Source organism: Dermacentor silvarum, chromosome 6 (assembly GCF_013339745.2).
Source record: "Dermacentor silvarum isolate Dsil-2018 chromosome 6, BIME_Dsil_1.4, whole genome shotgun sequence".
Lineage (NCBI taxonomy): Eukaryota > Metazoa > Arthropoda > Arachnida > Ixodida > Ixodidae > Dermacentor > Dermacentor silvarum.
This window is the reverse complement of record NC_051159.1, coordinates 9737643-9809731: the sequence shown is the minus strand read 5'-3', so window position 1 is coordinate 9809731 and position 72089 is coordinate 9737643. Positions and strand designations below refer to the sequence as shown.

General features: G+C 47.4%; 1 protein-coding gene across 1 annotated transcript; it reads right to left on the bottom strand.

Annotated features, from left to right (window-relative positions):
• Nucleotides 1–35302: 35302 nt before the first annotated feature.
• On the bottom strand, nt 35303–52044 carry LOC119456529 (uncharacterized). The gene is made up of 5 exons (XM_049668594.1): nt 51796–52044; nt 46341–46749; nt 42068–42442; nt 37170–37385; nt 35303–36099 (listed from the first exon to the last, which is right to left on the bottom strand). The coding sequence occupies exons 2-5, from the start codon at nt 46737–46739 to the stop codon at nt 35410–35412; spliced, it is 1680 nt and encodes a 559-aa protein (XP_049524551.1). The 5' UTR covers nt 46740–46749; nt 51796–52044; the 3' UTR covers nt 35303–35409.
• Nucleotides 52045–72089: the final 20045 nt, after the last annotated feature.

Sequence of the window (72089 nt, the reverse complement as noted above, 5' to 3'; positions counted from 1 at the left end):
GCATGGCCTTTCGCTAGGCCGCAACACGGCATGGTGTCAGAAGTGGCCGTCTTCTGATATTCGAGGGGCGTTGCACCAGTCTTCGTCAAGCGGCGCCATGTCAGAAGACAAAGAAGTCAAGCCAGTTCACGGCATGTTCGCTGTTCCAGCTCCGCCAACGTTTGACTTCGACCGGACGTCTGAATGGCCTTCCTGGATCCAACTATTCGACGACTACCGCTTTGCCTCTGGCTTAAATGAGCGAAGTGAAGAAGCGCAAGTCCGGACTCTACTCTACACAATGGGCAAGCAAGCAAGAGAGATCTTTTCGACCTTCGCACTATCTGAACAACAGCAGAAGCAGTATGAAGTCGTCAGAAAAAAGTTCGACGATCACTTCGTGGCCGCACGGAACCTCGTTTACGAGAGCGCATGTTTTCACCGACGCATACACAACCTGGAGAGTCAGTCGACCAATTCATCACCGCGTTGCACACACAGGCGGACCGGTGCGACTACAAGGAAAAGGAACGCATGATCCGCGACCGGTTTGTAGTCGGCCTCAGCGATGCCAAGCTCTCGGAGTCTCTGCAAATGGATGCAAATTTGACACTCGCCAGCGCTTTGGCAAAAGCTCGCTTGAAGGAGACCGTCCAACGACAGCAGCAACACTGCGAGAAACCAGCGACGAACCTTCGGCAGCGCCAGCCAGCAACCTGGACGCGATCAACAAACAACGGCAGCCCCGGAAGAATTCTTCAGGACAGCGTTCCGGCACCTCGTCAAGGACCACTGCACCTATCACACAAGGTCAACGCACCAGACCACAGTCCTACCGACCTCTCACCCCCAGTTCATGCCCCAACTGCGGTCAAGGAGAGCACCCGAGGACCTCCTGCCCGGCACGAGCTGCGAAATGCAACTACTGCGGTTGTTCCGGACATTTCGCAGTGGTGTGTCGGAAAAAGGCTGCAGGCGAGCGAAAGAAGGTACAGCTTTCTTCTCTCCATGTGGACAAGAGGGCGTATTTCGTAGGCGCGGTAAATGGGGAGCACTCTAATTCTCGGTATGCTCAAGTTGTTATTAACGGCACTCCGGTGTTCGCTAAACTTGATTCGGGTGCAGAAGTGTCCGTTGTACCCTCAACGTTTCCGGGATTGCCTACCAAATTAGAGAACTGCGACATAACCTTAACTGGCCCTGCGAATGAGCCACTGCATGTTCTCGGAAAGTTTCTTGCCACTATCCAGTGGAAACAACGCATTGTCCGACAAACGGTGTACGTGGTCTCGCCCTTGCGCTCGATACTTTTGGGTCTCCCGGCGCTCGAAGCCCTTGAGCTGATCAAGTTCGCTGACTCGGTCAGTAGCGCGACAGCCATCGAAGCTTCCTACCCTCAGCTTTTCGGTAGTCTGGGAGCTATGAAAGGGGAATACAATATCAGACTGAAGCCGAACTCTGTACCCTTTGCTATTCAGGTTGCTCGTCGCATTGCCTTACCCCTGCGGGACCGAGTTAAGGAGGAGCTCGAGCGTATGGAGCGAGACGACGTAATCCGCAAAGTAGACGAACCAACAGAATGGTGCGCGGGTATCGTACCAGTACTCAAACCTTCTGGAGACGTTCGTATTTGCGTGGACTTGACGCAACTAAATAAAAGTGTACTTCGCGAGCGCTATGTTATGCCAACTGTTGAAGATAGCCTTGGTCTGTTAAGTGGGGCATCGGTTTTTTCGAAGCTGGACGCTAATTCTGGATTTTATCAGATCAAGTTGTCGCCGGAAAGCCAGTTGTTAACTACCTTCATTACGCCATTTGGGCGATACTGTTTTCAGAGGCTACCCTTTGGAATAACGTCAGCACCTGAGTTTTTTCAAAGAAAATGTCGCAGATTCTGGAAGGAATCCCAGGCGTGGTAAACATGATGGATGATGTGCTCATTTATGGCTGCGACCAAGCTCAACATGATGAGCGTCTGCGTCTTACTTTAGACCGTCTCATGAGTGCTGGCGTTACGCTAAACAAAGAAAAGTGTTGTTTTGGAGTAACCGAGATCAATTTTCTTGGTTGTGTTCTAAGTCGTGACGGAATCAGGCCGGACCCTGAAAAGGTCCGGGCCATCAAAGAACTGCCGACGCCAAATAACGTGTCTGACGTTCGACGGCTGCTCGGTATGACTAATCATCTGGCAAGATTCATACCAGATTTGGCTTCAAAAACGGCGCCGTTACGTCACTTGCTTTTGAAGAGTTCTGAATAGACGTGGGGACCAGCCCAAGAGCAAGCGCTGTCGTACGTTAGAGACGTTATCGGTTCGGCGCGCGTCATGGCCAACTATGATGCAAAGTACCCTACGATTCTTTCCGCCGATGCGTCATCATTCGGTTTAGGGGCGGTACTGATGCAAGTTCAACCAAACAACGAAAAACGACCCGTTGCCTTTGCATCGCGCTCGTTGACGCCTGCCGAAACCCGATATTCCCAGATTGAAAAGGAGGCACTAGCAATGACGTGGGCGGCTGAACGATTCGAAGGGTACATCAAAGGTATTGAAATTGTGTGTGAAACCGACCACAAACCTCTTGTAACCTTGCTGGGAAAATCTCCTTTAGATGTTTTACCACCTCGCATTCAGCGTTTTCGCATGAGGCTCATGCGGTTCAGCTATGAAGTTGTACATGTCCCGGGCAAGAGCCTAGTTACTGCAGATGTGTTGTCGCGGGCCCCGATTCGGGGAAAAGAAAGTGATAATGCACTGTCTGTTAGTGACGTCAGCAAGCACGTTTCAGGGTGCCTGTCAAACGCGGTCGAGGCCAGCCTCTTCGAGAGAGTGAAAGCAGAACAAGCCGCTGACGAAGTTTGTCAAGCACTCGTAAAATTCAGTCGGAAAGGGTGGCCAAAATTCTCATCTCTTCCGATGGTCTTGCGTCCATATTGGCAGGAAAGAGCCACGCTTACAGTTGCTGAAGGCGTGCTACTTAAAGGTGTGAGGTTGGTCATTCCTCAAAAATTGCGCTCAGAGGTCTTGATACGCTTGCACGAGAGTCACCTGGGAATCGAAAAATGCAGAGCTCGAGCAAAAGTGTCGGTATGGTGGCCAGGGTTGAGTTGCCAGCTGAAAGCTTTGGTTACCGATTGCCGTGTATGCGCCGAGCAGAGACACCAAAAGTCAGAACCAATGATCCCGACAACCACTCCACAGCGTCCTTGGCAAAAACTAGGCGCTGATCTCTGCCATATTCAAGGAAAATGGTATTTGGTAGTCGTGGATTATTTTTCTAGGTACCCAGAGATTGCTTTGTTATCATCTACAACGTGTGCCACTGTCATTACGCACCTTAAAAGTTTCTTTGCAAGACATGGCATACCATAAGTTGTTATGTCTGATAACGGAGCGCAATTTGTGTCGCAGGAATACAAGTTGTTTGCTCGCAACTACGGTTTTCGCGCTGTGACGTCTAGCCCCAGGTACCCCCAGGCTAATGGTGAAGTGGAGAGGATGGTCCAGACAATTAAAGGTCTCATTACAAAAGCGAAGGACCCATATCTTTCTCTCCTAGCGTACAGGGACACTCCGGGGCTACTTGGGAAAAGCCCTGCAGAACTTCTAATGGGCAGGCGGCTACGCACAACGGTGCCTGTCCGTCCCACCAGCCTTCGGCCTCAGACGGTGAACCTGAGGAAGTTCAGAAGCCATGATACGACTGCCCGACAGCGGCAGCGTAGGAACTTCAACCGTCGTCATAGGGCTACTTCGTTGCGACCACTCGAACCGGGCGCGGAAGTCTGGGTGACGGACTGCAAAGCAAAAGCGCGAGTCTTGCGACTTGCTGAGCGGCCGAGGTCTTATGTGGTTAGAACTTCCACTGGTGTAGTTCTAGAAAGAAACAGGAAATCCTTGGTTCGCTTTGTTTCACAGCCAAAACAAGGTGAGGATGACGGAGGTAGCTATGATTTTCCTCAGGCAAATGATAGTCGGGTAGAAACGGAACAGAAATCTAATCGCGTTACAGACAGCATGGCACCTGACGATCTATCTAGCCCTTCCTTGCCGGGAACGGACCTTCCTGAATACCGAACGCGATCTGGTCGTCTTGTTCGACAGCCGGACCGCTACGGGTTCAGCAATTGACTATATTGTTTCTTGCGCATTGTTTGTTTCTGCAAAGTGTTCTTTCGCTGGCAGTGCTGCTAAGTTGGTTGCAACTGTCAGCGTATTATAAAGAAGGGGAGATGTTGTGATAGCGCCTATGCGCGTCAAGTGTCCGCGTTATCTGGCGCTGTCGCCCACAATTGTGAAATGTTGCTTGTACGTGACGTCATTGGTCACATGAGTGTCTGCTATATATGTATGCTGGTTGCATGGAATAAAGGTTGGACGTTATCTCGCGCGCATCGGAAGCGGCTCAGTCTCTTTCTCTGCTCCTGCGGCCAGCCCGGATGCGCATGGCCTTTCGCTAGGCCGCAACACGGCAACACAACCCGAGAGGACCACCTCAAGGACGACTGGTTGCGTTTCGGTGTGGTTTCAGGGAAACGAGGGAACCTTTCGCCCTGCAAACGTGTGAAGGAAACCAAGCCGCCCTTCCGACGACGATTCGTTGCGTTTGACGACGTCTTCTGGGAAACAATGATGCCTTTAGCCCCCGCAAAATGTGCAGGTGATTAAGCGAGCGTACAGGATCCGAAGCGACTGTTTCCCTACGGGAAAAAAATCGTCCTGTCTTTAGCCCAAGGATGGACTGGCGAGCCCGGGACTCCGAACATATTTAGGGCCGTGCCGGTCCGTAGTTGAGGTAGCGCAGTCGACACTGTTGCTCGAGATCTGCTCAAAGTCCTCGGCCTCTTGTAAGCATACCGGCGAGAACTCCCGTCAGCAGTAGGCGCACCTGCGTGATGACGTGTTGTGTGCCAGGATGCCCTAATCGAACAGAAAATCGGCGCGATGGTCTGTCCTTCCATAGGTAAGCACAATGAACGTTTCATTTATTTATGAAAATAGGACTGCAATATTCGCGATCATTAGTGACTACGTGCTCGTGTTCATTATAACTGACGAAATAGTGGCGCAATACTATTCAAGCCATATTTTTTAAACTTTGTCATAATTCCCCCTAAGTGTTAAAGATTTATTTTTCCTTAAAGTACTTTTATCAGCTAGCTTACAGTCCTAAAAAGCCCAGGATGTGAAGCTATTCATTGTCGAAGAATTCATTATTGACTGAATTTTATATGTATTTCTTTTGGCTGAAAACAATCAAAATTGCAATAAAACTAATTAATTGAAGAAACCATGAAACATTAGTCTTCACATAACAAAGTTTTGCAATAGTCGCCAAGAACAATAATTTTGTAGAGAATATTCTTCTCATAGTAACTCGGCTTGTGAGTGCAAAGTTCAAACATCATGTTGCAAAGTTTCAATCACTCCCCATGTTGAGGCTAAATACCATTTTCTTTTTTTTTTCAGAAGATATGATGTTGGTTGAAATATTTTAAACAACAGGTAAGTGACAGTTGAGATGAAATACCGCAGTTTTATTTTAAATTACAGGAGTGAACATCATTTTCATTAATTTATAAGTAGTACCCTGAAGGCCTGGATGAATTACGGAGGGGCATTACATTATGTTTTACAAGCACACTTAGATCAAACATAGTTTTCTAGACAAGGGGATGCGGTGTGTAGGGAAATCATGCACAGATCATGCGAGGTCTTTTGCATGACTCTGCAAAGGTTGTGTAAATGCATTCCACAGCAAATGTTATTGTTGGACCTTAAAAATATCTGGTGGGTTATTCTTTAACTGCAGACGCTTGCAAAGGACGATGCCACAGCAATAAGTCAACCTTAAAGTGAAGCAGCTACACCACGGGAACATTACAGCATCAAGTTGATCCAGTAGGTTGATGAACAGCTGTTTGCAGCCATAATGCATGTTTCGATCCAGTTTGATCATACCGTTTTCATGACTGTGGTAGATGTCCCCCACCATTCCTGAAGTGAAATATGCTTTTCTTATATTCAGGCAGGTCTCTCTCAAGCCACAATGGATATGGACATCTCTGAGGGCTTGTCTGATTGATGTGCCAGCAGAGGGTACTGCTACATCTGCTAGCGCGTCCTTGACTGATTCAGACATCGCTGATGAGCCTTCCGAAATCCAACATGTCCTGGCATGTTTGATTGTCGTAATGACCACAGAGCTTGCTTAAGAGATTTTCTCACATGTGTGCCTTGGTTCATTCATGTTCTGATCTGCTTTGCAAAAATCTGGTGTTTCCCTGTAATATATATTTTGGATTTCACCTTTAAAGTAATTATTTCAGTTTCAAAAATGCATATGAGACTGTCATACAGCTTTTTGTTAGATGGTTTCAACAGATTTAAAAGATCTATTACTAATGCACAGAATGAAGAGAATGTTCAACCTATCATTGGCTACATTACAGTCCTTTTTTGACACAGGTGACAAGCATACTGCGTTCAAATTTCATTGTTAACACTGGCAAAAGCAAGTGTTAATGAATGAAAGCCATATATGCTACATTATAACCTCACTTTAGTCAATCTAGGATAAGTACAAGATAAGGAAAATAAAACAAACTGCAGCAAAGCAGTGTTATGTAAGATGAAAAACTACTTTTTTTCAGTAAAGTTGGAATAAAGAAAACACACTCCTTCTCTGAATTATACTTCAGCCATGTCCTCTCATTACACACATAATTAACAGCCTCGCTAGGCTCCAACATTTTACTACAGTAATAAATGTTATACCATACCAACTGTGCTGGTAAGCTTTCTGGACATTTTTGGGGACAGTAGATAAAAAATACAGTATATAGCCACAGCCACTGATCTCCCTAACAATGTCCTGCTTGCTGGTCATTATTGGGCTTAAATTTTAAATGAAGCCAATGGTGTCGCTATTAGTCCTAGGTTTTAGCTTCAACTCTGCATCTGGTGTTTCGTTTGCACGGTCAGCAATTTCAAGTTATGTTGCAGTAAGCAGTCTATCCTCATTGCACTTGGTGTATTTTGTCCTGTCTCCCAGTCCAAGGCCCTCCAGGGCGCTCAAGGGTGAAGTTTCTGCAGCACTGCCTACACACAACCCAGCGACACCTCGAACAGCCAGGCATACTAGGGTGAGTATAATACTCGACCACTACAATTTTTACATACTTGTTTCCTTAGGTAACTGCAAGTGAAGTAGCATATATTTTCGTAGCAACTGTTTAATAGCTGAAGCATAATAAATGTCAGTCAGTGAACTGCACGTGAACACTAACATTTATGATCATGGCAACCATCTAATTAAAAGCTGAAACATTCATATTCGTCCGCAGTGGTATGAGTTTCCTCAGGGTTTGCATTAAACACCAATTAGCGGCCAATAATCCTTTTACAATTTCTCTGTTCCTTTCAAATGACACAATAACTAGAAGACCAACATGTTATCACAATTTTCTATGCTATTTATTTGTTAGATCGGTCACAATGAGCCGTGATATGTGAGCTTAGTATATTTTGCCCACTCAAACTAAAAGGCTTCTGTGAAACATCTCTCATTGAACTATGCTACATTGGCCTGTTCTGTGTTAGTTGTTTTGTACTTTTACCTTTCCTGCCTGGGCCCAGATGGGCCTGCAGTATTTACCAAATAAGTAAACAACAAAATTAAGTGGCACTAGCAAGCTCGTGTGGATGGCAGTTTTATGACCCCACAGTTTTTAAGTTCACAAAAGTGTAAACGGAAACCGCCGAGAGCCAGGTAATGACGTAAAATTAAGCATTATATTGTTCATAGCTTGCACAAGAGTGTATGCCACAACAATTACGTACTTTGTTCTGCGTACGTGCTTTGTGTCATGTTGGTCGCTCATGCACCTGTTACAGCGCGTGATATTTTGCAGCCACAGCCAGCAGAAGACACGCCTGAAAAGGCCTTTCTGAGGCATGAAGTATGGCGTTACATAATTACAAACTGCGACCAAGAAGAAGGTGAAGACTCTACGGCAATCCCATCAACGGCTTTTTCAAAAGGTTGCTCATCTCGAAGATATCATAGAAGATTTATCTGACAATCGCATTCTAGGAAATGAGGATGTCGCCATATTGCAGAGTCTTGGTGGGGCAAAAAAAGACTTGCTCATGCGTCAACTGCCACATACGTCTGGTGCCAGCAATGTCACGTGCTTACTCGCCAGAGCTCAGGCCATTTGCACTGACTTTGCATTTTTATTCCCCTAGAGCATACAGATATGTACGAGCAACACATGCCTCCCGCATCCAAAGACGCTGTGTAAATGATATCAATCCATTGATAGCGCTGCTGACTTTTCAAAAGAGGCAATGACTGCATTGGCTATCAAGGTAAAGCACGGCTCTCCACATTATGCAATCTGGTTGTGAATGAGATGGCCATTCAGAGAAGTGGTGTGGGTTGGGAAAAGATTCCATGGATATGTTGACATGGACATTGATGTCAATGATGACAGCTTTCCAGTTGCCAAAGATGCAATGGTTTTAATGCTTGCTGCAATCAATGGCAGATGGAAGCTGCCGATTTGCTACTTTCTAGTACATCGCCTTGGTGGTGAGCAGAGGCGCAATTTGGTGCTGCAAGCTGCTAGCTTCACTCGCGAAAAAGGTGCACACATTGTGAGTTTGACCTGCGATGGCGCTGCAGCGAATTTGTCATTGCTGCACAGCCTTGGCTGCAAGATGGACCTGACTGAGCTGGATGCTTCTTTTACGCATCCAGTGACAAAAAAAGCTTCTCTTTGCCATGCTGGATCCCTGTCACATGTTGAAGCTACTGTGGCACACCCTGTTTGATAAAAAGGCTATTGTGATACGAACAAACAGTTGATATTGTTGAAACACATTGATGAGCTGCATGAAATCCAGTACACAGAGGGCCTACATTTGGCAAACAAACTTCCACAAGCACATATTACCTGGAAAAACCAGCCCATGAATGTCTCATTCTTGGCTCAAACGTTTAGTCAATCGGTAGCAGGTGCTCTTAGTGACTGGAGAGCTCAAAAAAATTCAAAATTTTCAAATTCCTTGCCAACAGAAAAGTTTGTCAGACATGCCAACAATGCATTTGACATATTTCATTCAAGAATTCCAAGGCAAGAAGAATAGAAAAGTCCACTGTGTCCTAAAAATGGGGCTCCTGTCACTGCGTGCCCGCAGGGGCATCTGCGCAAGCAGGCGTTTGGTGAGTTGCGCCACCACGTACCTGAGCACACGGGGGTTGGACCCTCCCACGCGTAGCCTTGCATGGCTTTGCCGTGTCTGGGGAAAGGGGGATCCTGGAGGTTGAACTAATACCGGCTGTATGGACCTTTCCGCCCCCCCCCCCCCCCGGTGGAGGCAACACACCTCTTTGGCCTCTGCTTCACATAGACGGCACCCCCGAAATTACCCACCCGGGGGAAATCGGCGGTCGCCTTTTCGTGTCCCCCTCTCCGATCTTTTTCTTCTCTATTTTTCTGTCCTCACTGTCCTGTCACCTCTTCTGTTACTTCCACCCTTTTCATAGGCGGCTTGGGTTAACCTTGTGTAGGTGCCCTCTCTTGGGTTTTTATATAAGGTTATAGCGGCAATGTACGGCTGGCGCCTGCAGCCTTACACGTTAAGTGCTGCAGCGTCCCCTTGTTGGACTCCGTGGTGGGTGGCTGCCATTGCTGCCGAACAACACTAAACTGTTATGGGAACGCCAGCTTTTGCTCGACTTCTTGATCGTCTCCGTCACAAGAGGGGACGCACCGATGAGATTTTGAACATGTTCACTCGACCTAAAGACATTTTCCCGCCATTTCAAGTAGTGCATAGCGAAAGAGCAGAAAATCTAGCAAGAACCATATCCCCATTTGTAGTTGCTAAAAGCTTAACCAACACACTAGGTCCTGGCTACAAGGTCATCAAAATGCCAAGCGGAGACCTGCTTGAGCTACGTGATAAAGACCAATACAATAGACTCAGCAAGCTTGTTACTTTTGGTGATGTCCCAGTTACTGTTTCACCGCATCGGTCCATGAACACAGTACGGGGGGTAGTATCCGAAGCAGACCTCATCGACCTATCTGAAACCGAATTGTTAGAAGGATGGAAGGTGCAGAACGTCACGAATGTGCAGCTCATTGTTATGAGGCGGGATAACAAAGACATTCCCACGAAACCCCTGATACTCACCTTCGAATTGAGCATTTTGGCACAAAGCATTGAAACAGGTTACACAAAGATAGCCGTAAGACCTTACATACCAAATCCTAGGCGATGCTACCAACGTCAAAGATTCGGACATGGCTCGCAGAGCTGCGGTGGTCGACTGACCTGTGCTAAGTGTGGAGTACAAGGTCATGCCTCAGACAATTGCGAGGCCACACCTCACTGCGTTAATTGCGATGGTGAGCATCCAGCGTACTCCTGGTCTTGTCCAAGTTGGAAAAAAGAAAAGGAAATTGTAACACTGGAAGTTCGTGAAAACATATCATTCAGGGAAGCACGTAAAAGGTGCTCACCATTTCACACGACCACTTACGCTGATGCGGCGCGTCAAGGGGCAGCGTCGCAGCGGCTACTGCCACCTGCCCAGCCCGCGCGCAGCGAGCTGTCGCTTGTGGCTCCTGCCCCCAGGCTGGAAGGAGCTAAGCCCACTCCACCCAACCAGCAAACAGGTCCGGTTACATCAGGGTTGCCGGCACCGCCACAGTCCTCGGTGGCAGCCTGCGCTACGCATAGTAAACCCGCAGGTCCGCCAGCAGCTCCCACGGTGGATGCAGTCAAGGCTGCCTCACCCTCACCGGCCACGGCTAGCTCTGGCAACAGCCGGCACAGCTCAGGCCCAAAGGCAGCCCCATCGACCTCCGGGCTGGTGGGCGCAAATGTCTCGTGCTTCGCGGCGAGACTTCTCGCGAAGCAAATCGCTCGCAAGAGCGCGTGTCCGGCGCCTCACAAGAGGCAATGGACACTACACCCATCCCGACGGCGCACCAAGCGCCTAAGGAGCGGCGAGGCTCCCTCGACCACTTCAGAAAGGACAAATCCCGAGTTACGGGGCCTGGAAAGGGCTCTGTAATCTAAAGCAACATTTCCTTTTTTTAGTACACACAGCACCAATTTACTTCCATTATGGATACACAAATCATTCAATGGAACGTCAGAGGCCTTCTTAGGAACCTCGACGATGTCCAAGAACTTCTTTACCAACACAACCCAAAAGTGCTGTGTGTACAGAAAACGCACTTAAAATCGAAACATACAAATTTTCTCCGACAGTATGTTACGTTTCGTAAAGATCGCGATGATGCTCTCTCATCATCAGGCGGTGTTGCCATTGTAATTCACAAAAGCATAGCATGTCAACGTTTGCAGCTACAAACGCCCCTTGAAGCAGTGCCAGTTCGACTTGTTCTTCTAAACAAACTCATCACCATCTGCTCACTTTACATACCCCCACATTACCACTTACATAAACATGAATTTCAGTCCTTTATAGATAAATTGCCAGAACCCTATCTTGTTCTTGGCGATTTCAATGCGCACAGCAGTCTGTGGGGCGACTCTCGTATCGATGCGCGAGGTCGTCTTGTTGAACAATTTCTTTTCTCCTCTGGCGCGTGTCTCCTGAACAAGAAGGAACCTACATTTTACTGTCTCGCAAACAGAATCTTTTCTTCTATTGATCTTAGCATAGCTTCTCCGTCTCTATTATCTGAACTTAAATGGGAAGTTACCAAAAATTCGTACGGGAGCGATCACTTCCCAATACTACTGCGAACAACCAAAACTGAGCCTTCACCACAAGCACCTCGATGGAAGATTGACACAGCCGATTGGGAGAAATTTCGAAATCTTACTAGTAGCATCTCCTGGGCCAACATGTCTTCGTTAGGAACTGATGCTGCTGTGGAATATTTTACTTCCTTCATAATTGATGCCGCTTCTAAATGCATATCCGAAATAAGTGGTGCGGCATGCAAACGCCGTGTCCCATGGTGGAACGACGAATGTAGGAACGTTCGTAGAAAACAGAACAAAGCGTGGGGTTGCTACGCGATTCTCCTACTGCGGAGAATCTTATCAATTTTAAGAAGATAAAGTCACAAGGCAGGAGAACGCGCCGACAGGCCAGGAGAGAGAGTTGGCAGAAGTTTTTATCAGGTATACACTCGTATACAGATGAGGCCAAAGTCTGGAACAGGGTTAACAAGGTGAGAGGACGACAGACATATTCACTCCCTTTGGTAAACACACAGGGCGACAGCTTGGATGACCAAGCGAACCACCTGGGTGCACATTTTGAACATGTGTCGAGTTCATCGCACTATTCTCCAGAATTTACAAAATACAAAGCAGCAATAGAAAAACAAAAACTAGACCGAAAGAGCACCGGGAACGAGCCTTATAACTTGCCTTTCTCTTTAGCAGAGCTTCATGCATCACTCGCCTGTTGCAACCAATATGCCCCAGGCCCTGACCGCATAGTATATGAAATGTTGAAGAACCTGCCCTCTGAAACGAAGAAAACCCTTGTCTGTCTGTATAACTCTATATGGACTTCCGGCGAGATCCCCTCTGCCTGGAAAGAGGCCATAGTGATCCCTATCCTGAAGCAGGGGAAGGATCCATCGTCTGTATCGAGTTATCGGCCGATAGCGCTAACAAGCTGTCTCTGCAAAGTCTTCGAAAAAATGATAAACCGTCGCCTATTACATTTCCTAGAATCAAACAAACTGCTTGACCCATTGCAGTGCGGCTTTCGCGAGGGTCGATCCACCACTGACCATTTGATACGTATTGAGGCGCAGATACGCGAAGCTTTTGTTCACAAACAGTTCTTCCTGTCTGTATTCTTAGACATCGAAAAGGCCTATGACACCACATGGCGGTTTGGCATACTGAGAGACCTCTCCCACTTTGGTATACGTGGTAATATGTTAAATGTGATTGAGAATTATCTGCTGAATCGCACATTCCGTGCTCGAGTTGGCACTGTTTTATCGCGACCTTTAGTGCAGGAAACTGGTGTACCCCAAGGAGGCGTGCTCAGTTGCACATTCTTTACCGTTAAATTGAACACGCTTCGTGCTTCGTTACCACCAGCTATTTTCTATTCCATCTGCGTGGACGATGTACAGATAGGCTTCAAGTCCTGTAACCTCGCAGTGTGCGAGAGACAGGTACAGCAGTGGCTGAACAAAGTGTCCAAGTGGGCAGACGAAAACGGGTTCAAGGTAAACCCCCACAAAAGTTCCTGTGTTCTTTTCACTGGGAAGAAAGGTCTCGTTGCATATCCCACTATAAAAATGTATGGACAACAAATACCTATAAACAAAGAACCCAAATTCTTAGGCATCATACTTGACTCGAAGCTTACTTTCATTAACCACATAAAACATATCAAGGCGAAATGCCTAAAAACAATGAACTTACTGAAAATTTTATCTCGCACATCGTGGGGCAGCGACAGGAAGTGTTTACTGAATCTTCACAATAGCCTCATTCGGTCACGTTTGGACTATGGTGCCGTAGTATATCACTCCGCCGCAACGAGCGCGCTAAAAATGTTAGATCCTGTCCATCATCTAGGTATCCGCCTGGCCACTGGCGCATTCAGAACAAGCCCCGTCGAAAGTTTATACGTAGAATGAAATTAGTGGTCACTCCATCTCCAGAGAACATACATCAGCTTCACATATTTTCTCAAAGTACGCTCCGATAGTGAACACCCTTGTTCTACAACCCTTAATGATTTGAAGTGTGCAACGCTTTTCTATAATCAACCTTCTATGAGGCGGCCTTTCTCACTGCGTGTAAGAGAACTTAGCGAAGAGATGGATGTCCCACTTCTAGAACATCGCCTAATGCCCCCAGCTAAGCTGTCACCGCCCTGGGAGTGGCAGGAGATAGAATGTGATCTATCCTTTGTAGAGGTCACAAAGCACGCTGCCGAGCTCGAAATTGCAATGCATTTCCGCGAACTTCAATCGAAGTACTCGTGTTCAGAATTCTACACCGACGCATCCAAGTCCCATGCTAGCGTATCTTACGCGGCTGTTGGCCCCTCTTTTTCTAAATCTGACGTATTGAACCCCCTAACAAGTATCTTCACAGCAGAAGCCTACGCAGTACTGTCTGCGGTGAAACATATAAAGAAATTAAAACTAGAAAAAGCAATAATATTCACAGACTCGTTAAGTCTTGTAAAAGCGCTAAGATCTTTACAAAAGCATAAGAATCCTGTTTTTATTGAGCTATACTCACTCTTGTGTAACATTTACCTATCTCATAGACGTGTAATATTATGTTGGGTTCCCGGCCATAGAGGAATCGAGGGTAATGTGCTTGCCGACTAAATCGCCAAATCAACAGCATCGCAAAGTATTGGTCTTCCCGCTGCTGTCCCTGGTACAGATCTGAAGCCTTTCCTACGAAACAAACTGCGAAGCCACTGGCAACGCTTGTGGGACGCCGAAGCAAATAATAAGCTCCACTTGATTAAGCCACCGTTAGGGTTCTGGCCCTGTACAACTAAAACACGACGAACTGATGTCCTATTCTGTCGTCTCAGAATAGGACACACATATGGTACTCACAATTTTCTATTGAATGGAAATGATCCTCCAACTTGTGGTAGATGTGGCGAGAGGCTCACCGTCCTCCACGTCCTCCTGGAGTGTCGGGAAGCCGAATAAGAAAGAAAGAAACATTTCTCGCTAGCATATCGCTATTGTGTCCCTCTCCATCCCGCTATGTTTCTCGGTAAAGAACCACTTTTTAGCGCCAACGCAGTCCTTGCTTTCATGAAAGATGTTGTGCTACATGTTATTAGCCCAATAAGTTTGTAGTGCATCCTCTCTCCAGAGGATGTTGCTGCGATAGCTTTTTTTATAGCATATGCCTCCAGGCCCTTGTGTTTCAAGGGCTCTGTTTAGGCACTTGTGCTTCTGGCCAATCCTGGCATCTTTAATATTTTGCAAGTCGTATCATTCCTTCGCAATGCATTGTTCATGCCCATAGTACACATAATTAGTCATTGCCATAATCTTATTACGTATAGATTTTACGCACTTTACAGCGACTGTTTTTAGGCCCCTTTACAGCCATGCCACATCTAATGTTCATGTAATTCACTATTCATGTACCACTAACAAGTCGTTACCATCGTCTTGGCGCTCTTTGGCCACATCTGGCCCTTGCGCCAATAAACCACAATAATCATCATCACCTGTCACTGCGTGTATCAGAGAACTGATGGCGTACTTTTGCTCGCTTAGGGAGTCTGCAGCTGATAAACTAATGACAGGGACCAACCAAAAGACAGGCTTCATTCGCTTTGTGGTGTGCTTAGACAACCACTTGGTTACAACCACTTGGTTACAGAAAATGGCCTATTGGCATATCTTCTGACTTCCAAGCTCAGTCAGGACCACCTTGAGTTACTTTTTGCTACAATAAAATCATTTGGGGCCTGCAATGACAACCCAACAGCAAAGCAGTTTGCAGCAGCATTGAAGCGTCTGATAGTCCGCCATGAGGTCAAGGACATTGATGGTGGAAATTGCTTTCTATTGCAACACATCGAAATTCTCTTGGTACGCTCCTCTGAAAAAACCATACTCCATCGATGTAATTAACCTCACTGCCCCTCAGAGAAGCCCTGCAGCCAGTGAACAACTCAAAGAAGCAATTTTACAGCAATTTTACTCTGCTGACCCAGGCAGGGTGTCAGCTTGGGTGCCTGCAGCTCGCAGTACTTTAAGAATTAAATTATGCTCTACCGCAGCCGTGGCCTAGTGGTAGAGCGCCCGCCTCGGCTGCGGGAGGCTGTGGGTTCGATTGCCACCGCCGCCGGGCACCCACTGGTTCAAAAGGGTACAAGCGTACCCCGGCCTGGCGTTCGGCTTCCTTCAGGGGTGATACGCTTGGGAAAGGAGCCTGCGCCCTGAATTCCCGTCGAAACCAACGTGAGCACGACAAACTACAGCCGCTCCCATGGCGGTCATTTCCCATGTGGCGCCCCAAGCACCTATTGAGGTGGGGGAACCTTCGGGTTGAGGTCAAACACCCCTTTCCAAGCGTTCAGGTCCCATAATGGCCGAGCACCAGGCCGGGAGTGCGCTTGTACCTATTTTACCGGTAGGTACCCGGCGGCAGCACTTGCCTCCCACAGCCGCGGCGGATGCTCGTCTATTGCACACTGTCTGGCCCTGTACAACTAAAACACGACGAACTGATGTCCTATTCTGTCGTCTCAGAATAGGACACACATATGGTACTCACAATTTTCTATTGAATGGAAATGATCCTCCAACCTGTGGTAGATGTGGCGAGAGGCTCACCGTCCTCCACGTCCTCCTGGAGTGTCGGGAAGCCGAAAGAGAAAGAAAGAAACATTTCGCGCTAGCATATCGCTATTGTGTCCCTCTCCATCCCGCTATGTTTCTCGGTAAAGAACCACTTTTTAGCGCCAACGCAGTCCTTGCTTTCATGAAAGATGTTGTGCTACATGTTATTAGCCCAATAAGTTTGTAGTGCATCCTCTCTCCAGAGGACGTGGGCTGAACAGTGTGCACACTGTTCAGCCCAAGCTAAACAGTGTGCACAATGACGGTAGGTTATCTGGCCTACCTTTCACTAGAGTAAACTGTGTGATGACATGGACATGCTGTGAGTGCTCTCAATGGATTATGTGTGAGCTAAGTATACTCTTGAGGATGACAATGTTTTTTTAATGTTTATCCTGTATGTCTTTTACCTGACCTTTGTGGAAATTTGCCACTGTCAACTGGAATACCGTTGGTCTTACTATTTTTAAAATAATATATTGTGCTCACTCTGGTCATTCGCTTTACAATAGCCTTTTATGACGCCAGATTCACTGTAACCACAAACAATAAATTTTGGTTTATACCATTCAATGAGTGTTTTAAATACCGGGAAATATTCATTCATTTGAGGTTCACAACCTACTAGAGCCGTCGCCTCTTAATTTTGCGGTGTGTTGGCTCAGCTTCGACGACGCTAATTTTTTTGTAGGTATGCGATACAACATAAGCTTTGTTGTACATTTTACTTGCAGCAAAATGCATTGTATTTTAATGTTGACATACTTAGTTTGTGGTCTGACCTCATGACTTTGTGAACTACCACTCCTTTTTTTCGATTTCTGCATATGTATTGCTTACTTTTCTGACAAGCACAATCACCGAAGCCTTTCGATATTTGTGAGGACAGCGCAGATATAAATATTATACAATTATAGCCCTGTATTGAAGGCGTTGCATACAAGGCATTGTAAGCAAATCTGCAGCTACATTCAGAACAGCTGATCCCATTGACCAGTTTTATTAAAGGTATCAATACTACGTGTGATATAGTTTACTTTGTATAACATTATTACACAAATGCCCTGTGGCATACAAGTATGCTAATACTAATACGGAAGAGCAGTGGCACAATAAGTTTTCCTACTTGCTGTTTATAATTTTCTTTTGCGTATTATCTTTGCAATGTACTTCATTTAAATTATAAATGTGGCTTCCTTCTGTATTTGTGTGAAATCTTCTGGCTTCTATAGGTGCAATAAACATTGAATAAGGAATGAAACAACTACTGTTGTCATAAAAATGTGCTTTCCATAGTACAAGTACACCAGCAACACAATGAATCCACAAGTGCAAATTAATGCTAATATTTTTCCCTTGCCGCTATGTATTCAGTGTCCATGCCGTTTCACACTAGCAGAGGAAGAAGGGTCCCCCTGGCAGTGTATGATTCTACGACATAATTATGCTGTGGAGCTATACCCGCATTCGAAAAGAGCTGAATAAACTCTAGATAATGCACAAAATCCGTCCATTTGCTTTATTATATAACGAAAATTGATCCCCGAGGCGCGTCTCAACAGCGTCGTCGCACCACACAATCTTGGAAAATAGTGCACGTAAATCTGAATAACCGGCGACCACTTCGGTGTTTAGCATGCAGGCTAATGCTATTTATTTCTCTCAAAATAAAACACGCACACCAGAGCCTTTTATTAAGCGAAAATTCAGCAATAAAAAAATTTTCCCTCAACGCATCTCGTTTCGTTCAAGGTTCGCAAGACAGCGGGACTGAAAAATTAGCAAGATAATACACACCACAGCTTAAGGTGCACAACGGCTGATTTGACGAAACTTGCGTACGTGGGAAAAATAGACCACACTCGGGCGTCTGGACGGGTTTCGAGCCGCGAGTGCTGGTAACTCCACTAACCGCGGTGGTAAGCGCAAGTGATGCCTTGAAAATTTTCTGTCTTCATGAGTCAGGCGCCCCAGTCTTGCTCCACGTTTCAAGGCATCGCATTTGAAGCGAAGAACGACGCGCGCAGTAGCAGAAAACCACCACCCGCATACTGGCCTCCGAGCCTGTGACGGCAGGCGCCACTAAAAGTTACCACGTACCAAACAATCACGAATGCTCCGGCAACCTTGTGGGCCTATTCCTACCCAAAAGGCACCGCGCATGGGGGCCCCTGAGAGAGGGAGGGGTGGCTTCAGAGGAGGTTGACTTGTCGAGGCTAGCGAAATCACGTGACGCTCCCTCCTAGTATTTTTTACCTCCATGGGCGTCTCCATCTAGCGCGCGAAAGGGTGAAAAGCGGGGAGGAAGCGCGCCGTCTTCCGTCCGCGCAAGGCACCTGGAAGAGGGGAGAAAAGAGGGGGTGTTGGACTTCGGCAGCGATTGCGTATGGCGTGGCCGAGCGCGTCCACGCGGGCCCTATCTTGAAAGTGATCTGCAATGAGTACAGAGTCTAGGTGCGCCGAGAGCTCGCGTTGTACGAGAGGCAGCACACAGGTCAATTCGCTGGCTGCTGCTGCTGCGCTTCCTCAGTCCAGCGTTTTGACAGCGAGTTTCCGCTGTCATCAAGTAAGATGTGTCCATGTTTGCTTGTGCGCGCGTGACACCAGGCTTGTTAACTTAGTTTGTAAGAGAATGTTTACAATTTTATACTGCCGATAAAACTACTATCCTTACTTCGTGTTGCTGTCTACTAGTTTGCTATCGCAATCGATGCTTCGCCTTTTGGGTAAAACTTTGACTTTTCATATCTCCAGAATCATGTGAGAGCACGGCTGGTGGGGTCTGTTATGCATACGAAGAACTTTCAATATTACTACTTTGCGGAAGTCACATATAAAGATGTATTTTCGTTATTTACATGGAAGGCAACGTTATACAAACAAGATGGCTTTCGAGATGGAATACACCTAGACATGTCAAATCGTTGTCTTCTGACCTTGGCGCCACTCTTGGTTGCGCCGTAAGAATATTGACAGAATGATCTTCAAAACAATAAATGAGAAATAAAAAGGTAGCACATACAGTGCCTGATTCTAGCGTACGTTAGTGACAATACAAGCTGTAGTGAAAGTAGCCGTACACACAGAATTTCAACAGCAATATAAAATACATTATAGTTTTTACCTAGTAATAGCAAAAGAAATGACGGTGCTTTTTGCCAATTACATCATTCATAACACCGGTAAAAGTTGCTGGTAACACAGCCTTAGGGATTAGTGGATCAAGGCGGTGACACAGCTGAAATGCACACGGAAAGTGCAATTCAGCATTATTGTTAAGATTTTATTTTCGGTTAAAAGAGGTTCATTGAAGGGTGGTGCATACCCAGCGTCACATAGCCGGTGACACAAGTTGGTCTGATGGTTGATTTCGAACCCTGTGCCCCCCCCCCTCCCCGTATTTTGTCACAGTGCCAGCGCCACCACTGGCCCGGTCCCGTGAGGAGGTTCCTGACGGATGGATATCGTCGTCTTCTTTCATTCGGCGGTGGCGCGACGTCTATATGCCGGTGGCACGCTAAATATGCACCATAATTCCATCGGGCAACCCTTGTTAGGCGCAGCCTGTATTTGAAGGCAGGCGTTTGCTCGCTATACCGTAATAAAAACTCTTAACAGGTTATGGCAAACAAAAACTATCCAAAAAAATAGGCCTGCCGCAAGGCACCGGCACTTGTAGCCATGCCATTGATGACAATGGCAGTATGAGAAATGTTGGTAGGAGGGGGTTGGGGATGGTGTGCTCGGATGTCAGCGTCACAGGCACGCCACTTCTCCGCGTCAATTTCTTTTTCCAATAGCTCCTCAGGAGCTTGTCTTGGCACTTTTTTTATTATTATCTAGAGAATGTCGAAAACGGGTATCAATCCGCTCACTTCTTGTGGCCACTTAAGAACAATAATAAAGAAATTGTTTACCATAAATTTTTCAATGACGTACGCAATTTCGCAAGCTCTCATTTAGCATCTTGCAATTTGAACTCCGTGAATAATGTCACCGTGACTTTGACTTGCCAACAAAAAAGCTCGAGAAGAATTTAATTACCGCGCCAAGAACGATAGAACAAATAATGTTAAGCGTAACGTTAAGAGACAGAAGGAGAGAGGTGCGAGTCAGCAAGCAAACGAGGATAGCCGACATTCTAGTTGTCATTAAGAAAAAGAAATAGAGCTGGGCAGGCCATGTGATGCGTAGGGCAGATAACCGGTGATCCATTAGAGTTAAGGAATAAGGGCTGCGGGAGAAGTGCAGTCGAGGACGGCATAAAATTAGGCGCGATGATGAAAAAGGAAATTTGCAGGCGCAAGCTGGACTCAGGCGACGTAACATAGAGGTAATTATATATTAGTGGGAGAGTCCTTCGTCGTACAGTAGACATAAAAAATAGGCAGATCATGGTGGTGATGAAGATTTTTACTACTGTAAATAAAAAGGCGCATGCACTTAAAAAAAGGACACGGTAGGAGAATGGACATATAAATTTGTGAAGTTTCAGCTCAGAGCTGATGTTTTAATTATAACAGCGGTTGTTTAATGTCGAAGAGAGGAAAAAAATACTAAGACAGCTACACGGAACCCAAGACCAGCTGCGCGTCTGTCAGTTGACTAGCCGTGTTGCGGAAAAACCGATTACTACCTGTGGTTGTCAAAATATACAAAGGGAGCGGAGAAATCTGGTGGCGGCTGTATAACTTCTTCGCGGAGAGCTGGCACCAGAACACCGGCGACCAAAGTAGCAACAATAAGACGAGAACAGAATAGGAAAGCGAGAGAGAGAGACAGAGCTCTTTTTTTTTTTTTTTTGAAGGGCAGGAAATTCAGCCGGCATTTATGCTATATGCTACTCTGCATAGCGAATAGAATCGGGGACAAAAAGGCCTAGAAGGAGGGGCTGGAAAAGAAGAGCGATATTAATGCCGACATGACGCAAGAGTAGCCTCTAATGCAGGCACCGTAAAGAGCAAGTCGTAGTGGTGACTTGGGGAAGGTGACGCAAAAACCTCGAATTGTATTGAGGCTGGCCGAGTTGTTCCCACAATCATTTTGCAGAAATCGTCCGTTACCTCTACATCAGTGTGGTGTTGGTAAAGGGCCAGAGCACGGAAAGGGTACATTTCTTGGGGTGCGAACGCAGGCTCCTGACTACATGCCAGATACGTGACAGCGACTTGCGAGGATCCAGTGATGAGCACAAATTTCTCCAGCGCTGCCTTCCTTATCTCTCGAGATGGCGTTTTAAAAGTTGTTGACCTCGGCGACAAAGGGATTTCGCCTTTCTGTATATCTTTTGTGCACGCCGTCGGACTGCGCGTACCTTCTCGAATTCCACGTCGATAGGAGACACCGGCGTAGGCGCACATATGTTCCGCGAGGTCTCGCCGAGAGCGGACGTGATCGACTCCTCTTTTTGGGTTGGTGACTCGAGAACCGTACAGGAATTCTCCACGAAAGCCTCAAAAGCGGGTCAGTTTGTGCACAGCACACGAGATGAAGTGGTAGGTGTCAACCACTTGACGCAGATATACGTTGGTATGTGATCACTTCCATGTGTTTCCACATAACTGCACCAGCTAACAATGAACTTTAATCGTGAGGAAGCAAATTCCTGGTCCTAGCAGCTATTATAGGACGAGCCACGCACAATAGCATGTAAACCATCGTTAATATTGTCGAAAGTCGGACAGGTCTTTGCCTCGGTTATTCATTAAAGTACTTCTTCCCCATTGGAGGTGATGAGCATTAAAGTCGCCCACAATAAGATGAGGAGCTGTACAACTCCAGATTGCTGAAGACAGGTAAGAAAAATCAATGTTATCTCAGTGTAATGTAGCCGCCGAGCATAGAGAAGGTCCGCGCTTTAAGCGTTAACGTCAAGCAAATGTAGCGGTTCGTGTTATGGGGCTGGAGGAGATGGCGTTAGTGTGAAATATCTCGGCGTATGCGCACTAACACTTTGCTGGTTTCGTCGGTTTCTCGAGTGCACAGCTACATATTCAGAAAGGCGAAAAGCAGAACGCATGCTGGGCTCACATATCACAGTCACTGAGAAGCGGTATTTCTGGACGCGCTGTCGAAAGTCACTCAGGTGACGACGCAGGACTCGGGAATTACACTGACTCACTACACTGCGACATATGTGCATCGATACAGAGGATGGGCTATGTGGTAGCGCCATAACGAATTGCTGCAGTGCCGCGAAGAGCGCTTCAATTGCGTCCGAAAACTGAATAACCCTTTCTGTTGTTGTATTGAGGCCTGAAAGTAGCATGCGCATTGAATGTACAATTTGTTTTAGAATAACGTTCACCTGCTGGCCTTCGGGCTTGTCCACATTGTCAGCTGGAGCGCTACTGGAGCGCTACGTAATCTTCGACGTGTTGGTTCGAGGCCTTGGATGACAGTCAGGCCATTCAACATTAGAGGAGATGGATTATATACTCTCATCTTTTTGAGCCACCATGGTAACATTGGGCGATGCAGCAGGCGGCGTCTTGTCATTCTGTGGCTCAAGCTGTTGAGGAAACTGAGCTGAGTGTTGCTATGATGTTGGCTAAAGCAGACTAGTGGTGTGTGACTCTGGGCGTCGGCGTCGGGAACGACGTTGGCCACGACGAATAGACGTAGCCGCTTCTTGGTGACTTGAGTTGTTATTTACCATCTTCTTCAGGTTGACACTCTCGTTCTTCACCATAGGACAGTCTTTAGCCATCACCTCATGAGCACCCAAGCAGTTTGCACACTTGATGGTCTCCGTCGAGCAAGTGTCATGCTGATGCGAGCAGCCGCATCAACGGCAGGATACGTCATTTCTGCAAACAGCACTCACGTGGTCAATCTTGTTGCGTTTGTGGCATTGAACAGGCCTGGGAACCGACAGATGGACAAAATGCCGCACATAGCCCACCTTGACGTGGGATGGGATAGAGTCGGTTTCAAAAACTACTTTAACACACCGTGAGCAGCCGAAACGATGAATGTCGAATATCCGGGCCTTAGAATTGATGAGCGACCGTAGGTCGCTGTCAGTTATTTAAGGGTCTACATCCGTAATAGCTCCAGTGGAAGTCCGTTTTCCATGACATAGATAGGGGCTGACCGGCATATCGCCTAGCACTCCAATTTCTTTGAGCTTCTCCACTGACGCCTGAGATTTCATATCTACGTTAAGGACATTCCTCCATGCGTTGATTCTGACCTCTTGAACTTGTCCCGGAATCACCTCGAAAAATTGGGTCAGCTGCTGTCTGCTAATGGTATTCAAATTAGCCATCTTCGTTGTGGCTACGAAGGCTATACAGAGAACACGTCAGGTGTGTCCACATTCTTTGTAGGCAACTCCCTCGCTGCTGATATCCGGCGCAACGCGCCAGTTTTGTCAATAGTCTTTGTAGGCGACTCGCCTGCTGTTTGTGTCCGGTGCTACTTCCTTTTGAGGCGACGCGATTCAACAGGTGTGAAGCTGCTTCTGTCGGAATCCATCTCAGTCACCGTGGAGTCATCAGCCGAATCTCGAAGCTCCACGCCGGTGACAGCCGTGGAAATGAAGGCACCAACCGATCGAGTTGCAGTTTGCTCAAATGCGTCGACGGGAAGGTGCAGGGGACGTGCGCCCACCATCCCGAAGGAGGACGCGATCACTGTGTACGCACAATATTATAAAACTAAAGGAAAGTGGAAGAGCCGCATATAGAGACGTTCTTAACCACCACTTAACAAGTTACATTCATTCCCGCATTAGGACGCTTACATGCCTCAGTTGTGTTACAGCCAGCCGGGGCCTTACTAATTCTGCAAATGTGCTCGCTCCCTATTCCTGTTGGGTCCGTAGTTTTGCAGAGGGTGTTTGCGCACTAGTGTAAAAAAATGACTCCCCTACAGGTGGTACCCGAAACTGGCCTGTGCCGCTCGAGTCCGCCGCACTCGGGGATAGTTGGTGCTCCTATGCTTGCCTGAATTCCCTGCGCTTGCACTCGTTAAGGAGATCGACAGGTACCCCCGTGGCCAGAGCGGCTGAATATTTTCCCGTGGTCGTGACGTAGAAATACGCAGAATCCAAACTGTTAAAGATCAAACTCTTTATTGGGCGAACCTGTGCCCAGCAATGAAAATAACTCGCTTTACAACAACAGCTGCGAGCACAATCGTCGGTCGTCGACAAAAACTGACCAGCGGCGAAACGCGTCAGCTTTTATACATGAGTCATCGAAGGCTCCAGAGTAATCCCTGGTGCCCCCGTGCCTTCAAGAAAGTACTAGACAGTTCACGCCGCTCACACAATCAGATTGCATAAGCGTCGGTGACAACAGACAACGGATAGAAGCATCGATAACGTTTGAGAAACTCCCGATACATTCAGGCTCGTTCTGCGCTGAGCAATAACGTTTAACATTTGTTAGCCGGCAGAAAGTGGTCACCGGTGAAAGATAAACAAACGTGTCAATACCCTCCCCATAAAAAGCATCGTCCCGGTGCTTCAAGCAAACATGAAAGCGAAAACAAAACCAAGCGTAATAAAGAGCAACGAAGTCCCTAAATTCGTCAGCGCGCGTAGAAAGGCTTAAGACGCACTACGTGGAGGTCTTCAGGTCGCGCGCGGCGCCGCTGTGATTGCGAAATTCCGTCTGGCACGACCTTATAGTCCAGTGCGCCTTCGGCCCAATGACGGTCTTGCCTTCCTGGTAGTTTACTAGGCTCCTTAGTTCTGGGTCGGATCGCTGTTGTGCAGCGAATTCGTCGGCATTGATCGGTCCCGAGAAAGTGTCTTCATCCTGGTCGCCCTGTGGCGGCGGTTCGGCGGGGGCGTGAGACAAGCAGTCGGCGTCAGGGTGCTTTCGCCCGGACTTGTGAACGACGGTGATGTCGACTGCTTGAATCCTCAGACTCCATCGTGCGAGGCGACTTGAAGGATCCTTCAAGGTAGCTAGCCAACACAAGGCGTGGTGGTCGCTCACAACTTTGAAGGGCCTGTCATTGAGGTAGGGGCGAAAGTTTGATGTAGCCCAGATTATGGAGAGGCTCTCCTTTTCTTTTGTGGAATAATTTGCATCGCTTTCCACAACGACCAGCTATAGCGTAACTTACAACCCTATCTAGTCCGTCAGACCAATGCATAAGCATGGCGCCGAGTCCTACGCTGCTTGCGTCGGTGTGGATTTCGGTATCGGCGTTTTCGTCGAAATGGGGAAGTATTGGCGGCGATTGCAGGCGTCGCTTCAGTTTCTGAAATGCTTCGACTTGCAGCGTCTGCCACTGGAACTCGACGTCGGCCTTCGTGAGGTATGTCAGATGCTCGGCGATCCGTGATAAGTCCTTGACGAAGCGCTGGTAATGAGCGCACAGTCCAAGAAATCTACGCACTGCCTTCTTGTCGGCGGGCAGAGGAAAGTCAGTGATGGCCGCAGTTGCTTGTGGGTCAAGGCGCCCTCCAGACTTGTTGATGACGTGGCCCAAAAAGAAGAGCTCCTCGTGTGCGAAGTGGCACTTTTCTGGCTTAAACGCGAGTCCGGGGGTCTTGGTTGTTTGAAGAACAGTTTCAAGGCGCCGGAGTTGTTCTTCGAAGCTTGAGCCAAACACAACGACGTTGTCCAAGTAGACGAGGCAAGTCTGCCACTTCAAGCCTGCCAGTACTGTATCCATGACACGTTGTAAAGTCGCAGATGCCGAGCAAATACCAAACGGCATGACCTTAAAGTCGGACAGTTCGTCTGGTTTTATAAAGGCAGTTTTCTCCCGGTCACTCTCGTCGACTTCGATTTGCCAGTAGCCGGTCTTGAGGTCCATCGACGAAAAATACTTTGCGTTGTAAAGTTGATCCAAGGCGCCGTCTATCCGTAGGAGAGGGTAAACGTCCTTCGTGATTTTCTTGAGGCGACAATATTCGACGCAGAAACGTACGATTCCATCCTTCTTCTTCACTAACACCACGAGGGATGACCCCGGACGCTTGGATGGCTGGATTATTTCGTCGCGAAGCATTTCGTCGACTTGTTGCCTTACAGCCTCGCGTTCGCGCGCCGGAACTCGGTACGAGCTCAGACAGAGTGGGCGAACATACTCGTCGGTTATGATGCGGTGCTTGGCGACAGGGGTTTGTCCATTTTTGATGACAACGAAAAGCAGTCCTTATATTGCAGGAGCAGGGCTTTTAGCTTTTCTTTCTTATGCCTGGGAAGGTTCTGATTGACGTCGAAAGCTGCTTCAGATACCTCAGTCGTCGTTGCAGGTTCGCTAGAATCCGTGAAGGCGAAAGCACTGCTGGCCTTGTACTATTTCATGGATGTAGGCGACCGCGGTGCCTTTGTTAATGTGGTTGTATTGGTGGCTGAAGTTTCTGAGCATCACTCTTGCTTTCCCTTCACGTAGCTAAGCTATGCCTCTATCGACACAAAAACGCACGGTTCAACAGTATGTGTTGATCGCCCTCGACGACGCTCTCCATGTCTTCAGGCACTTCGTTACCGACCGAAATCATTTCGCTGGGGCGAGGCGGAATGGTGACTTGTTCTTCAAGCAGATTCAAGGCATGATAACTGATGTTTGTATCCAGTGGTATCCCTTTGTGCGTTGAAAGGGTCCTTGGACCTTAATTCGATGACTGCACCGTGTTGGTTCATAAAAACCATGCGTACGATGACATCCCTGCAGCAGTGCTGCAGGATTACGAAGCTCGCCGGGAAGGTGCGGTTGTTAATTATGACTCGCGCTGTGTAGATTCCAGCCGGCGTTATTAGGTTGCCTCCTACCGTTCGGATATCGGGTCCTTGACAGGCCGTTTTACCTTTCTTCAACTCGGCGGTGAACGGGCCACTGAAGATGGAATAGTAGGCTCCAGTGTCGACGAGAGCCATTGAGTAGGCTCCAGTGTCGACGTTATGACCATTGATTAGCACGTCTAGGCTGGTAGACCGTCGTCTGGCGTTGCGCTTAAGTCGTGGCGTCAGATCACGGCTCCGTCGGCTTGCTCCGCCGCTGCCTCGTCGCGTCGGCAGGTCATCTTTCGGCGGCGAAGCGTTGTCAAGGCCTTTGCGAGGCAGCGTCGTGATATCTCGTCGGGATTATTCGCGAATTGTCGTCATCGTCAGCGGGGGATCTTCGGTATTGCATCGTACAGCTACCGCACCTCCATCGGTTGCTGCTTTTAGTTTCCCAGGTAAGGGCTGGGAGATCGGCCCCAGGTGGGACCGGTGCACTGACGGCGATGCGGCGAAATGTAGCGGCCTGGTGACGGCAAGCGTGACGGTCGTCGTGGTTGCCACTGGGCTCCGGCGAGGTAGTCGGCGATGTCGCGCGGTCGTTCACCTCGCACTGGACGCGGCGCGTTGACGGCGAATCACCGCAGTCCCATCGCGCGATACTTGCAGCGGCGGTAATTATATTCAGGTGGATTAAGGTAGATAAGGGTGGATTAAGGTGGATTAGGGAGGACTCAGGAAGCTTAAGGTCGGTTTTCTTCGGGCCGTAGCACGGACTGAGAGGTGGGCCCGATGGCGTTGGCGGCGCCATCGCGCCCCCATAGAAGCACCTCCACCAGATGTCACGTGGTCGTGACGTGGAAACACACAGAATTTAAACTGTTAAAGATCAAACTCTTTATTGGGCGATCCTGTGCCTAATAATAACTCACTTTACAACAACAGCGGTGAGCACAATCGTCGGTCGTCGACAAAAACAGATGAGCGGCGAAACGCGTAGGGTTTTAGTCATCGAAGATTCCAGAGTGATACCTGGTGCCCCCGTGTCTTCCAGAAAGTACTACACAGTTCGCGTTACTTATACAGTCAGATTACATAAGCATAGGGGACAAGAGAAAATGGATAGAAGCATCGATAACGTTCGAGAAACTTCCGATACATGCGGACGCGTCCTTCGCCCAGCGATAACGATTAACATTTGTTAGCCGGTAGAAAGCGGTGACTGGTGAAAGATAAATAAACGTGTCAATATCTCTCTGCCATGCTGTCAGAGTCACTTCACGCCATTTCTGCACCGTACGTGTCGAAAGCAGGGCTGCCTGAGCCGAGCAAGCATTAATTATCTGCAACAAAATGCACACTCGTAAGCCTTTAACTCCTAATGGGCGCCACTTCGAGGTTGAAAAATTATACCTACTAGGGCATAGTGAGCTCTGTCAAACGTGACCATTCCTGCTAAGAAGGACAAACGCACTGCCAAGTTTTGCATCTCTGAACACCGAGTGCTAGGCTAAATTTAGTTCCTACTGTGTCTTGCGTTGAGCGAAAACGGCGCCATCTACGCACGCGACACATACAGCAGTAATGCTTCTCTTCGCTGCGTAATCATACTAAATGTAACGCACGTGGATAGTGTGGTAGCACTGATCCAAGCGATAGTACTATAACACGTTTTCGTTATATGCGGCTTTAGCAAGGACTAAAAATGTCCACATAAAAAAATTATAGCTTTCCTAATTGCTGTCGCTGGGTCTAGTGCATCCATCTTAGCCGGCGGACATGTTTTTCAATACCGTGAAATGTCCGCAGCACAACAGCAAAGCTAAATTGTTGTCTTCGCTTTCATACTGTTATTGTTAAGCGTCTTCGTGACCTTATCGCAAGGTACGGAGTCAACAAACAGGACACAGTGCTAGACTACAATTGATGCTTTATTGGAAGCAGCAACACATGTAAAGGCTGGCACCGCCAATCTTTTTAAAAGAAGCGTTGTGAGGTTGATTGTGATGATGATTAGCGAAGTTCATAATTGATTGATTAGTGATTGGATCAAGGTTAATTAGGGTGGATTAAGACGGAATACGGTGATTTAAGGTAAATTAGGATGAATTAAGGTCGATAAAGGTGGATTATGGTGAAATAAGGTGGATTAGGGTAGATTAGGGTATTAGAGTGGATTGAGATGTATTAAGGATGATTACGGTGCATTGAAGTGCATTAAGGTATTTTGTGTGGATTAGGGTGTATTAAGGTGGATTAAGACGAATTAGCGTGGATTAAGATGTGTTAGTGTGGATTGAGGTGGAAAAGGTCGATTAATGTGGATTAAGGGCGATTGAGGTCGATTAAGGAGGATTAGGGTAGATAAAGGTGAGTGAAGGAAGATTCAGGTGGATTAAGGTAGATTACGGTGGATTAAGGTGGATTAGGCAGGATTCAGAAAGATTAAGGTATATTCAGGTTAATTACAGTATTCAGATTGATGAATGTAGATTAGGGTGGATTAAGGTGGATTAAGGAGGATTCAGGAAGATTAAAGTAGATTCAGGTGAATATACAGTAGGCTTTACAAGGCTTTCGCCTTTGCGTCTCATAGGCTATAGCTAAGGACAACTTGGACTTTTGCTGACAGTGATGGCGCAGTCATCTAGGAGATCTGAAGCGAACTAGTGCATCGTGACACTAACGAGCTTCCACTGGGAGCGCGGCGGTAGTCACAGCGCAGCAGACGCTCCAACGCGGTATAGCCTGGCGTTGGCACTTTCCGCACATGGTTTGTGTTTCGCGTCGGATTGGCCAGTGGCACCTCGTCGCCTATGGAGTGCAGCTTCAACATGCATTAGCAGTGCTTACACGCCGCCTATTGCTTCGTTTGCAATGGCAACAACTAAGAAATCTGCTGCGCTAAGCGGCGCAGAAACGCAACGGCGTCGACGGGCGAATCTCGCTTTGGTCCGGCGAGAGACACGCCAACGTGAAGCAGAATGAATTCGCGCATTCGCGGCGCACGCTGCGAAATCTGTCACTCGCATTCCTAAAGCTGAGCGCGTCGCAACTTAACTGGCTGCCTACAACACTACGGAGTCATACCAAAATGTTCATCCCGTCGCCGAGGCGACTCGGCAGCTAGACGTCACTCGCCAAGAGGACGCCGCGGGCCAAGCAAACCTGAAACAAGGTCGCCGGCCCGCAAAGCGGGCGCCTTTCGCAGCAGTGGACTGTTAGTTCACGAAGCAAACATGCGACAACTTCTGTAAAGACACGTTTCACTTTCGTGTTCTACCGATTGCTGTGAAAGAGAGATCAACCATAACTTTTTTTGCAACTCACTCAATAGGCTTTGCAATGCGCACTCGATTATTGCGCCGCGTACCCATCATTATTGTACCCATCAAATCAATGAGGCGTCAGAATGAAACACCATAGGACACGACAGGTAGACCTCTTTCCGGAAACCAAACGAGTCGAACGTCTTCTCTCCTATAGCGTGCCGTTTCAAGTCGAATTATTTGGCTAAGGTCCATGAGGAGCGGCGTACTGGAGAGCTGCGCATCGATTTCTACTACCTTGTTTTCCTCAATACGCAATCAAGTACGCGAGCACTTTTGAATTCCACTCCCTATGGAATGCGGTTGCCGAGGCTGCGAACTGCACCTGTTTCCACCAAAAAAATTCAATTCGAAGGTTTTAGGTATTGCTACAAAGCGCTGCAGTAGCGAACGATGATGACAGAACTGAAGAAGACGATGATTGCCGATAGTCGCGTGCACGGGCGTCATCTTTTATGCCTGTCTTCTGCCCGTTGTATATATATTGTCAAGCATCATTCCTCCTCGTAACATTTTGGTGGATGCGCGGGTTTTTCAAGTATCACGACGGATTTACGCATCGAATGCTCCTTGGCTGCATCTACCATGCCAGCCCAAGGCGGAGACGAGATGCTTCGGGCAGGTCACCAACCGTGCTTCAACCAACCGCCGCCAACCGCACCACCGTCTTCATACAACCGCGTGACCCAGCTACCTTTCATAGCGCTGACAACACCGACGTCGAAGATTGTCTTCAACTGTACCAACGGGTGAGCACTAGCAACAACTGGGACCGGACTCTGATGCTAGCGAACATCATATTTTACGTGGCCGGCTCGGCACAAGTGTGGTTTCTGAACTACGAACAGGAAATTACGAGCTGGGAGGTATGTAAGCAAAAGCTCATCGATCTGTTCGGAAAACCCATCTGACGCCGTCGTGCTGCACAGAAACAACTTGCATACTTATCTAGACCGTTGTCCGTCAAGAAATAACAAACGCATGATTACGGACGCTTTGCCCAGTCAAGAGACCCGACTACCACCCACCCGCAGCACCTGAGCTATCCAGAAGCCCATACGTTCACCCTCGTTATGAATATTCCGCAGAATGGCGCACTTCCGGTGACAGGCCTATCTGCTTCTGTTGCGAAAGCGTTGGACACATTTTTTTTCTTTATTTGGAGATAATACACTGTATACTGACCTGTACAGCGCCCAAAACAGTCAAACCACTTTCATTCGAAATAGTGATGAACCGGATACAGAGGCTCCTTCTATAAATAGCGATGAAGTTATAAGGGCCGTGAAAGACATGTCCAGGGGAAAAGCTGCTGGAGAGGACGGAATAACAGTCGATTTAATCAAGGATGGAGGAGATATCATAATTGAAAAGCTTGCGGTCCTTTATACGCAATGCCTCACAACTTCGTGTACCAGAGAGCTGGAAGAACGCCAACATTGCACTAATCCATAAGAAGGGAGACGTTCAAGAATTGAAGAATTATAGACCTATTAGCTTGCTTTCAGTATTGTATAAAATATTCGCCAAGATCATTTCCAATAGAATCAGGCCAACACTTGACTTCATCCAACCAAGAGAACAGGCTGGCTTCAGGAAGGGATATTCTACGATGGATCATATCCATGTCATCAATCAGGTAATCGAGAAATCTGCGGAGTACAATCAACCTCTCTATATGGCTTTCATAGATTATGAAAAGGCATTTGATTCAGTAGAGATACCAGCAGTCATAGAGGCATTGCGTAATCAAGGAGTACAGGAGGCATACGTGAATATCTTAGCAAACATCTACAAGGAATTCACACCTACCATGGTTCTCCACAAGAAAAGTAGAAAGTTACCTATCAAGAAAGGGTCAGGCAAGGAGACACAATCTCTCCAATGCTATTCACTGCATGCCTAGAAGAAGTATTCAAGCTCTTAGACTAGGAAAGTTTAGGAGTGAGGATCAACGGTGAATATCTCAGCAACCTCCGATTTGCTGATGACATTGTCCTATTCAGCAACAATGGAGACGAATTACAGCAAATGATTGAGGACCTTAACCGAGAAAGTGTAAGAGTGGGATGGAAGATTAATATGCAGAAGACAAAGATAATGTTCAATAGCCTGGCAAGGCAACAAGAATTCAGGATCGCCAGTCAGCCTCTAGAGTATGTAAAGGAGCACGTTGATCAAGGTCAATTACTCACACGGGACCCTTATCACGAGAAAGAAATTTACAGAAGAATAAAATTGGGTTGGAGTGCATATGGCAGGTATTGCCAAATCCTAACTGGGATCTTACCACTGTCGTTGAAAAGGAAAGTGTACAATCATTGCATTCTACCGGTGCTAACATATGGGGCAGAAACTTGGAGGTTAACAAAAAAGCTCGAGAACAAGTTAAGGACCGCACAAAGAGCGATGGAACGAAAAATCTTAAGACTAACGTTGAGAGACAGGAAGAGAGCGGTGTGGATCAGAGAAAAAACGGGGATCGCCGATATTCTAGTTGACATTAAGCGGAAGAAATGGAGCTTGGCAGGCTATGTAATGCGTAGGATGGATAACCGGTCGACCATTAGGGTTACAGAATGGATACCAAGAGAAGGGAAGCGCAGTCGAGGGCGGCAGAAAACCCGATGGGATGATGAAGTTAGATGAAGTTAGGAAATTTGCAGGGGCAAGTTGGAATACGCTAGCGCAAGACAGGGGTAATTCGAGATCGCAGGAAGAGGCCTTCGTCCTGCAGTGGACATAAATTAGGCTGATGATGATGATGATGAATACACTCCGGGAAGGAGGCCAAAAGGCACAATGCCTGACGAGGGCCCCATTGTAGGCATGTTGCACTCGGAGGGGTTACAAACGAAGCAAAACAAAAAATCGATCGACGCATAAGCAACGTAGCATATGCGTCAGCACTTGTTGGCATAATAACAAAACAAAAAATTGGCCGCATATCTGCTTCCTTCGCGGCAAATGACGTCGAATTTTCTGCTGTACCTGATACGTAACACCCTCTCTTCTCTACCCCCACCCCTCATGCTCTTCCCCTCCCCTCTCACTCCTACCATGATTGATGCAATAATGGTTTTGCTGAATTCAATTCAAATTTCGCGCTTCGCCCTGGTGTCGAGCCATCTATTGGGACCTTTTATTACTCTTGGCTTAAAGCCGGCTACAGAGCCACGGCTTCAGCCGGCTTGTTTCTAACACGTAGCGTCTGTTCAACACCATTTCTAGCGTGTTGATTTTTCCACCGACCGGCGTCATTCAATTAAAAATTATGGGGTTTTATGTGCCAAAAACCACGATCTGATTATAAGGCACGCCGTAGTGGGGACACCGGAAATTTGGACCACCTGGGGTTTATTAACGTGCACCTAAATCTAAGTACACGGCTCTTTTCGCATTTCGCTTCCATCGAAATGCGCCCGCCGTGGCCGGGATTCGATGCAGCGACATCCTGCTCAGCAGCCCAACACCACAGCCACTGAGCAACCACGGCGGGTTAGGCGTCGTTCAGTTTCGGTTATGAGAAGCGGATAAGCACCTGCCAGCGCGTATAAGAAGCACGCGCTGTTCCGAATACAGCATTCTTTGTTCCTGAGCTCGCTGGTCTACTTGCACGTTACCCTGCGCGCCTGCGCGCCTCAACCTCCGCACAGTACACAACACACACAAAAAGCATACACGCTGACGAGAATTGTAGAGCAATCCCGTGTATATAAATGCTTGTTATTTCTCTCTTTGGTCAAGAATAATTATTCATGACCAAAGAAAGAAAAACTGCACACGTATCTATATCACGTGTAGCGAAAATAAATCTTAGCTGTGTGTTGTGTGTAGAATTGAAAAAAAAAGTCGCAGTTTCGCCTAAAAGGCGAAGCATCGATTGCGAAAGCAAATTAGTAGAGATCTATACGAAGTAAGGACTGTACTTAAACGGGCCGTATAAAGTTGTAAACATTCGCTTACTAACTAAATAGACACCCACGGTGTCACGAGCGCACAGGTAAACATGAACACATCTCACTCGATGACCGCGGAAACTGGCTGTCAAAAAACCGGAGTGAGAAAGCGCGCCAAGAGCAGCGGGCAAATTGACCTTCTCGTTGTCTGTCGTCTCGCATCAACGCGAACTAAAGGTGGAAAGCAAAGCGCATACGAAGCTACCGGCACTCGGCGCATCGCCTTTTTCCCCATCGCAGATCGCTTTGAAGATGAGGCCCGCGCGTGCGCGCACTTCGCCAACATCGCAGATCGCTTTCGAGATACGGCGGCCGCGTGGCAGCGCTATGAGCAGCAGCCGACGGTGCAAAATGCCCCTCCCGCCTCCCTCTCCGTCGCCTCGCCCCCGTGCGTCGCGCGCGAAAAGAAATCTCGCTGCCTTGTGTTGTGTGAAGAATTTAAAAAAAAAAGTCAGTTTCGACCGAAAGGCGACTTTTCCTCACTCGCGTGCGCTACATTGAGCCGCGATTGCCGGCTCACTCTCGTACGCTCTTACTCGCACACACAGCGTACAGCCCGCGGCGACGAGTGTATCACCGTTGGACTTTATACGGAACCTCACGGCGACGGCGACGCCAGAAATGCGCTAGGAGTGTCCATATAACTGCCATCTCAATAATACGCCAATTCTGACTTATGTGAAATAACACCCGCAACAAGCATTTACTTCCCTTGTACCGTTCGTCGACCTCAGTTTTGTTGAAGGCCGCGAACTGTGATTTGAGCAGGACAAACACTAAGGATTGAATGAATGAATGGAATTAAGGAAATAATGTACTTATTCAGAAAGGCCTCCCTGCAACATAAAAATGACTACATAATACAATGCGTATATATAGCATGAAGGAGCTCTATCGCGAGTAATACAAGATTGCGCATAATACTCATTAAATGTGCTCCATTATTTACGAATTTAGCAAAAGACAATTTTTGCAGAGGACACAGCTTGGGGACCAATTTTAATTTCAAAGAAGACAAAAAAAGAAAATGACACAGAAGAAAGCCCCGAGCCTGCGCAATCACAGCTTCCCAATGCCGCCAGGTGGTCACTCTGGCGATTTGTTGCCGTCGTAGTGTTTTCCCGTCTCCCACAGCTGCCGAATGAAACTCGACAGGTGGCAGTCGCCGCCACTCAACTGGCCGTACTCCATGCCAGTGTCGGCAGCGTTGGTTCGCTGGGTTTGGGGAGCGGGTTGCAGTGTGCGGAGACCACTGGCGACGTCATCGGCGTGCATTGTGATGCCGGCAGTGGAAGGCGGATACCAGCCACCAGGGACCCTGGAGTACAGGCGGCGTTCCAGCGGCAATCCAGCGGCCAGGTCGATCATGGCGGTCGAAGTGCGTGCTCCTCCAGTAGACGTAACTGCGTTCGACGTGGCAGGTGGCGTCACTGGAAGCTGGGCTCCGGCAGCCAGCATCTCGGAGACGGTCGGCACGCTCAGTCGTGTGGACGTGGACGTCAGAGTCGGTGCCCCGCCAAGAGTAGAGCGAGACCGGCTTGGTGCCAAGGGTGGCTCGGTTGGTTGTTCCACACCGAACTGCAATGTAAGCTGTGGGCGGCGTGCATTGCGGAGAGCGGAGCTGGGAGTCGAAAACGGCACCGTGGATGGACCTGCTTGCGGTGGCGTGCGATTTTTGATGTTAGGCTGGCAGCATGGCCCGTCAGTGTCGTGGAAGAGCCTGGCCGTGGGGCCGTCATTCGGAAACAACTTGAAAGCCGATGCAGACTGTTGCACCTGCATTTATTAGTAAAACAACATCCGAACAAGCGTATGCGTATGTCGTACTCGACACAGCTGTGGACGCTAACCTGACCAATACAGCAACAGGAAACAGGCCCGAAGAACCTACTTTCGAGTTATGGCATTCGCAGAAGTAGAACGGCCCGTTTCGTGAGACAGTGGGTAAATAGCATCTTTGCAAGTATTCAGCTGTCTGAACGTTTCGCCATGACTTTAATACATTGACTCTCACTTTAGGTTCGAATAAAGTTTTTAAAGCTGATTGGTTAAAATCTAGGATGCATTACATTATAGCACCAGGAAGTATGCCGGGGTAACAATACTAATCTGTTAGTGAACATAGTTTCTCGTACGATTTGGGGTGGTTTAGTAGTAGGTGTTCAAATTCAAGCCCTAGCGCCGGTTTCCTCCCAGCAGCGGAAGCGGATCTCAATGGCTAAGCTTTCGCTCTCCGCACGCGCCAGAAGTTATTATGCATTAACACAGCAAGCAACTGAACATGTTCTTAGCGCTACCCGGACGAACGACAGAGTAAGAGACGATTCGATCAGAAATTCAACCAGTTCAAATCTGGCCGCGCATTGTGGAATTTTCTCATGCAAACCCGTGTTTGAAAAAGCTTAAATACTGTATAGAAATAGAAACCAAATCCACTGCGAGATTTAGAAACCTACTACATGCATGTCATCCTAGGCGCATGTGTCAGCCAGACCTTTATCTTTCTGCAAGATAAAGAAAAATAAGTTTTTGCATGGCAAGATAGGCTGAGAACCTTTCACCCTTTGTACGCGTCACATGATCACATTTTGTGCATATATATTCACTTGCTCAAAAATAATAAATCGGTTGTCAGTCAGCGCTCGTATCGTCTCTTCCTCTGTCGTTCGTCCGGGTCGCGCTGCCCACCCCTAATACCATGTTATTGTGCAGCTCGAAACACATCGTGGCAGCAAAGTTTTGGACACCATCTATTACGAAAAAAAAAGAATGGTTGTTTTATATGCATTTGTGTAGGTGCATCACTCGTGAGGAGATATGACTCGACTAGAAAAGTGTGGGCTTGCCGGTTCATCTTGCTGTGGCTCGGCGAGAGACAGAGGAGCATCGGCGGTTAAGTTCCACCAAGAACAGCTGGGACCAGGCACGGAAAACCGCGCGCGACGGCCAGAGGTCAGCGATCCGCTGGCTCGGCTGCCGCTGGTGCTGGTCACGTTCACTTGTCGCAAAGGCAGCCGGCTTTCCTTTGAGTACTCCCATCGCGGCGTCCCCCTTCCACTCGACTGCGAAGCAACAAGGAAATTCTAGGAAACGTATTCATGTTTTTTTTTTTAATGCTGGGGTATTATGTGCCACAAACTATGACATAAGTATGAGGCATGCCACAGTGCAATAATTTTGACCGCCTGAAATATTCAGCGTGCGCCTGAAAGTACACGAGCGTGTTTTTTTTTTTCTTAATTACGCATCATTCGAAATGCGGACGCCGCGGCCGGGCTTTAACTCGCGACCTCGATCACAACAGCGCAGCGCCATATTGCCACTAGGCTACCGCGGCGGGAAAACAAATATTAAACACATAGAACAAAAGAAAATTTTTTCCTGTTTTTTTTGTGTGTTTCTCGCTGTTAATGCTTTTTTTCACGATTTTTTAACTCAAATATACAGGGCTCGAGCTCAAAGTAGAGGTCATATTCACAAAAAGTACAAGCATAGCTGTATACATTCTATATAATGCCAAAGCGGCATAAAGTTCTAATGTCAGTCACAGGTTAATTCTTAGTTGAGGTGAAGGCACTGAGCGGCTCACATCTAGTACTGTACGCGGGAATAATGGCAATTTACATCTGCCTGCTTTTGCGAATTGTGAAATTAACGCAAGGCTTTGATGGTGGCAGGAGTGTGTGGTTTTTAATGAAGATCAGATAAAAAAATTGCGTGAAATGCTTTTTTATTTACAAGAAACATTCTAGCCGAGATTCTCTGTTTCATACAGCGAGTGCCTGAACATCATTATTTTCATTAGTTTACGGGAAGAGTCAGTAAAAATTATACATATACTTACTCACGTTTTATTAGACCCTTTCTACATTGCTATATCATTTAGTGTGCGTATCTCAAATAATGCAAGCATATTCAACTTTAAGTCTGATTAGTAAGTATAACGATAGAGTATGATGTCGGAAGGAGCGTTTACTTACAGCGCGTATATAACATGTGCAAGCTTACATAGATACATTACATACACATATACCCACCCTGGTAGCTTAGTGAAAAAGCAATCTACGCTTTAAAGCAATTAGTTGTTAATCTTATTTGGAAACATTTTCTAAATTTGGGAAATATACAATAATTTCTTATGAATATGACGCCCGCCTCTTAGAGTAATCCAGCTCAGGGACTAGAATCGTTTTACCTGCCACAGGTGATTCTAAACATCTTTTTATAATTAAAAAAAAGCAACCTTACCGGACTCTTGTAAATCATCGGCACAGGGAACCATAAGAATGACATAAGAATGACATAAGAATGACATAGAAATAGAACGCATTCCACTACTCATTCTAGAATTTGTGGGTGCAAAGCCATTTTATACAAGGTGGACGTCCTTGATAAAAACAGGGATGAATCCATGAGTCTTGCAATAGGAGTCGTTAACATTGCGCGCTGTAATCTCAGCATTAGCCAGCCCTCCGGCAATCTCTCGGACAAAAAGGTGCACCATCTGTCCATTCGCAAGAACATCTGTCCTTGCACATGCTTTGTTTGTCGTTGTGAGTGCACTGGCTAGATGTTTGTTTTAGATTAGGGATGATGTCTTTCTTGCCTTGCCGAGTTGCTTTTAGACAGATGTGTATGTGGCGTGATTTTTGCAATAAACTTGAAGCGGTGTCTGAAAGCTCGTTTAATTGCCCATCTTGTTCTCGTGCTTTTTCGTACGGTTGGTATGTTCGTCCCCCACATACGCAACACAAAGCAATGTAACAACGCCACGCAACGCCACACAATACAATACAACACACACACACACACACACACACACACACACACACACACACACACACACACACACACACACACACACACACACACACCACACGCACACGCACACGCACACACACGCACACGCACACACACACGCACACAAACATACACATGCATCCGCGTATGCTCTAGAGCACTGCACGGGCTCGGGCTTACCCGAAAGCCCGGGGCCGGCCCGGCCCGTGGGCCCGGTCGGGCCAGGTAGGACAGTTTTTTCACGGGCTCTTGCCGGGCTCGGGCACGGCATGGGCTTTTTGACCCGGGCTCAGGCCGGGCTCGGACTTTCTGGTGGTGTGCATGTAACGTGCAGCGAGTTATCCTCGCGCGTCTCGACTCTGAAAAACCAGTTGTCCAGGCGCAGCTGGAATCTAGCAGTGCTACTCCTGTGTACTTCTCTTTTCTTCTTCCGTCGTATTTTGCGCTGTTTTAACAGAATGTAAGAGTCCATAAAGACCGAAGTTGCCTCAAACCAAAGGATGCCATCGTATTCCTTACCTAAGTCAATGTAATTAATGCTTTCAGCGCGGTGTAAGCGCGTTCGCGACTTGCTGATTCTTCAAAGGCGAATTGGTAAAACGATTACTGGTAAGATAAGATAATTCGTCATGCGGCTGAAATATGGCACTGTGTCCATCTATTATTGCACTCATGTTCTCAACCGGCCATCTAGCAGCAGCGCATTACGCTGAACCATGGAGGAACGAGAAGCTTTCTTTCTCCATTTACTCCATCCATGCGCTGCGCTCAGGACCTGTTGTGGCGTGGAGATCAGTAGTCGTGGCTGCACTTCGGCTATAGTGTACTAGAATCCCGTTGAGCGGGACGAGCGGCTGGGGCGGCGCATGATTTGCAGTAAGGCGCCCGACGTGGCAAAATACTGTAGGGGCGTGACGATAGAAGTGGATTGGGCCGCATCAAAGTCGCGCCGTTGCATAGTGCTGGCGATACTGCTCGGCAGGGTCATTCGTACTACTTCGCGCGCTGGTATTTGCGTTCAGACCACTCAAATAGTGTTCATAATTGCATATGGCAGGTATTTATGCCTCAATCATAAATTCTATTCATTCTCTTCTTTATTTTATTTTTGTAATGCCACTCGGTGGTCTTTTTCGGGCTCGGGCCGGGCTCGGGCCTAAGGTAAAGGGGTGGCGGGCCAGGCCGGGCGGGTAACGTAGATTATTTTCGGGCCCGGGCCGGGCCCAGGTCTCGCCATAAAACTTTTGGTCGGGCTCGGGCGGGTAGCCCGACGTAAAATCGAGCCCGGACCGTGCCCGGGCTGAAAAATCGACCCGTGAAGTGCTCTAGTATGCTCACAGAACCTAACTTTCAGCTGTTCTGGCATAACGAAAGACAGCTAAGATTCATTTGCATGATGCCACATGGTCGAGAAAGCTTCCGAAAATGTTTAAATGTTGGAATAGCTCAAGAGAATCCTCACATACTTCCTGAACACCTTAAAAGAAATATGGAGCAGTGCGATCACACACTAAAAACAGCAATGGTATGGCTTTAATGGAATCCCAAAGCGTACATCCGCGCCTAACTTGAGTGCTACCGTGAATAAATGTACATTCTTTATTTTATTGTGTTTGTTAATTTGTGAAAAATTGATGTTCTGCTTTTTCCACTAAGTTTTGAGCTTGCACCGCTGCGCTTTCTTTGTTGATTTGTCCCAGCTCTACATCTTTGTCCGAAGCGTTAATTGTTTCATGATTGTTGGACGATTTTCTATTTTAGTTTTGTAATGTTTTCTTCGCTCATTGCAAATAAATGAGTAAATAAATACAAGTATTGCTAAAAACATGGCTTTAGAGTGATTACACGTCCCTCGCCAATGTCATTCCAGCTAACGTGTTTTCTGACCAGTTATTTGGTCTTCGAGCTTAAAGTTGTGCTGAAGGTACGTGACTTGCGAAAAAAAGATTGCTCTGTATACCCCATTTTCGGACTTTCAGGATAGAAAGTACGAGCACTGTCCTTAAAACCAATGAAAATGCGTTTTGGGCGAGTTCAGTTATATTGAGAGAGGCCCCTTGTACGCCTTCACGTTTCGTGTCCCGTACGCACATTCTTCGAGCATTGGAAAATATTCTGGTAATAACAGCAACTATGACATACGTGGCTTCTAAGTATTCCGTGTTCACACTTTCTGCATATTAACTGATTATTCGGGGTTGAGAGCTTTATTCACGGTTGCCTCACGATGTATGCTACGTGTTTCAAACGTGGCTGTCGATTCTTAGGTGTCGTGCTGGTCGTGCACCGTGGTTCTCTAAAGTGCACCAAATGGATGGTACACGGTTTTTTTTTGCATTGCGTTCCAATCGAAATGCGGCAGTCATAGGTGCGATCGAACCCGCAACCATCGGCCACGGCGGCCGCATTTCGATGGGGCGAACTGCGAAAACACCCGTGTACTTAGATTTAGGTGCACGTTAAAGAGCCCCAGGTGGTCCAAATTTCCGGAGTCCCCCACTACGGCGTGCCTCATAATCAGATCGTGGTTTTGGCAGGTAAAACTCCATAATTTAATTTTTTTAACCCCCAACCATGAGCTCAGAAGCGCAAATCACTAGGCACTGGGCCACGATGGCAGGTTATGTGCTATTTTACGTTGCGTAAAACATTGCGTCTAGGCATATGCCAAGGAAAGTGAATCGATGAAACAGTGATAATCCCCTAAGGACTGCTTTTTCGCCAGTTGCCATTTGCCGCAAATAAGACGTAATTGCAGCTCGTGTCGTCGTTTATATATGTTTATTATTTTTAATGTGTCTTATTAGAGGCAAATGAGTCATTTAGTGTCATTCATTTGTGTTCGTACTTGTTGAAATTGGTTCCTCACACTAGCGCCCAACAAAATGGAACATCCCCTAATAGCTCAATGTTAAGCTTTGCTGACAAATAAAGGCTTTCGCACCTTTGGTAAAGGTGGAGCTTCACGTAGGCGCCCAGCACACGTCTCCACCCTTGCTGCAAGTTCCCGGATCTGGCTTTGCAGTTGAGACAGGCACTGCAGTGTGTGGTCGATCTGGTGGCGCAGCATGTCACGTGTCTGCTCCAGCGAGTTGATGTAGCTGCGCATTTCGTGGACGCAGTTCTGGTCGCGCTCTCGCTCGGAAAACAGGCTGAAGCAGCAGTCGCGTGTGCAGCGCACCATCCGTTGCTGCATCGAAGCGCACTCGCGCCGATGCGCAGCCAGTTCGGAGGCGAGCATCGGGGCTCCGCAGTCCGGGCAAAGAGCCCTGCCGAACTCGCAAGTCTCCAGATGGTGGTTCAGTGATTCCAAGGCCACCTGCAACAGTCGCAGAGGCATCGTTTTGTTGCGATGGCAATTATAAGGACAATCTAGGCGCATTTCTGCCGTCGTGTCGTGTTGGCGTCGCCAACGCCGTGGCCGCGATATTCCGTAAAAAATTGACAGTTACTTAGCACACACCAAAGAGGGTCAAGGCGAAAGCCTGCCTTTATGTAATGCTTGTATAAAGCACTTCTCATGCAAAGCTTTTTGGGTCCCAAAGAAAGCCGAGGGCAATATGAAAAAGAGCGCGTGACATGCCCTATTGCACCCAGTAATTTCAGCCTTCTCAAACTTGTCGCGTGTGAAAGAACAGCGTATCGAAGCTTTGTGGGCTGCATTTTGGTGAAGTGACGGGACCGCGTTGGAGGCGTCAGCTGTGCGAGTGAAGTCAAGGCTGCAATTCCCTCGTGGTGGTTCATTACAGCAATAAGCACACCAGGCGGCAGACGACGTCGAACTCACTTATTATTTATGGCAAAATCGGGTGGCTGAGAGTGCTCAGGCCGTGCTGCTAAGGTGGTGGAAAGCACCTTTAAAGCTCCCTCCCAAGGATAACTGGGTATATACGTGATGATGCTTCCGGATCATGTGTGGAGCCCACTTATGCTAGCATTACCACCTAATTGCTATCTCACATGACCTTTGTGGCGCTGCCAAAGCAATAAAACATTCACCGAAATATGTAATCATTAGAACACCGTTTAGGCGCTACGCTAAACCATGCTATCACTTTGAACGCTAGCCCCGAGTGCGAAACCACTATTATTTTCTGCGGAAGGTTAACCCGCAACTTTCAAGGCGCCACCTTTTGCAGAACGCTTGTTTCATTTTTTATATTTTTATTGCGATAGCATTTATATGGACACTCCAAGCGGATTTCTGCCGTCGGCGTCGTCATCGCTATCGCCGTGAGGTTCCGTATAAAGTCAAAGGGCGATAAAATCGTCGCCGTGTGCTGTATGCTGTATGTGCGCGTGAAAGCACGCGAGGGAGAGCAAATGCGGAAAGCAAACGCGACTCATTCGTCGCGCGAAAGGCCGTGGGGGGATGGAAGCAAGAGAGAAAGGGGGGGGGGGGCGACGGTGTGCTGCGGCACCAAATGCGTATCTTGCGATCGGGCGCAACGGGAACTGGAATCTCGCAGGTGAACGGAGGAAAGCGGGAAGGCAACACGGGAAGGAGGGGAGGCGGCTTCTGCTCTGCGAGCAACTGCGCACTTATAGGTTGTGCGGCGGCGGGTGGACGCGCGCACCGTATCTTGAAAGCGGTATGCAACACGTCTCCTACTTGGGTATGCGTTGTGCTTTTGTCGCTCAGTTTCCGCTGAAGCGCTAGACCGCACAAAACTTCGCTCACTGCTGCTGGCGCGCTTTCACACGCCAGCGTTTTGACTGCGGTTGTGTGCTGTCATCGAGTGTGATATATTCATGTTTGCTCGTGCGCGCTAACACCATGCTTGTTAATTCAATAAGCGAATGCATCCAAGTTTATACAGCCGATAAAACTATCCTTACTCCACATAGCTCTACTAATTTTCTATCGCAATTGATGCTTCGCTTTTACAGCCTGACACCCCTGCTGTAGGAGCACCTGCCGCACCCCTATCTCATTACCAACAAACAGTATCACAAGAACTAATTGCTTCTTTTGAAAATTTGAGTTCCTTTAGGCTCGCTTTAATGTTGTATAAGGAACTATGCCGCGCTATGCAAGGAAATAGTGAGCTACAAATATGTGAAAGCTGCTAAGAAAATAAGGTGTTTTCCCGATAAAGCTAAGTCTGCGTGTCTATACGTTAACAGGAATGATTTTCCTTTCTTACCCAATGTTTATCACTTGACATCATCGTCAGGCATCTATTTCTTGTTTAGGCTTTAGGTTGCGCTGATAGGCTTTATAATGTCATGTAATTAGTTGAAATACTTACATAATTTTCTGCGTGTTTTACAATAAGAAAATAAGCACTCAGGATGCGCCCATGCACAACTTTGCGTTAGCTTTATGATTTTTCGCTGTTGTGATTTATCTTTTTCTGTTCCCTGTGTTATTGAATATTATCCCAATGAGGCTGCTATAGGGATTAAAAGCTCAAGTATTAACTACGTTCTTGTGGCGTGTAACCTTATTCTATCCTGCTTAGACTATTTCCGAGAAAAAAAAATGAACCCTACCTCACCAAATACCACCTTTAAGTTCCACGTCACATCGATGTAGCCGCGGCAGCTTTAGACCAAAGTTCATTTACCGTCATACCAGCGCGTTAAATCCCCTTAACTACCGATGTCGAGAAAACTCGCCATCACGCGAGTCGTCTGGTGCCGATAGCAAGTGAACTTGTTGTGAACTTTTGGCACTTCTGACACGTGTCTATGTGTTCAGCTGCTTATTTAGACCAGAAAAGAATACACAATGCCGATCGCCATTTTTTTTTTGCACGTCTAAAATTTTTTTCAGCATTTGTCACGGAAGTCAAGGGGTTCATGGTAACGGCTAATTCAATGCGGCCAGCAGAACTTATTCAACCGAGGATGAATGTTTTCGGCTTGGCAAAGCGCCAGTGAAATTCCAGACAATTATTTGAAACATTCAATAGAGAAATTGAGCGATGAAGGTCTTACTACTCAGCACAACTGAACACCCCTAGCTTATTTATTCCTGAAAGGCCCACCATCGAAAAGACAATCACCCCTTTGGCAAGCCCGAAAATTGATAGTGATGGTGGTAATTTATGGTGGTAATTGGCACAAAGGCTATATATATATATACTATGGCCATAGAGAGCCATTGAAATGGTGATTGGTCTACTCAGAGTTATGGCAATAGGATGGTCCGTATATTCAAGTGGGAATTAGAACTACGGCGTCGAGCGCCACATGCAAAAGCAGTAATAAAGAAAGGTCATTGCTGGAGATTAAATGACCGTGCCTGATGGTTAGAATTGCTACAACTGTTGTGACCAAGGATCACTCATTAGCCCTTGCATCGGCAGTTGTAGCAAGGCCCAGTTTCATGTGAAATACATTGATCCGGAAAAAAGTCACTGAGCACGACGCTCATACCCACGAGCTGGGCGATTTGCGCAAGGCGCTACTTAGATGGCAGTAATTGTCCTATTGTTGACGGGATTATCAGTCACCGTACCACACACGGAAGGGCCAGAAGTTCGCCGCAGTAACCGGCCGAGTAACTACCAGGGTAACCGCAACTTCAGTCTGTCTGCGACGAATCGGTGTTGGTTAAGCTTAGCCTAATGAGGTGGTCGGAAGGCCGTTGTACGAGTAGACCACACGGGATCACGCGCGTGGGCTGGACTGAACGCCACATTCCTCAGGCGGAGTCCAGGTCCACGGCGATGAGCCACCAGAAATCGTGAAAGCCTACTAAGTTCGTCTGTTCGCTTATTAGACTGAAGGGCGTAAACAATAACGCTCCAAACTGATCGACGGTGACGGAGTTTCAAGTATGTTTTTATATAGAGCTCAATGCTGACCAAATGAATGTAAAGTAACTTTCTGCTGTGCTGGTGCTCCAAATATAACGAAATTGATTTTACCATTACAATTTTTTTACAGGTTAGCCGATTATTCAGTAAATTTCGCAACATTGTCCAGGTCCAAAAAATATGTCGCCGACTCTAGATTAATTCATAGTCAGTCGCCAGTATTTGCGTTATTTTACATGGCAGTCAGGGCACAGTTCGATGCCTCAGTGTGTAGCCATAATCCCGCCTCGTATAAGGGACATTGCAGAACTTTAAGAAAAGTGGTTTACATGCGTAATTACGTCATTTCTCTTACACATTCAGGAGAAATCTGTTTGGTCACCCCTTATGGTATTATTCGCATTCATGTGAACTTACTGGTGAAAAGGCAACCATTTAAAAGTGACGCACCTTTGCTGTGCAGCCTGTCTCTCTGTTGGGGCAGCGGACAGTGAGGCGGGCGATCATGTTGGTCACAAGGGGGACCACGGGTACCACTTGGGACATCGACACCTCTCGGCGGCACAACGGGCAACTACCAGATCCGGGAATTGGGCCAAGTGCCAGCCAGCCGTGGATGCAGATGGAGCAAAATACATGTCGGCAGGGGCATTCCACAGGGTCTCGGTACACACCCCTGCACACGGTACAGACAAGCTCCTGCGGAGGCCTTGGCTCAAAATTATCCACAGAGTAGGTGGCCGGTTCACTCGGCATATCGGCACGCCGAGTCGCACTCCGGCTAGAACGTGGAGCGGCCGGCGGTTGAAGAGCTAAATTGCTGAACCAGTCCCCTTCAGAGGAATCCATTGTCCAGGTTCTGCGAATGACGACACATACCCCGAAGCACACATGAAATTGTTTCTCGCAGACGCTTTATAGATTGTGAGGCGGTTATTATGCGCCAAGCTTTAAAGGAACATAGATTTTTTAACGCGAATAAATCCAAGTACCCGTTTTTTACTGTGTTGTTAGGAACAGTCATTACGTTCATCACACCCGCCGTGGTTGCTTAGTGGCTATAGTGTTGGGCTGCTAAGCACGAGGTCGCGCGATCGAATCCAGGCCACGGCGGCCGCATTTTGATACGAAGATACCCCCTGTACTTAGGTTTCGCTGCACGTTAAAGTGCCCCAGGTGGTCCAAAATTTCCGGAGTCCTCTACTACGGCGTGCCTCATAATCAGATCGTGGTTTTGGCACGTGACACCTCATAATTTAATTTTTAACGTTCATCAGCTGCGGTGGTGTATCTTGCAAAACTAGGTACGGTGTAAGTTTTATCGGGCAGTGAAAATTTTGTGGCCAGAAGGCATACTATGTGGCACGGGCTTGTCAGAAAAATATCAGTATTGCCTATAATAAATCAGCAAACTTGGGAGGTCTGGCAGGCCGTCCGGTCTAGCTCGGATCTCGAGGAGCGACGAGCCCTTCTTGTAAGAGCACGGGCAGTGGCTTTTACCAATAGTGTCCCGTACTAGGGACCTGACCAGTCTTCTCGTAAGCCAAGCTTTTCTGATATTCTTTTTTTGAATAAAATTTTTTATGATCATTTGGTGGCACTGTTCTCGAGCAATCACTTTCAGTGATGCTATCACATTCGTGAGATTTCACGTAACTCGGCACCTGACGCACAAGAAGTGAAGGCCAAAACCATTCGTGGAACTCTGTGACACAGCGGCACAAACCCGGTCAGCCGTATACGTTGATGCTTCATGTGCCGTGTCACTCGAAATGTCGCCAAAACGATCGTATCCCTGGCACTGAGAGTGCACACAGTGACTATAGTAGCAAGGGGTGCTGCTCCGTGAGAGGCGACAACCAGGACGGCACGGCAAACTGCAACGTCGTAAGCGAAGAAAGCTTTGAAGCTGGCGTGACGAATTGGGGCCCATTATCGATACTAACGTGCTAGGTATACCAAACCATTTACAGAATTCTCAGATATATTGCATGCATGGTGGCATCTGTGCTTGTAATGACATTGCTATCCCCTTAATCCAATTTTTTTCAGAAGCTTACGATTAGCGAATTTTTTTCTTCAATGGGAATCGATATTTTATGTGGAGTGCTGACTAGCTCTGCCCTGCTACTGGCCATGGTACTGGTCCCTGTGTCACAGGCATTCCACTAGCTTGTGCAAATGTCGCGCATCTGTCTCGGGAGTCTTCCGGCGTCGGAATTCGTTACCGTATATAATAAAATTCTCAGGCCAGGTTTTTTTTCTTTTTAGCCATAACAAGGTGTCTTGAGGCAAGAGCTCAGTTACCTGCAGCCTAGCTGGCGCGGACACTAGCGTTCTGTGAATCCAGAATACCAAGCCATGGCTCACTTATATTTCGTATATCTTGATCAAACAAGGCCTGAAATGTTCAACTGTCCTTTCCCCTTACCGAGGCTAGCCGTACTAGATCCCGCTCTCGATTTCATGCAAATCACCGTCCACAGGCACCGAGCGCTTTTTCTTCAGTGCTTTCGCACGCACTGTCTACAGCTAGCACATAGATATAAAACGACGGGTTCGTCTGCATTGGCGAACCCTGAGCCTTCAGACTTTAGCCAGGTATACCTGCCGCCACTGAGAATAGATTACCAACGTCGATTGTGAGCTCCTGCAAATGCCTGATTGTACTTATTCCCCCCCCCCCCCAAAAAAAAAAATAGCAGCTAGTGGCCTGTTACCTATAGCTTTGGCGCTGCGCTGCTAAGCACGAGGTCGGGGGATCAAATCCTGGCCGTGGCGGCCGCATTTAGATGGGGGCGAAATGCAAAAACACCCGCGTCCCGTGCATTTGGGGCACGTTAACAATGCCCCAGGGGCCAATTAATCCAGAGTCCATCCACTACTACGTGCATCCTAATCAAATTGTGGTTTTGGCACGTTAAACCCTCGAATTCTATTCAATTCAGTGACCAGTAAAAAAAAAAAATGTGCCCTACAGTAGCCTAGAAAGCAGGTAACGCCAAACAGAGAGGCCAGGGCCTTTTTCAAGAGGGATTTTTTTCTCAAATGGGGTGAATATGCGGCATCAGAAACCAATGGGGTAGAGGTTTGCTCCATTTCGATGAATCAACAGCACTCCGACAAATATCGGAGGGCCATGGAAAGAAAAAGGCAAGGAAAAAGGCAAAAGGTAAAAATGAGAAAGTATTGTGGGTTTGTTTAGTGAATTTTCGAAGTCTTGAATTGCTCAGTCATCGTCGCTCAGTTCTGAGTGGCAGCCTTTGCCAAAAACGCGTACAATGGAGCTAACGAAGTAGGCAGCCATGTAGAAAAATTTGTCATGGTAGTTGACAAGGCCAAAACTGCATTGGTGGTTCCGGATACATGTGCTAGACACTTTTGTCTTCCTTGGATCATGACATTCCGGTCAGTATGGTGTCCCGTTAAAGCCACTTTCGTTTTATTGAATTGTGTTTCTTTGTTCAGGCGCAGATCATGTTCTTATAGGCGCTGCAAAACTTGTTTGACAACCGTGGAATCTTTGGCCTCCTCAGCCACAATGACGTCGCCCTGTACACGTAGCCCACTTGCAGCCTTGAAAAACGGCTGCGATGAGTTGCTAACATATCACGAGTTCAGACGATATTTTGAATAGAAGACGGTTCATGTAACACTGTGCGTATTCGATACTGTTAGCTTCTTAGCATTCCTGTCCAACGATAGTTAACTAAGCGTTTCTTACACGAAGTGTACTGAAGAACTTTCACCCTATGAACTCGAGCTTGACGGAAGCCCGTATAGTCAGGAAGATTTTAAAGGAGGGGTCAGGACACCAACCGAAAACAGGATTTAAAGGCATTTTTACCTTTACGGCTCCCTCACGGGAGCATTGTTCACAATGAGTGACAATCGGCCCTGTGCGTCGTTTTTATGTACTGCGCAGGTTACGATTAATAATTACTTAAATTATGGGGTTTTACGTGCCAAAACCACAAGCTGATTATGAGGCACGCCGTAGTTCGGCAATCCGGAATAATTTGGACCACCCGGGGTTCTTTATCGTGCACCTAAATCTAAGTACACGGGTGTTTTCGCATCTCGCTCCATCAAAATGCGGCCGCCGTGGCCGGGATTTTACCCTGCGAGCTCGTGCTTAGCAATAACACGATTAATAAGGCTGCTGGCATACACGGGCGGAGGATTGCCGTCGTTGCAATTAAGGGTATGTGTGGTATAATTTAGATGATCAATTACTCGAGAGAAGCCCTATAGCATGTTGTAACCACGGTAAAGAATCTAAAACTTCCAAAAGTGTGAGTCAAAAAACCATCTCTTTTTTCCTAGTCAGTTCCGAAGGATTCTGGCAAGGTGGAGGGCGGTTAATGAACGGAAAAAAATTGTCATCCGCGAAACTGTAGCCAGGAAGCTCGAAAGGAGAACCAACATCGTCCTTGACCGAGTATGGAAACCAGAACCAACGCCTTTCCGTAGCAGTCCCTTTTCTACTTCTGCTATAGCAATCTGCTATAGTCTAGCAGATTGCAGAACCATGCCAAATTAGTCGACGACTTTAATCATACGGACAAAAATTACGGCTGACCTGTTCTGGGGATGATTGCACGGTGGAAGAGCGTTCATGAAAGCGAAAGCAAAGCTTTTGGCATTGAAAACACTCAAATTCTGAAAGGAAAACTGCAGCCTATGTAGCTTGCCGCTATAGTTGAGTGGATGATAATTTTCCATTTTATAAACTATATATTGGGTGATCTAGTGGTCGGAAACACAACACGCTCAAGTTACGATAGACGCGAGTGCAGTCAACGTTCTTCGAACCAAATCCCCCGGATGAACTTCGTGTGCTATTACTACACGCAATAATGCAGTTTCCAGATTATTCGCTGGTGCTCGCGTATCTACGAAAATGTAAACACTATTTGCGTCAAGCGCGCATTATGATCAGGTAGAGCTGCTTATACTGTACTCATGTATTGCGCAAACCAACAACTCAATAACGGGGATAATCTGCTCTGATCAACACAGAAACGAAATAGAACAATAACGTGAGAGAATAATATAGTGAAATCTGACACTGTCCTACAAAGCAACCTGCTCTCAACAGGCGCTGCGTTCTGCGAGCAATATTGTGCGCTACGATATCTATCTCGCCCCAACTTAATATCTGGCTTCCTGGCTTCTGCGGTCGTCGTTAAGCGCAACCAGGGCAAAAAAGTATGTCACAATACAAACCATAAAATAAGTTACCCCGACACGCGCAAGCGTACGTGTCGCCTGACCCTAAGTCTCGCGTCGTTCGAGGCTAGTTGAGCATTCAAAGCTAGTCGAAATTAGCGAGACCTGACGACTACTACACCAATGAGGAGGGCAGCCAAAATTTAATTCTAACGCGGGCGACCACGGCCAAGCGTGAGCACAGGATAGTCGGCTTCTTACTGAAGCATGTAATTATAGTCGAAATTCGAAAGCACATTTTCGCTTACTTGAGCCTGGTTATTAAACTTCATCAATAAATATACACAATAACAGTAGGAATAAGCGTCCTCATCCAAACACCCTTCTTCATGGACCTCAGCTATTGGCCAATAGCAGCCGCGTATGGGAATGCGCTTTATTACGAAATAAAGCATCCTGAAAAAAGCGAGACGCAGGCTTCTGTTGAATTGAGTGCGTTTGAGAGAAAGGCGACTTCACGCTCCGCCTGCGATATCCAACTTGGCTGAGATGTTCACAGCAGCTTATGCTATCCGCCGACTATGTTCTTTCGCCAAGCCCGAGGGGTGGTTGAGGTCCCCTTTAAGAGCCATTTGAGAGAATTCCTTAACCTAACAGGGCTAAGTGCTCGAGTAAAAATGTTATTGTACAAAACCGAAGCCCGCTGCGTTTTAAAAGAGGTTAACAAGCCTACCTGTTACATGAATGGGGGCGACTCCACGCAGAGTTGTGGAAGGATCCCAGACTCCAGTACTGCGATGCAGATCGCAGCTGGCGTGACTCTACGTCTCCAGTGTCCCGCGGTGAGGACCGGGTTGGGAGAGGCGCGCCCGGTCTTCGGTCGGCTTGGCCAGTTGCGGGTGCCCGAGTGCACCGTCAGCTGGACACGCCTAGCCGAACCCGACGTTCGATCAAAGACGAAGGCCTGGCGCGTGCCTGCGAGCAGCTCGTGCATCGAACGCGAGCACACGCGCTCCCGCACAGTTGTTTTCGTTGTCCATCGACCATGTTGCTCATACCCATTATCGGGTATCGGTCAAGGAATGTGAGGATTATTTATTGTTATATTCATAAAGTAATTTTTCAAGCAAAGCTTGTTATAAGGCACAGATTTCGGTGACGTCCGTGTACGCAAAAAAAGTTGTCGCAGTTTCACCTGAAAGGCGAAGCATCAATTGCGATAGCAAATTTGTAGAGAGCTATACGAAGTAATGACATTAGCTTTATCAGCTGTATAAACTTGGACATGCAGCAGCACCGGCAACAAGCAGAACTGCTGTCGACGCCGTCGGCGTTTTGCCTGCGTTCGCTCAAAATGCGTGTGGCGTTGGTGACTGTTTCCGGAGCCTCTGATATTAATAGGCACTTGGTGCCGCAGCTAAACGTCGCCTCCCTTTCCTCCCCCTCCCCCCCTCCCCCACGGCCTCTCGCGCGTCGGAAGAAGACGCGTTCGCTCTACATATATGGTGATTGTAAAGGAGGAAAGAGACGCCTACTTCTGCAGCCCTTAAGCGAGCACGGCGCAGAACGCGCGTTTGTTCTCCGTCGTGCGTTCATTCCCCGTGAAAGCGCGCGCCCCTCGCGTCCTTTCACTCGCACATACAGCGTTCGGCACGCGGCGACGATTTCATCTCCATTGACGTCATACGGAACCTCACGGCGACGGCGACGGCGACGACGACGGCGACGCCGACAGCAGAAATTTGCTTTTGAGTGTCCATATAATTGCTATTGCAATAAAACTATCATTATCTTATCAGTAGCTTGAGCATCGTCGTCTTCTTCTGCAGCTGGCTCGTTCGCGCCCCTCGGGTTGCGCTCATGCCCTCATGCCACTGCTCTCGTGTTCGTCGTCGTCATCTTCTTCCACAGCTGGATGCGTTGCCGCTCATCCTTCTAGCGTAGAATTTCACTGCTATCCTGTCGTCGTAACGGGGAGGCCGCGTTTGGGGGGTATGATCGATTGCTTAAGGGGGTAAGAGTGATTCATTGTCATACGTAACGGACAGATTTAATTTTGAAGCAATTTAATTTCGAGGAATCGCAAGCGGCAATGGCGGGCGAATGCTACTAACCACGCGGCCGAGCAAACTCGAGATATCGAACGCAAGCGACAACGGCAGACGGCGGGCATACCGTCAGTGACGTCATTCTCTCCATCGCAGCCGTCGCATCACGGTAAGTCTAGGTGCACGCAGGATAAGCTTCACTTACCCCCATTTTCCGGTAGAGGAAGGGTTGGTTAGTTTTTACTACTGCTACAGAGTAAGTGCTGTTGAAAATTAGAATGACAATTTAAATTATGGGGTTTTACGTGCCAAAACCAGTTCTGATTATGAGGCGCGCTGTAGTGGGGGACTCCGGAAATTTAGACCACCTGGGGTTCTTTAACGTGCACCTAAATCTAAGTACACGGGTGTTTTCGCATTTCGCCCCCATCGAAATGCGGCCGCCGTGGCCGGGATTCGAACCCGCGACCTCCTGCTCAGCAGCCCAACACCACAGCCACTGAGCAACCACGGCGGAGAATGACAATTTTAAAATGAAAGTCCAAGTTGGAGGCCTTCATAAATATGTATTCATTGAAAAGGGCACGCACACAAGAAGTTGTCGCAGTTTCACCCGAAAGGCGAAGCATCAATTGCGATAGCAAATTTGTAGAGAGCTATTCGGAGTAAGGATAGTAGTTTTATCAGCTGTACAAACTTGGACATGCAGCAGCACCAGCAACACACAGAACTGTTGTCGACGCCGTCGGCGTTTTGCGCGCGTTCGCACAAAACGCGCGCGGCGTTGGTGACTGTTGCCGGAGCCTCTGGGGGCGGCTCGGAGGTTTTCGACGAGATCAGAACGGGACACTCGTCGAGCAGCGTCGGAAGTCTTTACCACCTTCTCGCCTCACATCGTTTTATTGCGATAGCAATTATATGGACACTTAAACCGGATTTCTGCCGTCGGCGTCGTCGTCGCCGTCGCCGCCGTCGCCGTCGCCGTCGCCGTGAGGTTCCCTATAGATAAAATCTTCGCCGCGCGCCGTATGCCCGAGAGGAAGCGTGCGGAGACGCGCGCTATCACGGAGAGCGAACGCACTCAATCTCCCACGCGCAAGCAAGGAAGCAGGAAGCCAGCGCCGGAGGGAGCAAGGGGGGGGGGGGGGGGGGGCGCACTTCTCTGCCAACAACCGCGCTCGTCGCTCGCTCGCACCGTCTCTTATCTCCACACGGCTCTCACCTTTAAGTGCATTCGCCGCTCAGTTTCCGTTGAAGCGATAGACCGCACGTACCTTCGCCCGCTGCGGCGTATGCTTGCTGCCAGCGTTTTGACAGTCGTTGTCTGCTGTCATTCAGTGTGATCTCTTGGTGTTTGTGCGCGCTCACACCACGCTTGTTCATTCAGTTCGTAATAGTCGGGCCACATTTTCCAACGCACGCTACACACGCAATGCTGCCCGGATCGGCAGTGCAGCGCTACAGGTGTGTCCCTTCGCACGCGCTGCCCACGGGAAGCGCTTCTCATGAACACCACCGTTTCACACGCGCCTTCTCGTGGTCATCGAGTCTCTCTTCATGTCGGTCTACTTACGCCGCAGCACACCTGCTTACTTAATCAGCTCATGTTTACTACAATTCATATTGCTACCAAAGCCGCTCACCTTACTTCGTATGACATTGCTGTGTTGCTATCGCATTCATTGCTTCGCCCTTAGGGCGAAACTGTGACATTTTTTTATATAAATAGGCATTTTGTGCCGCAGCTAAACGTAGCCTCCCTTCCCTCCCCCTTCCACGGCCTTTCGCATGTCTGAAGAAGTCGCGTTTGTTCTACATATATGGTGATTGTAAAGGAGGAAAGAGACGCTTAATTCTGCTGCCCTTAAAAGGGAGCACGGTGCAGAACGCGCGTTTGTTCTCTGCCGTGCGTTCACTCCCCGTGAAAGCGCGCGTCCCTCGCGCCCTTTCACTCGCACATACAGCGTTCGGCGCGCGGCCCTGCAGCAGACGGCCGCCTGCCTCCTGGACGAGACCCTCGGAGACCACCTCCTGGTGTACGTCGACGGTTCGGTGGTACCGAACACCGGCTCTGCCACGGCAGCCTGCACGGCACCAGCCCTGCAGAAGAGCAGGCAGTGTCGACTGCCCAGACACGCCAGCTCGACTGCAGCGGAGGTGGCAGGCCTCCACCTGGCCGTCGACCTACTCTCCGAGGAGCTTCCTGGGGTACCAGCGGCCATCCTCTGCGACTCCAAGGCAGCCCTCCTCGGCCTGCAGAGGCCAGAAAGCGCCAGCCTTGGAGTCGCACTGCTGTCTACCCGGCTGACAGCGCTGCAGGACGCAGGCAACCCGGTGTCCCTGCACTGGATCCCCGCCCACGTAGGGATCCCGGGCAACGAGGCAGCCGACACCCTGGCGAAGGACGCCCACCACACCACTGTGCCCCTCAGTCGGGCCGTGACGGAGGGCGACTTCACTGGACTGAGGCTGCAGCGACACCTGGCGACCCACCACCCAGACAAACGGGTGGCACTGGGATGCCCCCCACGACCACTCCCCCAGCGAGGCCTGGCTCGCAGGGAGACCTCGCTCCTTCTCCGGCTCCGCATCGGCTGCAGCTGGACGGCAGCACGAAGCTACCGACTGGGACGAGCGACGTCCCCGGCCTGCAGCTCCTGCGGGGAGCCGGAGACGATCGAACATCTCCTGCTGGCCTGCCCGGCGTACCTCCAGCAGCGGGGCCCACTCCTGCAGGAGTTCCGCCGCCTCTGGCAAGGAGGAAGATCTCCTCTTCCCCGGCCGACACCACCTTTCTGCACTTCGAGGCGTCGTGGAGTTCCTTGACTCGTCAGGGCTCTCCGCACGCCTCTAAGGACATTTCTACAAGCGGGAAGGCCTCACGGCCTCCCACCCCACCCCGGGCCTGACCGGCCTGGCACAACACCCCTGCAGACTCTGCAGCACACCAAGATGGCGCTGAGCCGTGCTCCCTCAAGGGCTGCAGAAGATAGCGCCAACCTTTCCCTTTCCCTCAAGAACCACTTATCATCGGCGACAATTTCATCGCCTTTGACGTCATACGGAAGCCCACGGCGACGACGACGGTGACGCCGACGGCAGAACTCTGCTTTGGAGTGTCCATATATTTGCTATCGCAATAAAATACGAAAACTATATAGATTTAACTGGGTATTTGGTTGACGAGAAATTTATGCGTAAGGGTCAAATGACCCATTGAGCGAAATGCAGCTCCACTAACGTGAAACCTGGGAAGGTGCGAAGCATGCAGTGATGCACAGCTAATTGGGTCATATTGCCTTAAGCAATGGCTCATACCTCCGTAAACGCGGCCTCCCCATTACAACGACCGAACAGAAGTGAAATTCTACGCTGGAAGGATGAGCGACAACGCAGACAGCTGTGGAAGACGAAGACGACGACGAACGCGGGAGCACTCGGCACGCGGAATGCTGGGCACGCGCTCGGTGCCGCTTGCTTACCGTGACTACGACGACGATAGGAGATGTCGACAGCCCGAGCGCATAAGGTGCTACGCACCTAATAGAAAATCCTGCAGTGCGGAGCAAACATCCCTGTGGCAGAATCTCAGAGACGACGAGGTCCTAACCGAAATAATTGATAGCTGTTCAGTTGCGATTTATTATGGTAATAATGGCATTCACCAAAAAAATGGCAAATGCCCGCTGTACGAGACTGCGGTAAACTGAGGAAAATCTTGCGATCCAAATTTCTTCGGTTTTTATTATTTTTAATATTAAAGGGTTTCTCACTCCCAAAAAATCTATGGATCTTCAAATTCAATTATATCTGTTAAACAATTATGCGGTTTCCACGCATTGCGAGAAGCAGCGTTTAGTGCACTACTAGTAATGGTGCGTTGATGTGAAACGCTGCTTGCGCGCTCTTCATTTTGTCTATTTAGCACAAAGAACACAGACGTGTTTGCTTGAGGCGTTGTTGTGCGTTGTTGTTCATTGCCTGCGATTAGGGTAGCGATGTAATCGCATTACATGGCGTAACGAATCGTGGCAGACCTGTTAAACCTAAATCTGAGAAAACACTTGTTTTCGCATTTCATCCCGGACGAAATACGACTGCGGCGTTCGGGATCCAACCCAGCACCTCGAGCTACACCAATGCCACAAAGCTACCGCGGTCGGTAGATGAGTGCTGATTGGATGGGCGGCCGCTTTCGTAGTGTTGTAGAAATGCTGCAGTACTTTAATGCGACCTTGTGTGCACACGCCCTACGTCAGTTGTCCGCTGGAGAAATGTGCACGGTGTTCATTTTTAAGAAATAGTGGAAACGTACCGTAGCCTACCTTGTACTTAATTTACCCAGTTTGTCTGCAACTGCTGCCATATCAAGTAGTAGAATTTCCTCTCATTTTCCCTCTCCCGCCCGCCCCCTATGTATTCGAGCTCCGAGCCAACAGTGGCACGTCTCTTGTTCACTCGTTTCGTGACTGCGTCGGTTCTACTAACCTCCTCTCTTTATCTCCTCTCTACCATTCGATCTACCTCCCTTCTGGAGTATTGCATGTTAGTAGGAAGGTAATAGGCTGAGTTTGTGTAATGAGCTACAGCGGGCATTGTGGCAACGTCATGGAAAGATCAGCACGACTGGCAGCTCGAGCCACTTTGCGTGTATTCGCGGGCTTTTTTTCACGTAGGTAAAACCTTTTATGCAGCCCGTATTGAGCAACAGAAAGCTGTATACGGAGTTTTTCAAGTTGCTCTACAAGGTTTTCTTTCACAATTTTCATTTAAATATAATAATAGAGAAGTTGAATAATTATTTAAGACTAATAATCTAATTAGGTGTAATGCAAAAAGTAATCTTAGTATCTCCAAGTGACAGCAAACAGCATTACGTTGGTTCTGTCCAGCTACTTAGCATTTGAGTATTTTTAATGCTTGGATGAAGTTATGTGAAACAGCCTGTAGTGCCACCTAAATGTACCCATAAATAATTTTTGCGCTGTAAAGTCAGACCACTCTGCCAACTTGCAGGTGCTTGGGCATGCGCTGCATGTACAACAATCATTTGTTTGCATTTCGAGAGAAAGAGACGCAGATAAACATTATTTCAGAACTCTTAGTCCGAGTCGTCGCAGTTGGAGTCCCTCGGAGTCCGCGACCTTGATCTTATCGCACTTGGACTTTAAAGGGAACCTCACGGCGACAATGACAGCAGATATTCACCTTGAGTATCCACATAGACATTTTCATCGGGCAAGGAGGAAAGGGCGCGCGACGAGCCTATCCTCCTTTCTGGCTTGTGCGAGTTGGCGCGCTGGTGCTTGAATGTGTTGCCGTCATGTGCTGCGGAACGATTTATAGATGGTTTAGCTCATTCTCCGTGATATTTACAGGAGTCCAGTTCATACGAAGAGGTCGAACAACCACTGTATAGCCTTTAGGTGCAGCAGTAACTACAGTATGCGGGAATTTCTCTTGGCTGCGCAAAAATGAGACGCGCATAATTAGCCACGGTGTGTGAATGTGTTGTGAAGGATTTCGGCTGTACCGATTTTAACTCGACGGAGAGAACCGGCGTCTATGAATTGCGAGCGTGAATTGGAAAATGTCACTGTCTGATCGCTTGGCGTAGGAATCAAAACAAAAGAGCGGAAAACCTAATGAAACATCATCTTTATGAAACATTTGCGTCAGCCACCGGAATCGTTCTGATACCTTTCAAGCCTAGTATACTCGCGGACAACTTTCTGCGGCAATGAAGGAAAAGCTACAGGCGCTTAGATGATGCACATGTGTTACCACGCCCAGTAGTCTGGCAGCGTTTGACAGTGATTTTGGTTGCTCTGAACAGACGCTGAATCGACGCAGCTTCCACGTGCGACGTTACGCGTTTGCCCAGACGCGGAAGGGAAAAGCCGCAAAATAAGTAAAATTTTACACTCAGTGGTGTGTTCTGTCTTATTTAACTGTTGCTAATAACTTGTTTATGTTTTGTCTTCCCCAGCCTAAACCAACGTGTATTAAAACACGGGACTCTTTCCAGAAGCGCTCTCACTTGTGCGCGCTTTGCCTCCGTAGCTTAACCCTTCATTGCCACAGAAAGTTGTCCGCAAGTATAGACTTCAAGCCTCTATAATATGTCTACGCTAGCCTCTTTTATGAGGCCGCGATGCCATTGCTCAGCGCTGCGATCACTGCGGTTGGTAAACCAGCATGATACTTATTATCTTTGGGATTCGGCATTCCCTTGCCCTGTAAGGCATATTATTCAAAGCAGCCGCTTAAGAAGAATCCGATGGCTATTTGTCAGGACGCAATTTCCGTAAGACAGTTTAGTGCGTCGTAGAGGACACGATGAACGAGACTGAAAAACTACTAAAATAAGAGGAAAAAAAATCGTATTCTTTCTCTTCTCTCAAGAAAAAAAAAAGAACAGCACTGACTAACGCCGCAATTAGGCATCACATGACCATGCCGCTTGCTTGGACCATGTGCAATATCGACCAAACATATCTATAACACAGCATCTACAACTGCCTCGGATGCTCGCGCTGTCTGCTCGACCACTCAGGGTACGCTGTTATTACTAACCAATACTATTCCATTCCCTGGTGAAAACCTATAGCAGGGGGCGGAAACTCTGTATACCTCCCTTGGGACACTCGGTCCCAAGCCGATACTAATGTCCCTATATAATAAAAGTACCGCCATTTACTCTCTCCTCCGCCATCTCCTCTCCTAAAACGCTTGTTTTTTTCTTTACTTTTTGCTTGCGAAAGTAAGTCCACGGTGGCGCCCCTCGAAAGCCCCCGTTGAAGCTTTCGGGCCGGGCGCGCGCCGCCGCCGCCGCCAACGAGGGCGGCTGCGCAGAGGGACTTTTGACATGGCTCTGAGGCAGAAAACAAAAACAAATATAAAGAAGTGAAAGCGCGCGCTATGATCGTCCAATCAGAGATACAGGAGAGAGAGAAGCGGCGTTGTTTAAAGGATGGCGGTACTTTTCCGAAGGTATAGGGACTTTAGCCGATACGTGGAGGTAGCGCGGCTTCCACCACTGGCGGTTGCCGGATATCCTACTGGAAATAATGCACAATCAAAACAAAGCCTCCATGACGTCAATGATGAGGTCAGAAGGTCGATGGAGAGGGCGCGCTGGGAGGAGGGAGTTGCCTCGGAAGCCCTCCTTTCCCACTTCGCATGCAAGTGGGCTGTGTTCGTGCTGTTATGGCACGTACACACTAGCGGAAAAACGCGCGCGGCGCGCCGCCGGCGGCAAGACGCGCGCCGCGAAAGCAGCCGCGAAACGGGTTTTTGTTGCCGCGGCAGGGATCGCTCCTGGACCGATTTTTTGCGGTTTGCCGCGTGCCGCGGATGAAGGAGACCAATGAGAGCGGCCCGCTTCCGTGACGTCCGCGCGGGTAACTGGTGCCATGCGGACCCGCCCGACCGCTTGTTTCTCGTTTCGCACTATCATCTGCACGCGTGAGCTCCCGGATAGTTCGAGAAGGGGAGAGGAGTCTAGTCTGTCACGTGATTGCCGCAGCGGCGCACCGCCGGTTAGTGTGGCCGCCCTGCCGCTGCTGCGTTTTGCCGCTAGTGTGTACGTGCCATTACAGTGTACTGGAGTAATTCTGTCTCGCAGGTCCACTAGCCGCGCGGCGACAGTGGAATATCGCGGAGCAGAACCCGCTGAAGTGTGCCATGTTTAGGAAGCGCATTCTTTCTGCCGCGTTTACCTTGCAAGCTTTCCATTCTTCTTTAAGTAACTGGGAAATCGCTGGGACACACCAGGCGCCAAGCAATTATAATGAGAAATATTCATACATGTAGCAAACCGTCATTGACTGCCAATATTACCCATTAAAATGATACATTTTGTCATTTCGTGAAAGTAGTGGCTGTGAAATTCTTAACTTGTGGTTAAGTGTAGGGCTACGGTTCAACTAGTAAGCAGAAACAGGGGGAAGGGTGGGGGTTAGCATAAAGAAAATAACTTCCTGGCACCATCATTCGTTAATTTCGGTCGTCTGTTGCGAAGTGGATCAAGTATAGCTGGCCGATTGCTCAGTCGGCCAAAACTCGCGGGAAGTGAAGGTCGAACGTTTTCATTTTATTCACACATTTCGTACTGCAAAAAGACTGACCTCCACGCAGTGCGCAAGTGTGACAGAAGGAAGAAAGTGCTACAGAAGGAATTTTCATTCACATCGGAAATTTGAACATAATGAGCGAACATAGATTCCAGAAGATTCAAATCAATGCGAAAATAATTAACCACCACGGCTGCGCCTTTCTTAGTTTTTTTTACCTTGGCTATGCATGGCGACAAAGAGTGAACAAAATGTATACCCCAACAAACACGCACCCAAGCCCTTTATTGCAAGTATTTCACCGGCAGCAGATGGGCTGCCGTCATGACGAATGAGTCGAGCGGCACTGCTCTTATGTCAGTCCACTCAGGCTTGCACAGAACTGGTTTACTTATGAAAAATGAATACCTACTCAGAAAATAGAGTGAAGTACTTGTACTTACCTGTTGCCATTAGGATACTTGGAGAACTGTGCTGAACTGAGAATCCCGGTGTTCGAACACCACATAGGCCCACCAGACATGCGATGCAGCGAGTTAGCCATCTTCGTCTAACGCTTGGTTGACCTGCTTTCCTGCGTCTTTCGTTCCTTGCACGCCTGATCAAGCTTATCTGTCTTATCTTACCCATCTTCATACCTGACACGACCACTGAAGCAGGTGACCGAGCGCGATCCGATTTGTGATAGCGCTGAGCGAGTGGCAAGGGTGAGCGGAGGCAAACTCGACGGACGCACGACGACAACCACTTTAAAATTTACAAAAACAGAAGTTTAAACAATTACTTAGGATATCGGGCAACTGCTAGGAGTGCGCATGGCCCTTAAAATCGAAACTAGCACTCACCTTCCGGGGGCTAGTCATGCAATGCATCTAGAGATAACAGTTAGAACGCTTGTCAAAGTAAACAGCATAACTTATTCCTCAGCAGATTGGTACCCATGCTTGTAGGTAGTAGTTTCGCCACTACTCATTGCTGCTAAGTCACAGCTTAGAATTGCAGTGACAATGTTACAGTTAGGTCGCATTCGTGGAACGAATTTTCGGAAAGGCACTACTAATCTGAGGGGGTGATTGTAGGCTCTAACATGCGCTCACACATCGTGCTGGATGCTCCACCTTCCTCAACGCCAGCACCAATTCCTGCCATGCCGACTTGAATCACTCCATTATGTTTTACAGGAACGATTACCATGCAGAATACGCCATGCCGTGCTAAATTTACCACGCGAGTGAAAAAAAAAACAAAAGGAAAAAAAGCTACCAAAAACTGCCCCCGAGCGTATACCATGGCATACAACACACAGCGCTCGCCCAAGCCTGCATGGTGACTGCTCATAGATGGCACCACTCCCTACTCAGTATGGCAGTGTTCATGAAACAAAGGTATAAATTGCTATCACAATAAAAGTGTGACGAAGAGAAGGCCCTGGGGCAATTCCCAGTAAGTATAGAGCGTGTAGGGGTATCGGCCACATACTTGAAACGCTGGGGTACCATTTCTGTTCTCAATGTACTGTTGGACAACATCGTTGCATTTGTGTAAATGTGTGTGCCTGGCGGATTAGTGCTGCGTCCTCTCTTATTAATGTGTGTGTTGGCGACGTTAAGAGGAGTCAGTCGCATTTCATTCTTTGAATCAATTACGACGTTGTTTTCGATGTTCAGCTCTGAGACTTCTGGGACAACAGGTCTCCGGCCATTTAACGATCTTCTCGGGGTTTGAGGATCGCGAGCTATGGCATGAGCCAGTTCATTGCCCTCTATTCCCTGGTGAACTGGTACCCACTCCCAAAGAGCCTGTAATGTAGGGTGTTGGTGCAAGTATTTGGTCAGCGTTGTACGGATATGACACGGAAGTAATTTTTTTTTGTAACGGCATGACACGGCATGACAATTCTCCCTGACCATACGAACGAATTGCGATGTCAGTCTCACGTTTGTGTAGGCAGCTGGCTTCTGTAATGACCAGAATCTTTGCGTCTGTAGCAGACGGTGCAGCTTCGTGAATGCGAGTCCTCTAGCTTCTTGGTCCCTGACTGGAGTAGTAGTAATCTCAGAGCTATGAGTGACGTGTAGGTAGTAGGCGCCATGGTCAAGTGTAGCTAAATGATCGGCGCGAGCTTGTCGTCTGCATTGGTGATTTGGTGATGTTCGGGATAGTCTTCCATGGTGGTGGAGCGGGATGGATACAAAGCAGATATGGAGTCTCATACCGCAGGCTTCTCAGAATATGTGTGAGATGAAGTCGCCTGCCTCCATGGTCACTTACTCCAAAGAACTCTCATATAAGATGGCTAAGGCAAAGAATAATATTGAGAATTCTGAGCAACTAAACGAAGGTGGGCGGCTGCGCCTTATGCTGTGGTATAAGCATGCGTAATACATCGAAACTGTGGGCTCTCATCATTACGAGCTTTACGTTAACAGGTACACTATCATAAGAGCGTCCAAATGATGCTGTGACTTTTCCTGTGATCACGTGAAAAGAGCGCGGTGAAACATCGTCAGGTAATTTTTACTTCGCAGCAGTGAAGATAGTGGCGACTTCTCTTCAATTCATGTTCTTCACATCTAAATCCCAGGTTCCTGCCCTGAACGGAGTTACAGTTCACGTTCTTCGCATCTAAACCACAATTTCCTGTCCTGAACGGAGTTACCACCGTCATTCCTCGTGGTCAAGGGGCTGCTGTCGCCCATCTGCGCGTGTGTATGACTCACCGACAGCTCGTGTGACCCATCGATTGTGACATCAATGCCTCGTCGCTGTGACGTCAAGTTACCGCGAACAGCGATTGGTCGACAGGTAGTCCTGGCTACTATAGGTAGCTGCTCGTGGTTTTTGCCTGCTTTTACTTGGCAGCAACGGTGATAGTCGCCACTTCACTTCACTTCAAGTTCTTCGCATCTAAATGACAGGTTGGTGGTGTCCGTTAGCCCATCGCTAAATTTCCACACCCCTACTCTATTTTTGCTGCTGCTGCCGAGGGGCGCTCCTTTCTCCCCCCTTTTTTATGTCCAGTGACAATATGCCGCCACACTAAGCGAAGCTCATGAAAGACTTCAAAGCGGAAATGAGTGACATGCGCGATGAGATGAAACGGGAGTTTGGCAATGATTACAAAGAATTGAAGCACTCCACAGACTTCTTCAACATTGAATTTGATGCCGTAACCATGAATTCCTCACAAATTAAAAAAGAAAACGCTGCTCTAAGGAAGAAAAATGTCACTCTCTCTTCAGAGTACAGAGTACCAGAGGAGCGACTGAACGCCGCTGAGGCGAAACTAACCAATCTACAACAATACTGACCAATTAGAAATATTAAAAGCAAGGGCATTCTCGCCGCTAAACCTGAAGCTTTGCCAATAACCCTAAAACAATTTGGTGATGCCATCTCTGAACCAATAGCTGAGGCTGATGTAGATTCGTGTCACCGATTGCTAAGGAACGGTTGGACGCTACCTTAACATAGTAGTACAGTTCACTTCTGGAGCGAAACGAGATGCTGTCGCTTAAGAAACATGCAAACAGTGCGTTTTCATCTCTTATTTTGGTTTCGAGGTAAGAACCCCATTGTTCGATAGTGAACACTTATAATCCGAGCCGAAAAAGCTGCTCGCGCAAGTAATCGAAAGAAAGAAGGCAAGGAAATGGAAACATGCGTGGACTGTACGCGGAAAATTATTGCCAGGAAAACAGATGACTCACGAGTGCTCCGGTTAACATGCACCAAAGATGTTGACAAAATAGAATAATGTTGTTTTCACCGCCCTTGCTGCATCGCAGACCTCCGCCGTGGCACTGACATCGTGCGAATTAGGCGATGTTTACGGGCGCAATGCTCATCTTTCGCCCACTTAATCGCGCAGTCTGCTCGCAATAACGGCTATTAACTTGACACTTTGCTCTTTTCTTGTGTATTAACGGTTGACGTTAAATTATTTGTGAAACATGGTACCACAGCGAGACAGAGGTATGAATATTCCTGCTTATAACAGTTATTACTTGTACCATTCTCACCGAAAAGGAGGCGTTGTGTTGCTATTGGCGAACAACGCATTGCAGTGTAATATAGGTGGTGTCTTTATTATACCCACTAATAAACCCACTAATAACTTTGAAGTGTTAACACATGTTTCGAAAAAGAATGCTTGCTGTGCTGTTTCATATCGTCCAACTTCCAGCTGTATATCGCCGTTTTTAATGTTCTTGGACGGAAGTTGAGCGCATTAAAATAAATACGATGTCACATTAGGTGGTGATCCTAATAATAACATGCTCGGTGTCTCCCCTCAAGCAGTTAAACTAAATCGATTATTAGAATGTAATGCCTGCACTAGTACAGTATCCACATTCACACGCACTCAACACGGCTCCTGAATACTGTTAGACACATTCATCCTAATACTGATTCGCAAGGCATTCATACTGTTGTATGAATGTTGTACGTTGTTGTTTGTTGTATGAAGACGACGAAGTGTCTTCTTGATAGAACACTTTTCAGCCGGAGAACATACAACTATATCTTGGACAACATTCGGCCAATTGCACACACATCGAATCTAGTCAAAATTGTAGAAAAAGTAATTCATGTCCGGCTCCTTGAATTTACTTCTTCTCGTGGTATTCTGTGCTCAAGACAAATAGGATTTAGGCCTCAATGTTCCATTTGGTCAGCTCACGTCAATTTAGAAAGCCGCATTCGACTCGCAGGACAATCAGGAGATATATCGGCATTGGTAACTTTAGATATTGCAAAACCATATGACAGTGTTGAACATGACATTTTAATTTCTCGATTAGTTAGCTGTTCTGTTCCAGACTATTTAGTAGCCTGGAAACAAGAGTTCCTTTTCGATAGCGAATTGTTTTGTCTCAAGGATGGGGTGACATCGGATACGTATAAACAGACGAGAGGCGTACTACAGGGATCAGTTCTTTCGCCACTTTTGTTTAATATTTTGTTATCTTCTGTGTCAATCCATCAGGATGTACAACTCTATCTCTATGCTGATGACATTGCATTTTTCTCATCAGCAAGGGATATTAATACGTTATACAAAATTTTGCAATCTTATTTGTCTGAACTCGAGTCATGGCTGGACGGCCTGTCTTTTTCGCTTAACGTAAAGAAATATGCGCTCTACTGGTGTTTCCATTGTCAAATCCTGTCTCTATTTCTCTTCATTATCGTAATCAGCCGATTCCGCAAGTTCCAACTTTGAAGTGCTTAGGGATAACTTATGATGGTAAGCTAAACTGGCAGCAGCAAATAGAAGCAAATGCTAATAAAGGAGAACGTGCAATGGCATTGTTGCGCCGGTTCAGCAATAAAAACACAGGGATGCGTAGAACTACGTTGCTGATGATTTATAAGCTTTACGTCCGCCCCATTCTAGAATTTGGTTGTGTTCTTTTTTCAGGATGTGCAGCATACAAGCTAAGACCTTTAATACTACTGGAAAGGCAAGCGCTGCGTCTCTGCCTCGGGCTGCCAAGTTTTGTGGCTAATGATGTGCTTTATCTGGAGTCTGGAATTATTCCGCTTGATTCCAGATTTAAGCAACTTACTGTCCTGACTTTCCTGAAGCTTTATGATGCACCCCTTTCAAATTTGCAACCCGTTTTCATCAATTCACCAGAATCATTTTTCAGAACAGTATGGCGGCGTTACCGACAGCCACAAGTTATTTTTGTTCAATCGCTGTTATCAAAACTTCAAGTCAGCCTACCGCGCCTGATTTCTCCAAAATCTAATTCATTCAAAATAAAACTCACTTTTGATGATATTTTTCCAAAACACGCGAAACTTCTTCCTGCGCGCATACTTGAAGGTCTCCTTCAAGATTATCTTAGTCAATTTCCGTCTCATTTTGTTATTTCTACGGACGCATCACAAAATTTAGAGAAGGCTGGTGTTGGCATCTTTTCAAATCAACTCAACTGGTCTTTTGCTCTCCGTCTCGCTGATTACACTCCAATATTTCTGAAGAATTTCTGGCAGTTACTCTTGCCATCTGAAAATTGGGTCCACAGATGCGCTTTCGACCTGTACACATTTAACTTCCAATAATCAGTCACACCTACTGAGTATATTTTCGACTTTTGCCCCAGAAAATTTATCCGAAGTCCGCTTTGTCTGGGTCCCGGGACATAGTGGAATCTTTTTAAATGAATCAGCTGACTCGCTTGCTACGACATCACTAAATGGTCCGGTCATAAATATTCTTCCTGATTTCTATTTTATAACAGGAGCTAGATTTAAACGCCTTTTATTGCTGAATTGCCATGACTCGTCCATACTTTCTTCAGACGATTTTCAACATTTAAAATTTCGGTGGAACACGAGCAAGTGCCTTTCACGCCAATGTGAGGTGACGCTGTCAACTTTCCGCTAAAGAGTTCCCCGCCTAAATTTTTATCTTCATAAATCCGGTTCATCAAACACTGACCTCTGCTCGTTTTGTAATCAACCGGAGACTATTGACCATTTCTTTCTTTCTTGCCACCGCTTCTCCTCCCTCCGTAGAATGTTTCTGTTATTTCCAACCAGTAATCTGGGTTTGGCACTTACAACGCCAAACATTTTGTCTTTTGGGGCCTGTCAATTAGGCACAAGCCAGGGTTCTATGATCACTGCTGTACACAAATTTATTGAAGCATCCGGAAGGTTACGCTGCCAGGGTACCGACCGTGGGACATGTTATCTTATGTTTATTTTTGTAGTTAGTTTTCTCTTAATTTTTTTATTTAGTTAGTTGATGTATAGGACATCTTAAAATCTGTGTTAAGGAGTTGCCAAAATCTTAATTTTGATTATTCACCTTTACCGCTTTGTTCGTTGTTAGGTGTATGTTTTATTTCATCCAGTGTGGCCAATCCCCCTCGCGGGTACGAGCCATGTTTTGAGGCAACAACAACAACAACAACATACAACGGCAGAGAAGCGGCACCGTTCGCTACGAGGTTCCTGCGGATAGGATAGGAATAAACTTTATTTGTCCAGCGGTTAAGGCTGTTGGTGCCCGGGGCTAGGCTGCCAGGGGTCCATCGGCGGCGTTCCGGTGCCTTTCCAAGCTTCGTTGGCCTGCAGTGATATTTTGGCTGAGTATCGGGTGGATTCAGGTTTCTAACTACCTTTCTTTAATCCCTGATTTATTCGCATTCCTTGCATCAGCCATCTTGGGCTAATGTCGACCAATTCTCCTGGCCAGGCGCGATCCGCCTGGTCAGCATCCCTGCCATCTAATGAATTACCTTTAGATTTATTTTTTCGCAGTGGCGTGATCACCATTCCTGTTCCGCTCGTGCCTACCAATGGAGGTTCCATCAAGCTGACGAACCCACAAGCTGTTCAGAAGGAACTTAAGACCATGTCCAACCACTTCCAGACCATCACTGACGTGCGAGCGTTCGGACGCGGAGGTATATTGTGTCGGTCACCGGACCAGACCTGTGTTGAAGATCTACTGAAATGCACTTCATTCGCTTCTATCCCAGTGAGAACTTTTGTCTCGCCTCACCTTGCGTGCACCAAGGGCCTCGTACAGGGCGTAGACTCCCACTTAAGTCCCACTGAAACCCTAGCTCTCCGCAGCAGCTGCCATTGCTATTTATCGTTGCAATCGCCTTGTAAATAATGAGAGGATTCTGACTGAGTCAGTAATTGCCACGTTTGTGGCCACATCATGTCCGTCCGAAATCAAAGTGTGGCCTCTTGTGTTCCGTGTAGAACCACTCGCGTCACGTCCAATCCAATGTCAGAATTGTTGGAGATTCGGGCACAGCGCAGGAGGTTGTAAGTCGAGCCTACGCTGTCGCACCTGTGGAGATAGTCATTCCTGAAATGAATGCTTGGCGCAATCTGAAAACTGCTGCCTCTGCTGGGGAACACACCCAGCAAACTATTCGAATTGCTCAGCTCGCGCCCAAGAAACTCAAATTCTTGAAATAATCGACCGCCGTCGCTGCTCCCGAAGAGATGCAATTGCAGTCGTTAAAGACTTCGGATATTCTGGTGTTACAGCCCGTAACACTCCAAGTATGAATATTAATCTCTCGGAAGCAATTGACACTGCAGTGGAAAAGGCAATGACTAAAGCTATGGAAAAATTGGTATCCAGCCTATCAGAATGCTTAGCCCAAATCATTTCCAGGCAGATGATTCAAATGTTGCAAGCCACTAAGGCACCGCTACAGTACTCAGTACTTAACGCCACACCTCGAATGCCTAGCAACGACGTAGAAGCGCCTTCTACATTTAGAGATCACTCGACGGACACTACTCCGCCAATTCAACCCGGCGAGGGTGAGTCCCGTTCCTCAGACTCCCTTACTGTCACAGATATGGAACTTGACGCTCGAGCTCCCAAACGCACGGGATCTCCAATTCCTAAGATTATGAAACCAAAACCAAAAAAAAGTCAACCATCGCCTGTGAATAAAGAAAGCTTTCTTAAGGCGGCAGTTGCCGCTGCTGTGCGATCAACACCATTGGACAGTTGAAAGTATTGCAGTGGAACTGTCGCTCTTTCTTCTCAGCGTTAACAGATTTGTTTTACCTATCTCATCAGCTTAATCCAGATGTTATGCTTCAGGAAACTTGGCTATCAGCAGAGAAAAACTTTCATTTGAAAGGTTTTCGTACGTTCCGATTAGATCGTAACCCGTAACCCGTTCCGATTAGATCGTAACTTGTTTCAAATAAAATTTGTCATAAGGCAAACCTTTCTTTTAAATTCATGGACTCCGACTGCGAAATTTTGGCGATAGACTTCTGTCTCCTAGGGTATCAACAATTTTCAATTATTAATACCTATTTCCCAACCGGTGTGGAAAGTACGCGTCAACTTGATAGGGCTGTAGCTGCTTGTAGAAAAGAAATTTTGTTCGCAGGAGATTTTAATTCGCATCCCGTGTCGTGGGGCCTAAAAACAGATTTGTGTGGTAAGCGACTATGGGAATGGGCTATTGATAGTCACCTTTCACGTCAGAACACAGGACGTGTGACGTTTGTTAGAGGCCACTTTCGGTCAGTAACAAATTTGTTACTTAACATTTTGTAGTGCTGGCCTCAATGTTTCTTCGTGGTTAACGGTTGACTCAGCAACCAACAGTGATCATCTTCCTGTGTCATTTGAAATCATGTGTCCAATAACATCTTTAGAATGTCAGGCGTGCACATTTGTCAACCACAATAAATTTAAGACTCTTGCATCCGTTTCGAAACTTGCCAATGCCAATGACGAGGAAATCGCTTCAACAATTTGTTCGATTCTTGAGGGCTCCCGGAAGCAAGCTGAATTTGTCATCCCTTCGGCTAAACGCACCGCTTGTCGTTGGTGGAATGATGAGTGTACGCATGATTATAGGAAAAGAAACGCAGCCTGGAAAACACTTCTCCATAATCAATGCCCGACAAATTGGAAAAATTATCAGTTTCACGCTGGTGTATTTAAGCGTACTGTTAACCGAGACAAAGATGAATATGATATTAGGAATTACGATTATCTGTCAAAATAAAAAAATAAGCGAGCTCTGTTCGCATTTCTTCGTACTAGAAAGGTGCTACCTACGCCGTTAACATTAGACTCCATCGTTTTCACCCCCCAAGAAATGAGCTCCTCTTTAGAAGCGATTGCCAAAGGTTTAGAAAATAGATTTGCAGCCCGGCTTCCAACTATTCGTTATGCTTTAAACTCTTCGGATGGCTTCACGTCAAGTTCATTATCTGAGCTCAATCAGACTGCAGTATGCTTGCCAAATACAGCACCTGGCCCTGACGGAATCACAAATGCAATGCTAAAAATATTGTTAAAGGAATCGCCGAACATTCTTTTAGACGTGGTAAATTATTCGATTAAAAATGCTTGGATTCCTTTGCAGTGGAGGCTTGCCAAAGTAATAATGATACTTAAGAACCAAGGGGGAGGGTATACATTGGAGGAAGGACACCAGGCCTATAGCACTTACGTCAAATGTAGTAAAATTAATTGAGAGGCTTATTCACCTTCGTATCATGAAATTTGTAAACGATAATTCAATTCTTAGTTCATGTCAGATTGGTTTCAGGGCTGGCTGCTCTATCTGGCATGCCCATGTAAACTTAGAAAGCCGGATACAACTTGCTCGACATCATAAGCAATATGCTGCCTTAGTGACGCTTGATATCGCTAAAGCCTATGATACCATGGAACACACAGTTTTGATAAATCGGCTAACATCTTGTGGTGTTCCTGGTTATATAATAGCGTGGATTCATTCATTTTTAAGTGAAAGAGAATTCTATTGCTACAAAAGCGGCTTTTCGTCTTCTAGGTGCAAACAAACGAGAGGAGTACCGCAAGGTTCAGTCCTTTCCCCGGCGCTTTTTAATATTCTCATGAGCGCAATTCTCCATCATGACGAAGTCACAACTTATGTTTATGCAGATGATATTGCGTTTTTCGCATCTGCAAATGTCAATCATACGTTATATCAACGACTGCAAACTTACCTTTGAGCCCTGGAGAGCTGGTTAGATGCTAACCAGTTTTTACTCAATACCAGCAAATGTGCCATTCTCGTTTTCCCGATAAATGACCCAGTGCATATCTCTCTCTCTTACCACCTACAAGACATACTACAGGTTGAATCGGTTAAGTACCTTGGAATAATTTATAACTCCTCTCTCAACTGGTGGCCACACATAGATGATGTGACTGGAAAAGGTACCCGTGCAATTGGCATTTTGCGTGGGCTGAGCAATCTTCGAATAGGATTGAGAAGATATACACTTCTAATGATATATCGCATGTACGTTCACCCTGTATTAGAATTTGGTTGCGCACTCTTCTCTGGAGCTCCAGCTTACACTTCCCGCCTTTTGATCCTCTTAGAAAGAGAAGCATTACCTTTGTGCCT

What these genes read in the sequence shown, in the direction of transcription:
- LOC119456529 (XM_049668594.1), bottom strand. Translation starts at nt 46,739, where the DNA reads ATGGATTCCTCTGAAGGGGACTGGTTCAGCAATTTAGCTCTTCAACCG. An exon ending in AGACAGGCTGCACAGCAAAG is followed by an intron (nt 42,443 to 46,340) that starts GTGCGTCACTTT and finishes CGACTGTTGCAG; the next exon opens with GTGGCCTTGGAATCACTGAA. An exon ending in AGCCACAGCAAGATGAACCG is followed by an intron (nt 36,100 to 37,169) that starts GCAAGCCCACAC and finishes TAATAAATGCAG; the next exon opens with GTGCAACAGTCTGCATCGGC.